Raw genomic sequence first — 55247 nt, 5'->3', positions numbered from 1 at the left:
CAAGTCAGGGGATTTGCCTCGTTTAATTTGCCACAACTGAACTTCTGCTTCAGATAGTATGAGGTTCCCAGGCACCTAGTGAAGCTAAGGGAACGTGGTTATGGATAGAACACCAAGAACAGAAAATATATGTTCCAGTCCAATTTAATAATTATGCTCAGGGACTTCCCTGGTCGTCCCGTGGTTAAGAAGCTGCCTTCTAACGCAGGGGACACAGGTTCGATCCCTGTTTGGGGGACTAAGATCCCACTTGTTGCAGGCCAACTGCATGGCACAACTGTAGAACCTGAGTATCACAATGAAAACCAGCACAGCCAAAAAAAATTAAAATAAATTTTAAAAAACAGTAATTTTAAAAGGTATACATCTCAAAAAAAATCCTTAGAAAATCTATGGCTCATACATCCACTGTCCTTCCATTCCTCGACTTTGAACTCACTCCTAGGGCTCCCATCATACCAATTAGATCTTTTCTTATTACAATTAAATCCACAGCATGCATTTTCCTTCTTGTGTGCATTTGTTCATCATATTAGGATTGAGTTGTCGCCATGTCCCAGTGGTGATAAAATTAACACTTGCCCTTTGAAAGCGCTTGTTGATCCACCTAAGAGATTAATTTATTTTCAAGGACAATTTAAAAATGTATCAGCTATTTCTGCACCATTTGTTGAAGAACTATTTTTTCTCCATTGAATTGTCTTATGCTCTTGTAAAAAGAAAAAAAATCAATTGACCATAAACGTAAGAGTCTGTTTCTAGAGTCTCAATTCTACTTCACTGATCTATCTGTCTACCTTAATGTCGGTAGTTCACCATCTTGATTACGCAAACAAAAGAATAAAGTTGGACTCTACCTAATATCATACACAAAAATTAACTCAAAATTGATGTAAAAGTTAAAACTAAAAAATTTTTAGAGAAAAAAACATAAAGGTAAATCTTTGTGACTTTGGGTCAGACGATGATTTCTTAGATATGACACCAAAAACACAGCATCAAAAGAAAAAATTGCTAAGTTGGAATTTATCAAAATTAAAAAATTTGGAATGACAAAAGACACCAAGAAGAAGCTAAAAAGACCACCAACTAAATGGAAGATATTTTCAAGTCTCATGTCAGATAAGGAACTTGTATCCAGGATATTCAGAACTTGCAATTCAACAATTAAAACATAAATAAATAAATTTTCAAATGGGCAGATAACTTCAAAAGGAATTTCTCCAGAGGAGATTTTCAAATGGCCAATAATCATATTATTAGTCAGTAGGGAGACACACAGCAAAACCCAAGGACATACTGACTCACCCTCTAGGATGGTTATAATCAAAACGAGAGACAATAACAGGTGTTGCTGAAGATGTGGAAAAATTGGAACCCTCATACATAACTGACAGGAATGCAAAATGATGCAGCCAATTTGGAAAAAAGACTGGCGGTTCTTCAAAATCCTAAACATAGAGTCACCATAGGATCCAGCAAGTTCACGCCTAGATATACACTCAAGAGAAATGGAAACATAGGCACACACAAAACCTCATATTGAAATGGTGATGGCAGTATTATTTATAACAGCCAACAGGGGTGAACAGCTCAAATGTCCACCAGCTGATGAACGGAGAAACAAACGAGGTTTACCCGTGCAACGGAGTTTTATTAGACCTTGCAAAATAATGAGCTATCAACACATACTGCACCATAGAAAATACGGAAAACATTATGCTACACAGAGAAAGTCGCAAAGAGCTATGCACTGTGTGATTCCAGCTACAGGAAACGTCCACCTTAGGCCCGTCCTAAGAACCGGCCTGCCAGTGCAGGACCTAAGAGACAGTTTCCATCCCCTGGTCGGGCAGATCCCCTGGAGGAGGGCATGGCAACCCACTCCAGAATCCATGGACAGAGGAGCCTGGTGGACCAGCCTATGGGGTCGCAGAGTCAGACACAACTGAGTATGCATGAGCGCCAAGCATATGCTTTAAAAAGGTGATTTTTTTTTAAATGAGTGAATTTGATCACCTGTGAATTACATCTCTATAAAGCTGTTTTTAAAAGGTATTTGAAATATTGCTTTCAGCAGATCGACACTTCCAACAGAAGTCCAAGTGCTTGAGATCTTTTCATTCTTCCATGTCTTTTTTCCGTGTTGCTTTTATACAAAGTGCCCTTCAGTAAGCAGTCATTGAACAGCTCTGTACACAAGAAGGATGCTTTTAGAAATACAGACAGACCAGCTCTGTACACCAAAAGGATGCTTTTAGAAATACAGACAGACCTAAAGCTGACATCTGGTGGAACTTCCGTTATTCATCAGAAAAGCACCACCACAGCCCACATTTCATTACACTTCCCACCTGTTCTCATTCCCTTCTCTTCTGCCAAATGTGCTCCTCCTGGGCTTAACCTCACCTCAAAGTACACAAACCTAATGCTACTTTTAAATAACAGTGATAAAATACTTCTAAAGATTAGTCATTAGATATAAATTCATAGATATGACCTATTCTCTTGGGAATGTTTTAACCCAGCCCCAGGGGGTTTCCATTTAATATCTAATTTGTATAATGTTATGGGAATCCCTGACGGCTCAGTGGGTGAAGAACCAAACTGCAATGCAGAAGACACAGGAGATGCAGGTTCGATCCCTGGATTGGCAAGATCCCCTGCAGAAGATAATGGTGAACCACTCCAGTCTTCTTGCCTGGAAAATCCAATGGATAGAGGAGCCTGAGGGCTACAGTCCATAGGATCACAAAGAGCCAGACACGACTGAGCAACTAAGCACACACACGTCACTCAGTCGTGCCCAGCTCTTTGCGACCCCATGGATTGTAGCCCACCAGGCTCCTCGGTCCGTGGGATTTTCCAGGCATGAATACTGGAGTGGGTTGCTGTTTCCTTCTCCAAAGTACACACACACAGAATTCATATAATGCTAGGCCTTTATAGTTTGTACTTGCCTCTTTAGAAACTCAGAGCTTTATGGGTTTGTTTTATTCTCCCAGGTTTCCCATAACAAATTACTGGGCACAGAAGAGTAGTCATACCATCCATCCACATTCCTATTGAATTTAGAAATATGGGTGTAGAACTCAGTCATTCAAACTATCCTCCAAGCCTGTGGCTGTCCCGCTCTGTCACACCCGCCGTCCCATCCGTCCGCAGGACGCCGCGGTGCCTCTACTGTTCCCCCGTGGCCGCACCTGAACCCTGCTCATCTGCACACTCAGTCTGTCCAAACAGAGGACAGACCACCCGCGGTGGGTCGAGTCAGCACAGGGCTCTGAGGACACAGGAGACTGGAAGACGGTCCCTCCCGGGGGGACACACAGTCTAGCAGGAAAGACTCAGTGCGCTGGATGTCAGCGTGCAAACTTCGACCAACGTTTCCAGAGCTGCTGATGAATTAACTCCTTCTCCTTCCATTGGAATTGCTTCTCTTACCGTCCAATTAGTTTCAACATATAATAAAGTTAAACATTGATAAAATACAAGTAATAATAGTACCAACTCTACAGAATTGTTTTACAGGTTGAATAAACTGTGTGCACATGGTATACCCCACGCAGGATGTAGTGCATCAGATCAGATCAGATCAGATCAGTCGCTCAGTCGTGTCCGACTCTTTTTGACCCCATGAATCGCAGCACGCCAGGCCTCCCTGTCCATCACCAACTCCAGGAGTTCACTCAGACTCACATCCCTTGAGTCAGTGATGCCATCCAGCCATCTCATACTCTGTCGTCCCCTTCTCCTCCTGCCCCCAATCCCTCCCAGCATCAGAGTCTTTTCCAATGAGTCAACTCTTCACATGAGGTGGCCAAAGTACTGGAGTTTCAGCTTTAGCATCATTCCTTCCAAAGAAATCCCAGGGCTGATCTCCTTTAGAATGGACTGGTTGGATCTCCTTGCAGTCCAAGGGACTCTCAAGAGTCTTCTCCAACACCACAGTTCAAAAGCATCAATTCTTTGGCACTCAGCTTTCTTCACAGTCCAACTCTCACATCCATACATGACCACAGGAAAAACCATAGCCTTGACTAGACGAACCTTTGTTGGCAAAGTAATGTCTCTGCTTTTGAATATGCTATCTAGGTTGGTCATAACTTTCCTTCCAAGGAGTAAGCGTCTTTTAATTTTATGGCTGCAGTCACCATCTGTAGTGATTTTGGAGCCTAGAATCCCATGAAGTGATGGGACCGGATGCCATGATCTTTGTTTTCTGAATGTTGAGCTTTAAGCCAACTTTTTCACTCTCCACTTTCACTTTCATCAAGAGGCTTTTGAGTTCCTCTTCACTTTCTGCCATAAGGGTGGTGTCATCTGCATGTCTGAGGTTATTGATATTTCTCCCGGCAATCTTGATTCCAGCTTGTGTTTCTTCCAGTCCAGCGTTTCTCATGATGTACTCTGCATATAAGTTAAATAAACAGGGTGACAATATACAGCCTTGACGAACTCCTTTTCCTATTTGGAACCAGTCTGTTGTTCCATATCCAGTTATAACTGTTGCTTCCTGACCTGCATACAAATTTCTCAGAGGCAGATCAGGTGGTCTGGTATTCCCATCTCTTTCAGAATTTTCCACAGTTTATTGTGATCCACACAGTCAAAGGCTTTGGCATAGTCAATAAAGCAGAAATAGATGCTTTTCTGGAACTCTCTTGCTTTTTCCATGATCCAGCGGATGTTGGCAATTTGATTTCTGGTTCCTCTGCCTTTTCTAAAACCAGCTTGAACATCAGGAAGTTCACAGTTCACATATTGCTGAAGACTAGTTTGGAGAATTTTGAGCATTACCTTACTAGCGTGTGAGATGAGTGCAATTGTGCGGTAGTTTGAGCATTCTTTGGCATTGCCTTTCTTTGGGATTGGAATGAAAACTTACCTTTTCCAGTCCTGTGGCCACTGCTGAGTTTTCCAAATTTGCTGGCATATTGAGTGCAGCACTTTCACAGCATCGTCTTTCAGGATTTGAAATAGCTCCACTGGAATTCCATCACCTCTACTAGCTTTGTTCGTAGTGATGCTTTCTAAGGCCCACTTGACTTCACATTCCAGGATGTCTGGCTCTAGGTCAGTGATCACAGCATCGTGATTATCTGGGTCGTGAAGATCTTTTTGTACAGTTCTTCTGTGTATTCTTGCCACCTCTTCTTAATATCTTCTGCTTCTGTTAGGCCCATACTATTTCTGTCCTGTATCGAGCCCATCTTTGCATGAAATGTTCCTTTGGTATCTCTGATTTTCTTGAAGAGATCCCTAGTCTTTCCCATTCTGTTGTTTTCCTCTATTTCTTTGCATTGATCGCTGAAGAAGGCTTTCTTATCTCTTCTTGCTATTCTTTGGAACTCTGCATTCAGATGTTTATATCTCTCCTTTTCTCCTTTGCTTTTCGCTTCTCTTCTTTTCACAGCTATTTGTAAGGCCTCCTCAGACAGCCATTTTGCTTTTTTGCATTTCTTTTCCATGGGGATGGTCTTGATCCCTGTCTCCTGTACAATGTCACGAACCTCATTCCATAGTTCACCAGGCACTCTACCTATCAGATCTAGGCCCTTAAATCTATTTCTCACCTCCACTGTATAATCATAAGGGATTTGATTTAGGTCATACCTGAATGGTCTAGTGGCCCATAAGAGTCCCCTGCAGCACTGTCTGCAGTAGCCAGGACAGGGAAGCAGTCTGAACGTACTGCAAGGAGCCTGTTTGCAGGAAAGAATGGAGACGCAGATGTAGACAAAGGACTTGTGGACGCAGCCAGGGAAGGAGAGGGCAGGGTGAACCGAGAAAGTAGCACTGACCTGAATACCCTCCCGTGTGTAAAAGAGATAACCAGTGAGATGCTGCTGTACAATGCGGGGAGCTCAGCGTGGTGCTGAGCAGCCAAGCTTGCTGTGTGGCAGAAACCAACAGAACATTATAAAGCAATTATCGTCCAATTTTTAAAAATGAAGGATAAAAAGACCATGGTTTTCCTAGTCTAGTGGAGATCAGGTTCTGACTAATTTAAGTAACCAATATTGGGTGGAATGATTGGTAGCAGAAAGAGGTGAGTTAGCCCATCTATGCTCCCTTCGTGGAAGTAGAAAGAAGAAAAAGTTCCAAATTTCTCCTAAAATCAGGTTTTTTTTTAATTTGCCCAAAAGGGCGGCTCTATGTGCGTGTATACACCGACGCACTGTCCTGTGCCTGAAACTAGCACAGCATTCTAAATCAAATACTCCAATAAAAAATGTTTAATTTTTAAAAAATTTAAATAAATTTTTCCAATTTAATTTGCATTCCTCTGATTAATTATAGCTTAATCATCTGTTCAGACAGAGTCAATAGCATTTATATTTTTTCTGTTAAATGCTTCTTTGTATCCATTATAATTTTTAACTTTGAGGTGTTTGTATTTTCTCATTAATTTATAGATGCTCAGTTGATGTTATAAGTACATGTAAACTCCATCTAATCTTCCATTTCTGCCATTTGCCCTTTTAATGTGATTGTTTTTTCTTTCAAAGCAGAGCCATTTTAAATTTTTATTAAATCAAATCTGTCTTTTTCTTTATGACTTTTCTAGGAAAACTTTTTGGTTTTTTATTTGGAACTATTTTAAATTTGCCAAGGTTGCAAGGATGTTACAAACAATAACACATAACCTTTATTCAGCTTTACCACTCACCAGCGTTTCGTCTGATTTGTTTCCTAATTCCATCTCTACCCTACCCCTGCTTCCCTCTCTCCCTCCCTCCCTCTCTCTCTCTCATATATATATATGTGTACACACACACATAAATTCAGAAGTAATGGTACATAAGTTGCAAACATCACACCCCTTTACCCCCAATATTTAGTCATATATTCCCTAAGAAAAATGATGTTTTCTTACATAACCACAGTGTAATTATTGAAATCTGAAATTTTAACATCGATACAGCAGTCAATCTACAGTTCTTATTCCAATCTCACTAATTATCCAAAATGTCCTTCATAGCAACTCTTCCCAGTTCAGGGTCCAACCCCGGTGCATATGCTGCATTTAGCACTCCTGTCTCTTCTGTCTTCTTATCTGACCCAGTTTCCCTGCCTTTCTTCACTTTCATGAAACTGACATTTTGAAGAGCACAGGCTAATTATTTTGTAAACTGTCTGTCAGTTTAGTTTGTGGTGATTCAAGTTTCCTCGTGATTAAAGTTACGCATTTTTAACAAGAATCATACCTCTTGGGCAGCATTACAGTGATTTTAACATTGATCGTTTGGTTGGGTGGTGTTCTCTAGATTTCTTCATTGTCAAGTCACCACGGTCCCTTTCTATGTTATAAAATAAGAGGGAGATATTTTGAAACTATGGGACTTCCCAGGTGGCGCAGTGGGAAAGAATCTACCTGCCAATGCAGGAGACGCAAGACACGCGTTATCGATCCCTGGGTCGGGAAGATCCCCTGGAGGAGGAAATAACAACCTGCTCCAGTATCCTTGCCGTGGACAGAGAAGCCTGTCAGGCCACGACACATCCTCACCTGCCTTCATCAAGCATTTTCACATTTCAGCCTCATTAATGATCCTTGCTTGAATCAATTATTGCTATCACTGTTTCAATACAACGTTTTTCTAATCAGTATTCCTTCTATATCTGTAAGTTGGCTTTCTTGGAAGCCATTCTCAGAATCAGAAAAAAAAAGAAAAAAGATTGAACCTAGCTTGTCTATATTCTGCCTTCAACCTTTCATCTAAATTTCACTTAAGAAAAAGATCCTCGTTTCTGAGACTCGGGCTCCATGATGTGAATGAATCTTTGTTTTGTGGTTTCAGTTTCCAAACACGTTTCATCTCAGGCACTCGCCTTCCTCAGCCACCCAGTCATTACATCAGGAGAAGCCTGTCAAGTCCAAAATGCTACTGCAACGTCTCACCACTCCTGGAAAAGCAACTGGAAAGACAGGTTCGCTGACTAAGGTACAGAAGTACCACACTGGAATATGAATGAGCACAAATCACTGGGGACTTTGCTGGGCTGGGCTTCTCTGGGAGAAAAAGCAGAAGGAAAACTTGTGAATCTCAAGGTCTTTCATATTCCACTAGATTTAATCCTCAGGATATAATTTTACAATCAAAATCAGCAAAGTCTAGCTCTTCTGTGCTGGCTAATACCCTGCTTTTTCATGAAAGTTCATGGAACAAGACAATTCTGTGAAAAGTAACGTGGGAAAATCTGGCCTCTTGGAGTCATTGATGGTATGATAAGCGGGTAGGATACAGCATAAAAAATTCAGGGTCCTCTCACTTAAAATCCAGGCAAAGTTGGGATGATTTGAGAGAATAGCATTGAAATGTGCATATGTGAAAGAGATCGCCAGTCCAGGTTCGATGCATGAGACAGGGCGCTCAGGGCTGGTGCACTGGGATGACCCTGAGGGATGGGATGGGGAGGGAGGTGGGAGGGGGTTCAGGATGGGGACACATGTACACCCATGGCTGATTCGTGTCCATGTATGGCAAAAACCACCCCACTATTGTAAAGTAAGTAGCTTCCAATTAAACTAAATTAATTAAATTTAGAAAATCCCTGCAGGCCTCATACATAGGTTTGCTTTTTTAATGAGTGTCTTCATTAAACACAGATATCAATTACTATTGACTTTATATTGCTTTTGATGACACAAAAAATCATGAGCTCCTATAACCAAGCAATTGAGAGGGAAGCAGAGTGGTCAATCTGAAACTGCACTTAAAGGCTTATTTTTAAAATAAGCTTTTATAATGAAATGCAAATAAATCAGAATCTTGGTGTTTCTTCTGTTAGGAGAACAGGGGGAGGAGGCAAGGGAAACCTTTGTCAAAAATGCTTAAATGTGCCTTAAAGGCATAAATGCACCAGTGTTACAAAAAATAAATTTTAATTCAGTCATCACATTTAAAATTTTTCTAATTAAGATGTCTTAGCTAGAAAAAAATGCAATGAAAAATTATATCAAATAAGCAGTAAAAGACTACTCTGAAATTCCTTCAAGGTCAATTTCAAAATCAATTGGAAAGTGAAAAAACTCATATAATAGGGAAAATTGTGGTTAATTGGAGCTGAAGATATGGTCAGATCCACTCAAGGATCTAAAAGGGGGCTGGGAAAGTATTTTTGTCAAGGATACATATTAATATGCTCAATAAATACACAACAGATTCAGTGGCTAAGGTAAGCTTGATGAAGCGTTATTGGGCCCTTTTACTGAATATTGTTCTTTTTTGACATACCGAGAGTGTGAGTACTGATGAAGAATTTTTTAAGAAGGCAAGTGAATTTAGTGAGTACAGTATCAAAATGTGCTCAGTCAGTAAGTCATCTCCAAATTCTTTGCAACCCAATAGACTTAGCCCACCAGGCTCCTCTGTCCATGAAATTTTCCAGGCAAGAATATGGAAGTGTGTTGCCATTTCCTCCTCCAGGGCATCTTCCCCACAAATTGATCGAACCTGTTTGTCTCCAGCGTTGCAGGCAGGTTCTTTACCACTTTAGCCACCTGGGAAGATGTATTGGCTTAAAATATCACACAGTAAAGCCAAAATGGAATTGAGTCCACAACGAGCAAAACTGGAAGCAACAGGCAATGTTAATAGAATCCGAAACTCTGAACACCATTCTCTGTGCATCCCAGGACCCCTCCCTTCACACGTCTTCTCTGGAGGTCATATATGGGAGGAAAACGGAAGACTTCAATCCATTCTCATTCAAGCACTGGAGGTCATATATGGGAGGAAACGGAGGACTTCAATCCATTCTCACTCAAGCACTGGAGGTCATATATGGGAGGAAAACGGAGGACTTCGATCCATTCTCATTCAAGCACTGGAGGTCATATATGGGAGGAAAACGGAAGACTTCGATCCATTCTCATTCAAGCACTGGAGGTCATATATGAGAGGAACACGGAGGACTTCAATCCATTCTCACTCAAGCACTGGAGGTCATATATGGGAAGAAACGGAGGACTTCGATCCATTCTCACTCAAGCGCTATTCTCTTTATCTAACCCTATTGCGCAGCCACCACCCCACAAATTTTTTTCAACAGACTGTAAAGGTTAGACCTAGAAAAATATTAGGGAGGAAAAAATTCCCCCTCCTCCAAATATGGATATTTCCCACAGACCTGTGCAGATTTCTATAATTCTACTCTTGCAGATTATATTCCTTGGACCCAGGAAATCCAAGAGTTGGAAGAATGCTCTAAAAAAGGAGGTGGGTGGCTGTCCAAGTTACAAATGCACCAAAATAGACGGAGTTATGCAAGCTAATCTCTACCCCAGCTCTGGGTCAGCACTGAGGATCAGCGCCCATTCATTATAGTCATGAGGCAATCTAGATTAACATGTTTTCAAAGGGATTAAAAACTATGCTTCTGTTTCATTATCTGTAAAATTAAGAGGTTGGACAAAATGAACTCTCAGTGCTGACATTCTGTAACTTCACTCTCGGTCTGAGGGATCATGAGATGCCACATTTATTCACATGAGAATTGAATGGGAGGATAACTGGACTGACTGGAGGTCACACCAAAACGTCAAGGTCGAAAGACCTCACTGAATGCCACAGTCATGATTCAACCTTCCACACCCCAGCCACAAGGACTTAGCTTTAGATTCATTCATTTCATAGACATACACTGAATGCTTACAATGGACCAAGAATTTATTTATAAGAAGTTTCTATCACTCCCAAGGCCAACTTTTTTTTTTTTTAACCCCTGGTGCTAGTGATAAAGAATCCACCTGCCAACGCAGGAGACTCAAGAGACACGGGTTCAATCTCTGGGTTGGGAAGACCCCGTGAAGGAGGAAGTGGTGAACCACCCCAGTATTCTTGCCTGGACAACCCCATGGACAGAGGAGCCTGTTGGGCTATAGACCACGGGGTCACAAAAAGCCAGACACGACTGAATGTCTGAGCACATGCTTTGCCCATAATAAGGCACCTAATATTTATCAAGCAAAATTTTAGACAAAGACCCAGACAATGAAAGCATGTTAACTAAACTATAACCATCTCTGGAAACCAAAGTCAACTTTCTCAGGCTAGGGGAGGTTTACAGACACAGTACACAAATATCCTGACTTCTAAAAAGCAAGAATGGTGATGGGCTTTGCTGTTCCTGCTATTATGGTTGCTGTTATTGTTCTTATTTTTCTAATCATCCTCATCTTCAAACATAACCCAGAAGCCCGGATTTGCACCACCTGATTTGTAGACACACCCTTAGAGGAAATCCTTTAGCACTCTTCATACTGGGCTTCAAGAATCCTTTGCATCTTCCATGGAGACAATCCCTTTAATCTCAAACAACCCTGATTCTAGGATGAGCACAGGGAGGGGTGAAAGCCAAGACTGTCGAGCAGGCAACCTTCTTCCAAGGCTTTCAGCTCCACCTACAAAATCCCCATTGTTCTCAGAACACCCAGCCCAGGATTCCATCGGGCCATGCCCACGTCCCTCTTCAGCAATCTCTATCCCATACCCCCACATTCGGGCCCCAACCTTCCCATCATTCCCTTTAAAGTGGAACACGTGTCAACTAGCTGGTCTGAAAAGCTAGTGCCAGATGGAACTTTTCCCACACGCGACCTCTGACACCCCTGGATTTGTTCACAGCAGTGAGGGTTATCTTCAAACCGAGGAAAGGAAACATCAGGGCGGTGTGAACTGGTAGGGAAACGCTAGAAATGAGCAATTGCTGCGTCTCCTGAACTAACGTGATTGAGTCCTACATCTGTAGAGGGTGTCTTCCACCAGAATGAGGTCTGCAGGGGCTTCCCTGGAGGTCCAGTGGCCAAGACTCCGCCTTCCAGTGCCGGGGATGCAGGTTAATGTCTGGTAGGAGAGTAAGATTCCACATGCCACATTTATCTTTTTGATGAGGCCAACAAAATAAATAAATCATGATGTCTTCAGTCATTATCCAGTAGGATACAAGGAATAAAAGTGTGAGCTAGAGCCCCATAAGCCTTGAGGACCAACTAATGGGTTTGTATTAATTACAAAGATACTATTCTCAAGATCTTAGGAAAAACCCTTTAAGTCAATGGGAATTATGTGATTCAGGCAGCACTCCTGAATTACAGCAGTTGGAGGTTCCCAAACTGTGCCCCTAACAATGTCCTGGGTGCCACAAATTTGAATCAAAATGCTCCTCAGCTACAATTAAATACCATTTTCCCAGTTCACGCAAATTAATATATATGATTATTATATAAACTTATTAATAATATTAATATATATGATAGTTTCCATTTAAATAATCTGTTAAAGTTTTTGGCATTTGTTGCGAGCGACCTATATTAGAAACATGTGAAGATGGTATTTAATTTAGGAGAACGGAAAAAGCAGAAGTCACAGATGTTTGTTGAATGTTTGCTATCACCAGGCTCAAACTCAGTATTTCAGTTTATCTCATTTAAGCCTCAATAGCAGATTGGCGCCATTATCTCTACATTGGGCTTCCGAGATGGTGCTAGTGGTAAAGAACCCACCTGTCAGTGTAGGAGACCTAAGAGACATGGGTTTGATCCTTGGCTGGGAAGATCCCCTGGAGAAAGAAATGACAACCTTTCCAGTATTCTGGCCTGGGAAATCCCATGGACAGAGGAGCCGGGCAGGCTAGGGCTACAGTCCATGGGGCCACAAAGAGTCAGACACGACTGAAGTGACTTAGCACAAAAGCAGGCAAGAAAGGTTTGGATGCTGCAAGCTTAACAAGTCCAGGATCAGTAGGGCAAGAGAAAAATTAGACTGTTCCCATGGGAACAGTCCATCTATTTGGGTGCATGGATTTATTATTATCAGCAAACACGGACTGAACTATCCCAAATATTGGGGGTTTGCTCTTTAGGCTACAGAGTTTGTGATGAAAGATGGAAGTCTAGAGTGCCTTGGAGGAACGCTACTGATTTTCAGGAATTATTGCTGTAATAACTCTGCCTTGTCACATGGTGTGTACTTAAGTATGAATCCTATTTCTTGTAACAAAATAATGTGGAAGTGTCTGGTACTGGGTAGGAGACCAGCAAATGTTTATTAAATATAATCTGAGCTTCTGAGATGTTCAGAGTCTACTGTTTCTGAAGGCTTTCTCAACTCACTCTCCACGTCTCTAACCCATTTAGAGATGCTGTTCTAATTATTGTGCTTCTGTGTACATACTTCACTTAATTACACACTTGCAACCTAAGGGCCTGTGTCTATAAACATGATAAGTTACACAGGCTGTGGGAGCCTGATAAGTACTTGCTGACTGATGTAACTTGATACCAGTCAGTCATTGAGGGCAAGTCTTTGAAGGTAAGACATTTGAAGGCAGCAGCATGATAGCAATTTCTGACTTTGGCCAATAGTGTTTTGACCGATGTCTAGCAAGTTGAGTAGAGAAATAAGACTCAACCTAAGATAAGAAAGAGCCAACTCACTGGAAAAGAGCCTGATGCTGGGAAAGACTGAAGACAAAAGGAAAATGCGGTGGCAGAGGAAGGGTTAGATAGCATCACTGACTCAATGGGCATGAATTTGAGCAAATTTCGGGAGATAGTGGAGGACAGGGAAGCCTGGTGTGCTGCAGTCCGTGAGGTCACAAAGAGTCAGATACGACTTAGTGACTGAACAATAGAGGAAAAGAAACAGAACCAAACCCTGAATCCAAGGGAAGGAGAGTCATGTTCTGCTTCACAAGCTGAGACACGGAGAGTCAGGCAGGTCCGGCTGCCTCTCCTGCCACATTCCTTAGAACAGCGGAGGAACAGACCAACCCCAGCCACGCAATGCAGCGTAACTGGGAGACCCAAGGCCTGGGGGGAGCGGTCTTCCCAGCGGAGAGGAAAGACCGGGCCGAGGCATCACCCGCCCAGTCCTCAACACCCGGTCATGGTGTGGGAGCTGCCGCCTCGGGGCGCCAGAGAGCTCGCCGCCGTGGACGGGGGTGACCTCCGCCTCGGGGTGCTTCACGCCCAGGGCAGCTGGGCCGCCTGCTGACGGATGCTTCGGACGCCCGGACGCCGGCGCTGCGGTAGGACGGTAACCATGGAGACAGGACGGGACTCTGCAGATGTAGGTGCCTTTGCTGTTTTCTTTCTCTATAGGATGGTAAGCAGCAGTGACTCCTTGGAGCAAGAAAGAATCTTGAAGGTTTTTAAACTGTCATGGGAGGAAGTACCTGAAGAAGGGAAGAAATTCATAAGCAAGATGATGAGCAACAGAGGCCTTTAATCTAAGTAGAGTGAAGAAAAAAGGTAATCTGATTTTGGGCACCCAGTTCATGAACAAGACGTAAGTTTCTGAATGATTGATTTAGTTCATTTCAGTTCAGTCACTCAGTCGTGTCCAACACTTTGCGACCCCATGGACTGCAGCACGCCAGGCCTCCCTGTCCACCACCAACTCCCGGAGCTTACTCAAACTCATGTCCATTGAGTCAGTAATGCCATCCAACCATCTCATCCTCTGTTGTCCCCTTCTCCTCCCACCTTCAATCTTCCCCAGCATCAGGATCTTTTCAAATGAGTCAGCTCTTCACATCAGGTGGCCAGAATATTGGAATGACAGATTGTTTTATTTTTAATCGCACACGTGTGTTTTCACTGATTTGGGCTCCTCCTCCCCCTCCCCTGAAGCCACTTCTCCTTCTGCACACGCACAGCCCTCTGTCAGCTCATGCACCATATCCTACCAGCTGCTTATGAAAGAATATTCCACTGTATGATTGCACGCTGAAGTGCTGACATTTGGCTCAATAGAAATCTGTCAACATAATCAAAGTCAACACATCCAACACTGAATTCCAACTATTTCCTCCAAACCGGCTTTCCTCCCACATGTCTTACCTTATGGAATACCCTATCTGTTCGTTCTCTTAAGTTTAAAATCTTGGCGGGTCTGTCCATGTCTCCACTTCACCCACCCCTACCTCCCACTGGGCATCAGGAGGCTTCGCTTGGCCTGCAGACTTCTGCCCATCCGCTCCCTTGTTCTCTGGGCCTCCGGACACCGTCCACGTTTAGCTGTTCTGTCTCCCACTGAGTCCCCCCCACTTCAATCCATCTCCCCCATCTCTGCTTTTTCCCAGCACATTCATCTTTAAATGCACCAGCTCTCATCCCTGGCCATCTCCTGGAAGAGGGTGTGAGGGTAAGTCAGAGTAACACAGGATATAGAATGAAATCCAGAGAAACTGAAAGTAAAGCAGCTGTGAAATCCAAGATAAATGTGCGGAAGGCAAGAGACACGAGCACCCACCGCAGGATGGGCCCTGGAGCTGTTTGTCTTCCAGCCCTCCTCAGTGTGCAGCAGTTCAAATGTCACGGGAGGGGCCCAGAGCAGGTTCTACGCTCCATCTCCCCGTGTGCGCTCCTCATCGCCGGGGCTCCCTTTGGCCCAGCATCTGGCACCCTGTAGGCCTTTCCCTTTGGTACAAAAGTAACTGCGAACAACGTTGCGTGAAGCTGAGCACCTTGTACGCAAGATGACCCCAGACTGAACTCACCGTCTCCCCCTTCTAAACGCTTTCCTTCTCGAGCATTGCCTGGTTTTATTTTTGTTTACTTTTGGCTGCCTCAGGTCTTCACTGCAGCACAGAGCTCCCCTGCTGTGGTGCACAGGCTCAGTAGCCGCAGCTTGTGAGCTGAGATCCCCCAGTTCCCTAACCAGGGGCCGAACTGAACCCACGTCACCTGCACTGGAAGGCAAATTCTTAGCTACTGAACTCCTGGATCACCCAGGAAATCTCCAACACAGCATCAGCATCTTGCTACTGATGCACCAAGAAGCCGAATCATTTTCCACTCTCATTTCTCTTCTTTGTCTTCACCCAAACTTCCTGTCAAGGTTAACTCCTCTTCAAATGCCTTCCCCCCTTGCTCCCCCACCTCCCTTGTCATTCATTGACTTAGTTCATATCCTCAGTGTTTCCCATCTAGAATCTTGCAGGAACCTCCTGGCTGTATTGCCGGCTGCTGCTCTCTCTCCCCTTTGCTACAGTGCTGTCTCAGATCCTTCTTCATAAACAAGATGACCATACTCTTAGTATGGTGCTGTGCTTAGTCCCTCAGTCATGTCCAACTCTTTGTGACCCATGGACTGTAGCCCGCCAGGCTCTTCTGTCCATGGGAATTCTCCAGGCAAGAATACTGGAGTGGGTTGCCATGCCCTCCTCCAGGGGATCTTCCCAACCCAGAAATCAAACCCAGGTCTCCCACATTGCAGGTGGATTCTTTATAGTCTGAGCCACCAGGGAACCCCGATCATACTCTATCTCCTATTAAAAATCTCCACCATTTTCTCCCTTGTTTATTGCATTGGTGTCCAGAAAGACGCATAGGCTGCTCTTTGCACTGTGCCTCTGACAGTGTGGAGTGCTGGCTGCACGGAGGCCCCGCTACACACTGTTTACCACACTGTTGTGCTCTCAGGATGTAAACGTGATGGTCAAGAACGGCACTGTCGGCGACTTACCTGGTGGTCCAGTGGCTGAGAATCTGCCTTACAGTGCAGGGGATGGGACGTGGGTTCGATCCCTAATCAGGGAACTAAGATCTCACACGCCACGAGGCAACTAAGCCTGCACGCCACAACTGCACCCAGAAAGCCCACCTGCCGCTGCTAGGGGGAAGTCTGCGGCCGCAGCGAAGACCCCGAGGGCCACAATTAAGATCTGCAAGGCCAAAAACAGTTCATCGACTAAAATATTTTTATTAAAAAGGAACAGCACTGTCCAGTAGGATGGTCTGCAGTGAAGACAATGCCCCGTGTCTCTGCTGTTCACTGCAGTTGCCACTGGCTCCATGTGGCTACTGATCTCTAGGAATGGGGCTGTTGTGACAGAGAAACTGTATTTTTAATTTTACTTAGTTTACTAACAACATATGGCTAGCAGCTATCATAATGGACAATATGGTTTCAGAGTTTAAAAAAAAAAAAAACCTTGTGAGATGAAATCTGAGCTTTAAAGGGTAAGAAAACTCAAAAAATGGGAACTCGGATCCCTGGACTCCTACATGAAGCTGCTACTGCTAAGTCACTTCAGTCGTGTCCGACTCTGTGTGACCCCATAGACATCAGCCCACCAGGCGCCCCCACCCCTGGGATTCTCCAGGCAAGAACACTGGAGTGGGTTGCCATTTTCTTCTCCAGCAATACATCTATAAAACCTTTTAAAAATAATTTTTTTTCAACCTCTTTTTTCATTACCACTGTCCCTTGCCCTAGAAGAAAAAATATATTTAATTAATAAATTTAGCTTTAGATTACATTTCTCCCTAATGAGAGAAATACTAAAGAATAAGATTTTATTGTGTAGAATAAAGATATGGAGAACCATAATCCACTGCGTTAAGATTTTTTTACACCAAGAACCAATTTTTGCTCCACTGAGAATACACAACTTAAAGTGAATGAACAGTGAAGTAGACATTAGGGAGGAAAATGAAGAAAACATTAGGGAGGGGGGAAAAAAAACCCTAATGATTAACACTGGAGGCTGAAATAGTTGGCTTCTTCTATCATCCAGGTCCCATTATGGCTGCGAGGTCTCAGAAGACATCATGTCTATCTCCTTGTTTTGGAAATTAGGAAAATAGCATAAAATCTGATAGTTTGGAATAATAATTTAATCTTACTAGACTTGGTGTTTTTGACTATAAATTGAAACAACAGGTATAGATCAGTTATTCTCAATTTTGGCTGCATTTTCCTGGGACACATTAAAGATGTCAATGTTCATCTGTATTCCCAGACCAATTAAACCAATGTCTGGAGGTTAAAGTCTAGCCAGTGGTTCTTAAACTTTAGTGTGAGTCATGGACTCTGAAAGGCCAGACCAATCACAGCTCAGTAGCACCCCCTGGCGCTCAGAAAAGGAAAATGCAAACATTGGAGAATAAATGCCTCCAGTGTTCCTCTTGGAGAAGGCGAAGGCACCCCACTCCAGTACTCTTGCCTGGAAAATCCCATGGACGGAGGAGCCTGGTAGGCTGCAGTCCATGGGGTCGCTAGGAGTCGGGCACGACTGAACGACTTCACTTTCACTTTTCACTTGCATGCCTTGGAGAAAGAAATGGCAACCCACTCCAGTGTTCTTGCTTGGAGAATCCCAGGGACGAGGGAACCTAGTGGGCTGCCGTCTATGGGGTTGCACAGAGTCGGACACGACTGAAGCGACTTAGCAGCAGCAGCGGCAGCAGTGTTCTTCTAGATCAATAATTAGAAGCAACTACGGTTTTACAATAAAATATCCCCAGATATACAAAGAAATAAGCCACCATGAAAGAGGATTTAGAGCCCAAGGTTTTCAGCTGTTAGAATTACTGTATACACAATATAACATAGCCATATGTAAGGTGTCTTTAAAAACAACATAAAACTTAGCGTCCAAGAAGAAAAAGTATGTATGATCAGGCATATTTGAAAAGGAACCAAACAGAAATTTTAGAGATTAAATATTTAACTATTAAAGTAAAAAACTGAGTAGAGGGTTAAACAAGTTAGACACAGCTGAAGAAAACATTAATGGATAAAAGATCAAAACACAGGATAACCTAGAATGAAGTGTAAAGATGTAAGGAGGTAGGAAATATTGCTAATAAGATTAATATATGTGGAAAATAGAATAAAACAAAGATGTGTATTTTGAGTCCCAGAAGCAGAAAATGGAGAGGCAAATTTAAAGAGACTGGGGCTGAGAAATTACCAGAACTGATGAAATAATGTGAATCCAGATTCTGAAAGCACAATCTTATCAGCAGAAACAAACCCAAGCAAAATGATAACATGGACGGCTTTCTTCTCTGTCCTACCAATTCTTGGAAGTGCCTGTCTCATTTTCAAGCATCTTCTACGGGGTGTCCAGATGCCCAGCTCCCCCACACTGCCCCCAGTCTATTCAAGCTCATTACACACATACCCTCACCCAAACCAGCACTTTCAAGATATCAAAGAATGGTAATTAAAACGATCAGATAAACCAGTCAGGGCTTGTATATTTTCAGAGTTAATAAATTGCCTCTCCCAACTAGATAACTCTTTAAGATTACATTACTGATGTCCCTTGAGGAGTGGAGCAACTATTGGAATTCAGGCACAGCGCCAGAAAGACCCGGGAAAAGAAAGAGGCTCTGAGTGTCCCCGTGCACCTCGGTGTGAGAGCCCGCCCTCCGGGTGACCCCCGAGACGGGTAAGTGACTGACGCACCCACGCATACACTCAGCACCCAGTGCACGGGGTCCGCTGTCATCAGAAAGAACAGACTTCACGTTTATTATCAAACTGAGGAGGGTGGAAATCCACGATGGACGCTGTCCCCCCGAGCACCCCCAGCCCTGCAAGCAGTGTATACAACCAGCATCAAAGACAACCGACATACAGCTCTCTTCTGGCTACAATTACTGGTTCAGCGGTGAATTCGTCCACTGAGCAAATACTTATTGAGCGCGTCCTCTGTATCAGGCACTGCTGTGGGCAGAGAGATACTGCACAATCAAAACAGACAAGACGCTGACCTCGTGGCTCTTACACAGGGGTGAGGAGGAGACGTTACAGATGAACAAAACACTCACATACATGTTTCTACAAGTATCTCTCTACAAGAATGTGTGTGTGTGTGTGTGTGTGCACATGCGTGCTCAGTCAACGTCAGTTGTGTCCCACTCTTTGCAACCCCATGGACTGTAGCCCACCAGGCCCCTCTGTCCACGGGACTCTACAGACAAGAACACTGGAGTGAGTTGCCAGACCCTCCTCCAGGGGATCTTCCCCACCCAAGGATCGAGCCCATGTCTCCTGCGTTTCCCGCTTTGGCTTCTTTGCCACTGAGCCGCCAGGGATGCCTGTGTGTGTGTGTGTGTGTGTGTGTGTGTGTGCGCTTAGTCGCTCAGTCGTGTGCAACTCTTTGTGACATTATGGATTGTAGCCCGCCAGGCTCCTCTGTCCAGGGGATTCTCCAGACAAAATACTGGAATGGGTTGTCATTTTCTACTATATCAGACTTCCCAGGTGGTGCTAGTGGTAAAGAACCCACCTACCAATTCAGGAGATGCAAGAGACGCGGGTTCGATCCCTGGGTCAGGAAGACCCCCTGGAGCAGGGCACAGCAAACCCACTCCAGGATTCTTGCCTGGGGAATCCCACGGACAGAGGAGCCTGGCGGGCTACCGTCCATGAAGTCACAAAGAGTTGGATTATATGTACATGTATGACTGCAATACAAAAAACACAAGCTGGAATCAAGATTGCCAGGAGAAATATCAATAACCTCAGATATGCAGATGACACCACACTTATGGCAGAAAGTGAAGAGGAACTCAAAAGCCTCTTGATGAAAGTGAAAGAGGAGAGTGAAAAAGTTGGCTTAAAGCTCAACATTCAGAAAACGAAGATCATGGCATCCGGTCCCACCACTTCATGGGAAATAAATGGGGAAACAGTGGAAACAGTGTCAGACTTTATATTTCTGGGCTCCAAAATCACTGAAGATGGTGACTGCAGCCATGAAATTAAAAGACGCTAACTCCTTGGAAGGAAAGTTATGACCAACCTAGATAGCATGTTCAAAAGCAGAGACATTACTTTGCCAACAAAGGTTCGTCTAGTCAAGGCTATGGTTTTTCCACTGGTCATGTATGGATGTGAGAGTTGGACTGTGAAGAAGGCTGAGCGGCAAAGAATTGATGCTTTTGAACTGTGGTGTTGGAGAAGACTCCTGAGAGTCCCTTGGACTGCAAGGAGATCCAACCAGTCCATTCTGAAGGAGATCAGCCCTGGGACTTCTTTGGAAGGAATGACACTAAAGCTGAAACTCCAGTCCTTTGGCCACCTCATGGGAAGAGTTGACTCGGAAAAGACTCTGATGCTGGGAGGGATTGGGGGCAGGAGGAGAAGGGGACGACAGAGGATGAGATGGCTGGATGGCATCACCGACTCGATGGACGTGAGTCTGAGTGAACTCTGGGAGTTGGTGATGGACAGGGAGGCCTGGCGTGCTGCGATTCCTGGGGTCGCAAAGAGTCAGACACGACTGAGCGACTGAACTGAACTGAACTCTTTCTGCAGCAGGACCTGGATCAGGAATAATCATTTACTGTCAGTGGAAGACTTCGATCCCCTCCCTTGAAAGCCCTCACAAACCGGAGCAGCCCCTGCTGTCCTGGGGAGGACTCAACAGGGGACAGGAGCCACTGAACCCGGAACCGCCCATTTCCCGAATCCTCCCCGGACGGGGGTGCGGCTGAGGCCAAGAATGTTGTAGAAGCAGTTTCAGGTCTAAGAGCTAAAACTGAAAAAAGAGAAGCTTTTCAAATACGATGTTAACAGCAAATGGCATACAGTTGAGCGATATGACCTCTGAGGGAAAAGCTCAAAATTTTCAAAAAATGTATTAGCTAACCAGGAATGCTCAAAAAGTAAACATTCCTAGAAGACTTTCTTATTGTGTAAATGTTTAGCTAAGTTTTCTCTTTATCTACATTCGTCTTATATTTAACATAATATTTCATTTTAATGTAAACAGAAGGCATTTGTTAAAAATTTCTATTGAAATATAGTTGATTTACAGTGTTGGCTTAGTTTCAGGGTGCAGCAAACTGATTCAGATGTGTGTACATGTGTTATGTGTGTGAGTTTTCACATATAAAGTGATTCAGATGTGTGTACATGTGTTATGTGTGTGAGTTTTTCACATATAAAGTGATTCAGATGTGTGTGTACACATGTGTTATGTGTGTGAGTTTTTCACATATAAAGTGATTCAGATGTGTATATACATATGTGTGTGAGTTTTTCACATATAAAGTGATTCAGATGCGTGTACATGTGTTATGTGTGTGAGTTTTCACATATAAAGTGATTCAGATGTGTGTACATGTGTTATGTGTGTGAGTTTTTCACATATAAAGTGATTCAGATGTGTGTATACATATGTTATGTGTATGAGTTTTTCACATATATATTCTTTTTCAAAGTCTTTTCCATTATAGGTCATTAGGAGGTACTGAGCCTAGTTTTCTGTGCTTTTCCTGTTGGTTATCCATTTTATACCTGGTGGTGTGTGTGTGTGTTAATCCCAAACTCCTAATTTACCCTCCCACCACTTCCCCTTTGGTGCCCATGTTTGTTCTCTGTATCTGTGAGTCTGTTTTTTAAGACTATTTGTACCATTTTTTAAGATTCCACATATAAGAAATATCACGTAATGTGTGAATGCTCAGTCACCTAGTCGTGTCTGACTCTTTGAGACTCCATGGACTGTTGCCCACCAGGCTCCTCGGTCCACGGAATGTTTCAGGCAAGAATGCTGAAGCAAGTTGTCATTTCCTTCTCCAGGGGATCTTCACAACCCAGGGATCAAACCCACATCTCCTGCATTGGCAGGTGGATTCTTTACCACTGAGCCACCTGGCCATATCATATAATACCAAGTGAAAATGTTTAATAACCAAATGCACAGAAATTATAAACACAGGCTCTGAAATCAGAGAGCTGAGGTTTAAATTCTAACAGCACAACTTACTAGCCTTCTGTGTTCCACAAGTTTCCCGGTCTCTGACCCTCAGTTCCTTTAACCTTGAATGAGTCCTCACAGGTTGTTGTGGAAGCGGAATTATAATATATGTCATGTTTAGCACAGCGCCTGGCTCCAAGAATGTGGAGTTGATAAGAGTCACAGTTGGAAAAAATAATCACTAACAATAATGATGCAATCATAATAGTAATAAAGATAGAGAAGCACTGGTAGAACACATTGGAAAACCATTTGGCAGCATCCCCTGAAGCTGAACCCTTGAATAATCTATGGCTCAGTCATTTCATCCCCAGGGATGCATGTGTGTAAACACACGCATGCTATTTTTTTTTCTATTTTTTGGCTGTGTAGGCTGTTAGTTCTCCAACCAGGAATCGAATCCACGGCCCCAGCAGTGTAACTGTGGAGCTGTAGCCACTGAACTGCCAGGGAAGTCCCTGTGGATGCTCTGTTCTTATACACAGCCATCACCAGGCAGCTCTGCGTACGGCACTGCGGTCACCGGATGAGCCTTTCCCCGGCAAGAGTTAACCCTAAAGGAGACACGTTAAGTTCCCTGAACACTTACTTGGCTTGAAGGAGCACTGATCTCTCCCCTCCTCTAAATACTCCTGAAGCATGTTTCAAGGTCATCCCCCACTTCCCTTCTCACAGTCTAGAGAAGAGGGACAATGAGCCAAGAGTGCTAAAACCCGACTTTGGCCACCCCCAGAAGTCCTGCCCAAATGGTCTTTTCCTTTTGAGAACGTGGGGCACTTGTCCATTTTTGCACTCAGCGTTTATTGCAAGAGGAGACATGTTCTATTTGAGCACTCTGCAGGGACAGGAAAAGGGCTGTGTTGAATATTAGGTTCAGAGACACGGTAATTGGTTTAAAACAATGTGCATGACACGGGGGACGGGAAGAGTACTTAATAAGAAAACACTTTAGGCATACACAGCTTACCCGATAAAACCACATTTGGAGGCAGAGCCCAAGGTGGGAAAGGCTGGAGGGGAGCTCCCCGGCCTCCTACAAGGGCCCTGGTTTCATCACACTCTTTCATGTAGTTGGGAGTTAACCTGCCATTTCCCTGGTCCTTTCCTCCCAGGATGACAGGGGATAGAAGGAGGAAGCAAGAGCTGGTGTGCAGGAAGGAAGGAAGACCAGAAGTAGGGGCAGTCATTATTCTCATTTCTGTTTATTCTACATCAATCCTCCCCGCAAAAAAACATTTTGTCAGTGGTTGGCTTGGTTCTATTTCAAAATAGAAAATCCAACTTTCATGGGAAAAAGCAAGTCTTGTAATTCAATAATATTTGATTTTCAACAGCATAAAAGGAATTCAATACTGAACCTTCAGAGCAAAAAGAAAGTTGAACCTATTTACAACAAAGCCGGTGGGTTGGAAGGGTGGTGAAGGAGTTCTGCCGTCCTTTCGAATGCAAACGTTCCAGCCGCCCTCTTTCTGCAGTGAATTAACACTTGAACTTCTGACACAGGTAACTTCTCAGAAACATCTTTAAAAACATACTATTATTGTGCGTTACCAACTAGCTATCCACAGTAACTGAACCAGTAGACGCTGAGAAACATACGCACCGAGGCAGCAGGAGCATTTTCAGTTGCCCGCCCAACAGCATTAAGCTCCTCCCCCTGTCCCACTAAATCACAGCAATGACGCAAGTCCCTTCAACACCCGGAGCATTCTTTTACTGCCTACTGTGAGAGTTCGGGTGCATTTAAGTCCCTGGTGGTCAGACATCCACAAGCTTGAATTTCCTGCCAGTGGTCTCTTGCCAACCCAGCAACAGGTGGGTGTTCTATCAAAAGTGAAATTGCTTTTTTTTTAAGTTAGCTTAAATTATTTATTCTGCAGCAACCTGTTACATCTTTTCGTTGCTGTTGTTGTTGACCTTTATTGAGATGTACTTGATATAAATCATTGTACCAGTTTAAGGAGTACAATCGGAGAAGGCAGTGGCACCCCACTCCAGTACTCTTGCCTGGAAAATCCCATGGATGGAGGAGCCTGGTGGGCTGCAGTCCATGGGGTCGCTAAGAGTCGGACATGACTGAGCGACTTCACTTTCACTTTTCACTTTCATGCATTGGAGAAGGAAATGGCAACCCACTCCAGTGTTCTTGCCTGGAGAATCCCAGGGACGGGGGAGCCTGGTGGGCTGCCGTCTATGGGGTCGCACAGAGTCGGACACGACTGAAGCGACTTAGCATAGCATAGCATAGCAAGGAGTACAATGTAATGATTGAATATTTCTAATATATTACGAAATGGCCACTGCAGTAAAGTGAGTTAACATATCGATCACCTCACCCACTTACAACTTTCCATGTGTGTGGTGAGAACTTTTAAGATCTACCCTCTTAGCAACTTTCAAATATAGGATATGGTATTGTTAACTAGTGGATACCAAGGGGGGAAGGGCTGGGGTGGGAGGAATTAGGAGATTAGAACTGACACATGTACACTGTGGATAATGTGTATAAAACAGACAAGTGATGGGACCTGCTGCACAGCACCGGGAACTCTACGTAGCCCATCGTGCTGTTCTATGGCGAACTTTTATTGAGACCTGAACTTCCCACCGAGGTGCTGCCCTTGGTTACCACAGGTCCAACTCGCCAAAATTCCACCAAGTCCCGAAAACAAAGTCTTTTCGTAAGCAGGAGACACGCTCATTTGGCAGCAAAACCTGGTATTTTGGGCAGCCTAGTGTCTTTGCTCTGTGCCAGTATTTTACATTCTATGGCAGACATATTAAGGTGTTGATTTATAGGGTGCTGTTCCAGTTTCTGTCAGTGGAATTCCATAGCATACAGTATATGCAACATATTATCTTTCTAAAATCCCCCCAAAGTCAGACTTCGAAGGAAAAATTGGTCCCTTTTGTTCGGCATACGGAGCTGTGGATGTACTGTCCCCAAGCCTCATTCATGCCAGGAAAGCTTTGCAGTGCCCATGTCCCAGGAAAAAGAGGATGTTAGAACATTCTGCATCCCAGAGAGGGAAGGCTAAGCTTTGGTAATAAAAATCCTCTAGATCCTCCTTAGAGGAATTTTCTTTGAGAAAGACTGTGTTCCTGCCAATAACCCTGGATTGTCTGACAAATAATGAACATGAATTTTTTTCTCTAAGGTGATTCCTTAAAGCACCATCTTCTAAGGGAGTGGGAGGGAAAATTAAAAAAAAAAAAAAAAGGATTGGAAAAAGGGTCTATTAGGGTGTGTACCGGTGGCTTCCTGACCCAGCAGTATTAGCAATTTATTGTGTTTAGAAAATGATTGTCTAGATGCAGAGTCGGCAGAGAAGTTGGGTGGGACTTAACCCGGGCTCTGCCACTTAAGGAGAACAGAACTTGCCAAAGAAAACGATGTTTCGAGTTTTGTTGTGCCTGATGATATAAATAAAGGGGTGGTCGGCATTGAACTCATCCTTGTGTTGCAGGATCCGTGACCCTGGCACCTCTATGGAATCCCCACCATCTTCAGTTATTTCTAAGGACACTCTGTGAATGACATTTGAGAGGGCCACTCCCTTCGTCTCTGACATACCAGAGAAATCAGAGGTATCCTCATTAAAGATGTTTTTCAGCCCTAAGTTTTCCAGACTAGCCTTGGGATCAATCATCTTTTCCACCTTAAATTTTGGAATGGAGAGTTTGACTTTGGCATTGGCCATCATGCTGGGATTTGTCCACTGCAGGAGCGTCTCTGAGTTGAGTTGTTTTTCAACCTGAGGGACAAAAAGCAGAGGAAATTATTTTTTTTATTTCCAACTGTAAAAGATCCTGCTCGAGTAAAAGCATACAGTGTCACTGAGGGCCTGATTTGGAAGTAGTACAGGTGGTCCATCAAAGACAGAGCCGACTCTGCAGTTTTGGTGTGTGATGGGGTTCTCTTCAAAATGGCCACCAAGCCACCCAGCACCATTCTCCCATACACCTTATGACAATGGTCCCTTCGCTCTGAAATTTATGAGAGCATTTCTTTTAACTATAGAGGAAATCTATAGGGATGAATCCATGGTTTATGATGATGCATGGATAATGGTGAAATAAATATAAAATTAGAAAACTGTTTATGCATTGTATTTACAGAAAGCTTATTTTAATTCCTCCACTAGGAAACCTAGAATATTCGTGCCCTAGGCATAGCATCAAATTTAATAAACTAAAGCTAAAGTTACCCTTTTTAAAATGAGAATTTGAACTGTCTAGGGTCATTCTTTAAGACCATAGGTGATGAATGCATCCATTTCAGTTGGTTATTTTTAAAATGCTGCTGCTGCTGCTAAGTCACTTCAGTCGTGTCCGACTCTGTGCGACCCCATAGACGGCAGCCCACCAGGCTCCCCCGTCCCTGGGATTCTCCAGGCAAGAACACTGGAGTGGGTTGCCATTTCCTTCTCCAATGCATGAAAGTGAAAAGTTGAAGTGAAGTCGCTCAGTCGTGTTGGACTCTTTGCGACCCCATGAACTGCAGCCTACCAGGCTCCTCCGTCCATGGGATTTTCCAGGCAAGAGGACTGGAGTGGGGTGCTATTGCCTTCTCCAATTTTTAAAATGAGAGATATGCAATGATGCATAAAATGATTTAGTCATAACATTCTTCATTGAGCAAATCTTGAATTGCTCCTTGCCCTTCCAATCTCTGCACTGGCTAGAGGAGAAATGCATGTACAACAGAGAATAGTATCTTGACTGTTACTGCATGAGGCAATCTGCACTGAAGTTACTCATATGAAACCTACAAAAATCAGGGAGATGACAAGGTCACAAACTGATCACCAGCTTTATTTCTAATGGGGGAGGGAACCATTGGACTCTCTTGCTAATCTATGATAAGTATTCTTCATGGATACTGTTTCATTTAAGACAAATCATTAAGACCAAAGCTTCCCAGGTGGTGCAGTGGTTAAAGAACCTGCCTGCCAATGCAGGAGATGCAAGAGATGCCAGTTCAATCCCTGGGTCAGGAAGAGCCCCTGGAGAAGAAAATGGCAGCCCACTCTAATATTCTTGCCTAAGAAATCCCATGGAGAGAGGAACCTGGTGGGCTATAAAAAGGAGAGAGAAGAATAAACAGAAGGAAAATGGAGACAGGAATTATGATTCAGTTCATACAGTAACAGATAAAACATAATGAGAACCAAAGTAGCAGGGAGGCTGAGACCAAGCTGGCCCATCCGCCGAGTCAGGGAGTAACTGAGCAGCCCGAAATAGAAGTGAATCCTAGGTTCCTCAAAGAGGCACTACTCGGGGCTCAGCTGGTGAAGAATCCACCGGCAATGCGGGAGACCTGGGTTCGATCCCTGGGAGGAGGTGATCCGCTGGAGAAGAACATGACAACCCACTCCAGTCTTCTTGCCTGGAGAATCCCATGGACAGAGGAGCCTGGTGAGCCTGGTCTATGGGGTCATAGAGAGTCGGACACGACTGAGTGATTAAGCAGAGCGCAGCACAGCCTGGAGTTCAGAACGTTAAGAGCACAGATTCCAATCTCCTGGGCTCACATTCCGATTCTACGTCCCCCACATGGGTTTGTACCATGTACCTAGTCCTCTGTGCCTGCGTCCCCTGGTAAACTCAGTACTCAGGGTAACAGTTTCTAACTCCTGCGACTGCCGTGAGAATTAGATGACCAGTGCGTGTGTGAACTTACAGTTCCTGGCACATTGTAAGTACCAAATAAATATTAGCTGTTTTAATATTGAGGAGAAAAACCCCCAAAGAACCGTGAAACCATTGGAGACCATTGGGCAAGGTTACCGGGCGCCCTCCCGCAGCCCCACAAGGCCGCCCACGCGTCTCCTGGCACCAGTGCACCTGCGTGCTGCATCCTGCCGCCCTCCTCACCTGCTCCAGGCCCGTGGGCCCATCCTCCACGTCCTTGGGTAGCAGGATGAGCATGCTCAGGTGCTTGTTCTGAAAGGGAAGCTCTATGATCTTACAGTTGACACCATCGATGTGGCCCATACAGAACGTGGCCTCCATATTCATCATCTGCACTGGTTTGGTGTCTGTCTGTAAAAGGAGAAGAAATTTGCTCTGCCTGCTTTTCACACACACACACGCGCACACACACACACACAATGTGTATATATATACACACACAGAGCACATAAATTTGTTCCTAATATAGCTTCAAGTCGTTATGGCTTAAAGCGGCCACAGGGGGATCCACACTGACAGAGACGGTCCTGTCAAGAGTTTATGACTTCCGCTGAAAAGTTATTCATGTGCTTTATAACTACAGGAACTATACATAATATAATACTGTATTTGCAAATATAAAACTTTAAAAATAAGATGGAATGACTGGAAACACAAGCAAACATTAACTTAGGCTTTACAGATGCCTGTAATTACAAGATCTTTTAAGCATTGCTGGTGGAGCTCACTTGAAAGTTGATTCCAGCGCAAACCCGCATATCCATTTACACAGCTTTTCCTCATGAAATGCCTGTTATGGAGGAGGCAGCATAGAGCAGAGCAAAACCACGCTCACCTACTCCTCTGTCTGCCTGTGGTTTTCATCACCCCTCCCCATCCCCTCTTCTTGCTCCGATCTGATTAGACATGAGGACCTCGGGTTTTGGTCTCACATGTGACATAAACAGATGCCGTGACATTCAGTGAGTCACTGCAACCTCCCTGGGTCTCAGTTTCTCTGTCAGCAGCATGAGGGAACTGGAGGTCTCAGGATGGCCATCCCTCTGGGGGAAGGTGGGAGGCGGGAGTGGGGAGCTGCTGAGGGGAGGGGAGGGGGCTACACAGGACAGGGCAACTCTGGCTACGCTTTTCCTTTAAAATATCTGAAATGAGGCAAAATATAAAGATTTTACAAAGGTGGTTGTTGGTTCATTGGTGCTTGTTATATTATCCTCCATAATTTACTGTACACTTGAAATATTTCCTAATTTTAAAAATTAAGAATGATTACAAATAAAATTATCTCAAAATCCTTTATAGCTCCTATCACACAGTCCTTCTCTCCAGGCAGCATCCCAGGCCCTTTTTCTCTGTGTCCCCATTAATATCTGACCTTGTGTCTCTGCCACAGAGGTGACTCATTTTCTAAAGAAAAATTAATTCATACTAGGGAGTAAAGACTGATAGTAATTTAGTGCAACTTATTGTCTGGGTTTATACCTCTCACGCAATATTTGCCTGTTTTCTGAATCTCTCTGGGGAGAAATTTCAAACATCAAGTCTGCAGAAATAATAGAACAGTGAAGTTCTTATCTGGCGTCTTCAACAGTGAGCTAAACCCTTACCCGGAGCTATTTTCAAGCAAACTAGACCTTACTTGTTTTACTGTTTCTATATATACCCATTTTAACACTTGTCACAGTGTTAGAAATATGTGTGTAAGACTTCCCTGGTGGATAACAATCCATCTGCCAACGTAGAGGACACGGGTTTGATCCCTGGCCCAGGAAGATCCCACATACCGTGGAGCAACTAAGCCCTCACACTGCATCTCCTGTGCCCACGCTCTAGAGCCTGTGAACTCCTGAGTCCCTGCACTGCAGCTACTGGAGCCCGAGGGCCCAGAGCCTGTGCTCCACGGAGAGGAGCCCGCAGTGAGGAGACTGTGCACCCGGAGAAAGCCCGAGGGCAGCACCAAAGACCCAGGACGACCGAACTAGCTAAGTAGCAGCGTGTGCAGCCAAAAGGAGGAGATACTGCAGAAAAGAAATGTGTGTGCACGCGGCAGCCCCCGCCCCATCATGACGACAGTCAGAGCAGGAACCACGTCTTACACCTTGGCATATCCCAGCACGGAAGAACTGCTCACTAAACATTCGGCTGTTATTAAATAATTGAAGACTTTGCCTCTATATATAACCAAAAAAAAATTATGGTTTTTTAAAAAATACTACTTTTGGAATTAACTGGTAATTCTTCCATCTCTCAAAGAAGATACAGATTTGTCTAAAAATCTCCATTAGTTTAGATTACTAATAGTTTCTGAATTCACAAAAACTGTGATCACCAAAAACTGTCATCCATTTCATTTTTCAGCACTGACTGTGGAAACAATAATCCCTCTTTCTAAAATATAAATTAAGACATGTCTCTGAAAATAAGACTAAGTAATGACCATCCCAGAAAATACAGCCTGTGTGTGTGTGTGTGTGTGTGTGTGTGTGTGTGTGTTCACCTTTGTCAGAAGAGGTATTATACTAAACTTTTAATAATATCACTGCATCAACTCAGTCTAGCCCTTAAAAGACATGAAACCAAAGGACACGGGAAAAGTTTTAGTAGCATCGCCCGAAAGTTTGGGAGCTGACAGAAGCACCTCACAGGAAACATAATAACCTGTGCCTTCAAAAGCAGGGTGTAGCCCCACACAGCCTTGAATGGTGTTTTATTTGATGAACCTCTGAGAGATCAATGGCATTTTAAATCCCTATTAATTCTCTTTCTAGAGTCCAAGACTCCAGGATGTTGATCCGACCAAGCTTTATGATTTAATAATAAGAATAAAGGAACTGCACACATTCTACCCACCTCTGTAAAACACTCATTAACAAATGTGAAAACACAGACCTGAGCCTGAGCAGCACAAGAGTTCATGGTGAACTCACTCACTATTGCAGGATTCTGATGACTTTCTGGGCTGGCCCTGCAGCTGGTATGAGAAGCACCATTAGCAACATCAACTCAATGGACATGAGTTTGAGCAAACTCCAGGAGATGGTGAAGGACAGGGAAGCCTGGGGCACTGTAGTCCACGGGGTCGCAAAGAGTCGGACGACTGAGCGACTAAACAGCAGCAGCTGTAGGCTCTAGGAGAGACCTGAAAACTGGAGTCGATCACAGGGCTCCAGGGTAAATGAGCTTCCTTCCACTACATCGCTGACCGACAGACAGTTCTGAACCTGTGTTCTTATCACAAGCCAGATTCCATCGAATGAAACCAAATCACACCGTCCTATACATTTCTGGAGTTTCCCAGGTCCTCTACCTAATCTCAGAAGGAGAGCAGTGAGCGGTCCTGAAGAGAGATCTTAGTTCCCTGCCCAGGAATTAAACCTGGGTAACCCAGCTGAAAACCAAGAGTCCTCGCCACTAGACCACCAGGGGCTCGAGGCTGGAAGAAACGTACGCCTGGCTCTTGCCCCTGTTTGAAAGCAAGACTGTTTCAGGGAGGCAAAAACTATAAGAACAGGTACAAAGTTTATTATTAGAGACGCACTGCAACGCATGGTGAGCAAACAGGACAACAGTCTGTCTATCTACCGCAGAAGCAGAGCGGAGATGCACACCCGGAGAGAGAGGGCACCGGCCGCCTCTCCAAGGAGCGGCGTGTGGCGAGTCAGAAGCCGGGCAGAGACCCCCCGGAGACGTCCTGAGTGAGGAGCGCGCGGTGAGGAGGTGATGCCAGTCAGTCACGCGCGACAGTCCCCCCATCTTTGTTTACCTTTGGCCAATTACCTTGTTTCTTTCTTCACACCTGACTGGGCCATGGACCCTCCCCAAGATGCATGCACAACTTTTCTTCTAAAACAGATCCCACCGCAGAGGTCTATGGGTGTGTGTCCACACTTATTATGGGGTGAGGGCCCCTCCCTATTTGGCCCCCAAGAAGCCTCCCTGCACACGTGCAGACAGGGAAGACTTCCTCGGCCTCAGGAGTGGGCATCGTATCTCCGCTCTAGCAGAGCTCAGCTTTTGCCACTAACTTTGTCCTTGGGAGTGTCTGGGGGAGAACAAAAGCTCAGTTTTACTCCACGTGACAAACACCAGGCATCCAGCCCAGAGGCCCACCGTCTCCCACCTCATAACGAAACAATCAGTTTTCCAGTCTCAGGTCTATGACTTCTTATTCACTCAGTAGTATTAAAACTATACTTCCCTACAATGCAGGTTTGTAATTCTTCTCCATAATGACTCCCAGCCCTGGAGATGAGTAAGATATGCTTTCTCCTTCACGGTCAGCAAGCACCTCAAAGCGCTTTCTAAATTAAAATATCAAACCATGTACTTTACTGCTAACCGATGAGAAGTGAGATCACAGAGGAGTTTATTAACCTGGAATAAGATTCCCAAATGGTTATGTTTCGTGATGATACAAAGACCTCTGACGTTGGGATTTAGTGTGTTTCTTTTCTTTTCCTTTCTTATTAATGGCCCCGAAGATCTGTAGCTATTTTCTAGTTGGTGATTTAGATTTAACCACTATGTTATAAGGACTTCCCTGGTGGCTCAGATGGTAAAGAATCTGCCTGCCATGCAGGAGACCTGAGATCGATCCCTGGGTCAGGAAGATCCCCTGGAGAAGGGAATGAAAACCCACTCCAGTATTCTTGCCTGAAGAATCCCATGGACAGAGGAGCCTGGTGGGCTACAGTCCATGGGGTCACAAAAGAGTTGGTCACAACTGAGAGACTAACCACACACTGTATTATAAGCTCTGTAAAATCTTACTCAGACCCTAAGGACATCCCAGAAAAAGAATGAGAGTCTCTGGATTATGGAGTTTTTTCTACACTTACCCCCTGGCTGTTGTCTTGGGAAAAGATAACCTTTTGTGCCTTAACTGTCCTCATCGGAGTGAATTCCCAGGGTCCCTTGCGTGGCTGTGATTTTTCAGACCTACAGCTGGGACCCTGTCTGCTGCATGCAGCCCACGTACCTGGTTGATTCTGAAAGGGCATTCTTTGGTTTCTGACTCAGGAAATTTCTTCATCCACTTTCCAACAAAGTAGGCAGCATTAACCACAAGGATTTTGGTCTGGTCATTCACACTGTTGTCAGCTAAAATGTTCTCAAAGTGGCCTGCAAACAATTTTAGGAAACCACAAATTGCACAGGGTTATTCTCCCAAACCTCCTCTGATGTCCGCGTGCAAGTCCACTCACTGGCTAGAGCCACGCCTGTAATGTGGCTCGGCAGCCCAGCCCATCTCGTTTCAAAAGGATCCCTTCTCTCCTTCCATCCCGCCACACCCAGCCTTTCCAAGAGACCTGGGGAGGAGGGTGACAGGGAGCAGGGGAGGAAGGAGGAAAGCCACCGCCGTGACGTCTCTACCGCGCCGAGGAAGGTCATGCCGGACACTCAGGCGCGGTGCCCTGCACATCTCCCCCCTTTACAGATGAGGAAGCTGAGGCTCCCTGTTAAGTCCCTTGCCCAAGACGATGCATGAGCAAATGGGGAATTCAGGATTCAAAGCCAGTTCTTTGTGACGCCAAAGCCTGTGCTCATGGGGAAAAAAAAAATGCCAGAAACCTTATTTTCTACCCAGCCCTGCACTCAGTACTGTCCCGAGTCCCATCTCACTTCCCTCACGATGATCCTGGAGGGCAAAGGTCATCACCCCCATTTCACAGATGAGGACACTGAGGCTCAGAGAGGCCGTGTGGCTCTCCAGGTTCACTCAGCGGCCAAGCACGTTCGATGCCTGGACAAAGCTCTCCTCTTTACCCCGGAGCTCCCGCCCCTCCTCCTCAAATTGCCCTGGTGCCAGTGTGTCTGCATCCAGGTCAGCTGTAATCACCACCATCGGCTCCATGACAACTGCAACCACCACGGAGCTCAAACCCTCAACAGACGAAACAGTTCGATGGTGACAAACGCTTAATAAAGTCTTTGCTTTTGAATAGCATTGATGTTTTTGCAAAAGATTTTTCTTTGCCTAATCTCTTAGATCTTCTCACCACGGCTCAGACCCCCTTCCTGGGCTGTGGCCAGTTGTGCAGGGACCTGCACGGGTTTCGTTGCCATCTTCAAATTCTCAATGCAGTTTTTAACCAAAGGCCCTGTGTTTTCGTTTTGCACTGGCACCTGCAAATTTTGTAACCCATCCTGCCAGTTCTAGGTGATGGGCTGACTACGTAACAGCATCACTGAAGAAGGAGGGAGCTAGTTAATGGTGGTGTGTGTGTGTGTGTGTGTGCGTGTGTGTTAGTCACTCAGGCATGTCCGACTCTTCGCGATCCCATGGACCGTAGCCCACCAGGCTCCCCCTCTGTCCATGGGATTTTCCAGGAAAGAATACTGGAATGAGGAGCTGTTTCCTTCTCTAGCGGATCTTCCTAACCCAGAGATCGAACCAGGGTTTCCTGCACTGCAGGCAGATTCTTTACTGACTAAGCCACCAGGAAGCCCAAATGTAGTGGTCAAGTGCATTAACTTAAACATCAAGCTTCTGATTTCAAATTCAGAAGTTTTTTCACTTAACTACCTTGTCCAGTAAAAAATGCAAACTTCTGAAGATTTTAAAATGGAGGTTGCTGGAGAGAAATGCAACTTGTTAACAATTTTAAAAGCAAAACTGTTACACACCTGAAGCTCTTCTTCAGGTATGCATTTTAAAATTGTGCCTAACCTGGTGGATGTGAGAGTTGGACTGTGAAGAAGGCTGAGCACCGAAGAATTGATGCTTTTGAACTGTAGTGTTGGAGAAGACTCTTGAGAGTCCCTTGGACTGCAAGGAGATCCAACCAGTCCATTCTGAAGGAGATCAGCCCTGGGATTTCTTTGGAAGGAATGATGCTAAAGCTGAAACTCCAGTACTTTGGCCACCTCATGCGAAGAGTTGACTCACTGGAAAAGACTCTGATGCTGGGAGGGATTGGGGGCAGGAGGAGAAGGGGACGACAGAGGATGAGATGGCTGGATGGCATCACTGACTCGATGGACGTGAATCTGAGTGAACTCCGGGAGTTGGTGATGGACAGGGAGGCTTGGCATGCTGCGATTCATGGGGTCACAAAGAGTCGGACACGACTGAGTGACTGAACTGAACTGAACCTGGTATTTCCTAGACCAGATCTTTCTTTATATACAAAGTCAAAGAAAGTTCATTTCAATAACAAATATGTATCAATGTACACATTTTTGTGTGGGCATACTATGGGCTTCCCAGATGACTCAGTGGTCAGCAACCCACCTACAGATGCAGGAGACGTGGGTTTGATCCCTGGGTTGGAAAGGTCCCCTGGAGGAGAAAATGGCAACCTACTCCAGTATTCTTGTCTGGAAAATCCCAGGGATAGAAGCTACAGTCCTGGCAGGCTACAGTTCATGGGGTCGCAAAAGAGTCAGACACAACTTAGCAACTAAATAACAAGTCCGTATCAACAAGAGTCGGACACAGCTGAAGTGACTCAGCACACACATAGACAACACATGCCCCACTGTACAGTAAACTCAGACTCCAATCCAAATCCCTCCGTTGATAATGGCAGTGTCTGGGTTTAAATCTAGGCTTGAATGACTCCCAGCCCACGTCCTCCCCAGGCTGAGCCTGTGGTTACAGCCGCGGCTCTGTCACTCCTGAGTCAGAGTGCCCAGGGGGCCACCTCACGGCCTTGGGTCTCTGCTACGGAAACACGTCCCTCCCCAGATTCCGGGGAGCACAAAGCACCCAAAAAGCCCGCGAGGCTCTGTGTCCCCCCAGATCTCTCCTTGTGTCCTGGGGCAGCGAGGACGAGAACACCGATTTGCACCCAAATTCATCTGAGCTCCAATTCCTTCTTAGCAAGGAAGACAACTCACAGAGAATTTTCGTGGAGGGAGGAGCTAGGAAAAGGAGAGGCCTCAGGGAAGCGCTGAGCAAGAGGCAGGAGCTGTGCTGCTAGAGACCCAGGACCTGGGCTGTCGACCGGGATAGAGGTTTGAGACAGGTTCCACCGTGGTGGTCTGTCTTGTTCCACTTTTCCGACACGTCTTTTTGACGACCTAAGGCCTTTCCAGGCTTTTTTCCTTAATAAATTTGTAGAATTCTGAGCTGAAAGTAGCTTGGAGGATAATCAGTTTGCAGTCCAAGCCCTTCATTTCCTGATTAAATAACCAGACTCAGAAACCGCCCCGAGCTGTCCTTTGTTAGAGGCACAGCTGGGGCTCTAGGAGGGCTTGTGGCAGCCTGTCAGGGAGCAAGACAAGGCTCCCCTGGAATTCCACCAACTCGTGACCTGAGGCAGGAGACGCCCAGAAACCTGCGCTGTTGAAACGGCTTGGTGCACAAGAATTAGGCTCGTGTACTGAAAACATTCAAAGAACCCTCCAGATGTTCAAGTTTATACTTAGCAGACCCATGAGAAGACACAGTCTATTTACTTAGTGATTTATAGCAGAATAAGTAAAGGATACTTGCCATCTGTGAGTTCCTTAATTGAGTTGTTGATCTGACCTTTCGTTTCTTCCAATTTATCTTTGAAATCAACGGTCTCCATCTCTTTTGCATAGGGTCTCTTGGTGGAGCTGATGAACTCCTAAAAAACATCCAATTCATAAAATCACAAAGTCCTTAAAGTCTGTAGTCAAACCACTGTGCCCTTATACAATTCTAGCACAAGGACTTCTAAATGTCTATTACTATGGACGCCCTTTCAAAATCTGTCACACAATATAAATTGAAACTTCAAGGAAAAATCAATGAATTTTCTTTGTATTGCTTCATTTGTTCAATTCTAAGACAATACAAGTATTAAATGCCTCCATCAATTTCTTTCTTTGGGGGAGAAAAGAAAAATTATGTTAAAGGCACACAATTATATGAATTCCAATTTCAGAAATGCAAAAATGTACGTTTATATATGATGTTTTAGAATGGAAGAAATGCACAGAAAAGAGAACTCGATGAGAAGAAAACTCTAACCCACACTGAAATAAAGATTATGAAGATGCTTGGTCCAAAGACCAAGATGGGCAGCATCACCTGGACCTTGTTACAAACGCAGAATCTCAGGGCTTCCCTGGTGGTCCATGCGCCCAGTGCAGAGGATCCGGGTTCGATCCCTGGTCAGGGAACTAGACTTCATGCGCCCAGTGCAGAGGACCCGGGTTTAATCCCTGGTCAGGGAACTAGACTGCATATGCAGCAACTAAGACCCAGTGCAGCCAAATAAATCAAAAAATATTTAGGAAAAATGCAGAATCTCAGGCCCCCCCAGACCTACTGAATCAGAATCTGAGTTTTAACAAGATTCCCCGAGGACTCACCTGCACATTAAAGTCTGAAAGAGTGCTGCAAAGAGCAGAGCAGTGTTTCTAATTATGTTTCTAACTATAACGCTTGTTAAAACTGCAAAAGCCTAAATCCATCCCTGCTGATCTTGATTCAAGTGACCCAAAGCTGAGGATACACATTTTCAGCACCAGGCAGTTGTGATGCGATTGGCCCTCCACAGACCACACCTGTTTGTACTGTTACTAGTAAATCTGTAGATGACATACAACCCGCAGAAGCAATGGAAAGCACTCTTAAAAAGTTGCTTGCAACTCCTGGGTTGAAATAATTCGAAATGTTGAATGGAAGTTCAACCAAACTAAACACAGATTGATTAAATGCCATGTCACTTTACTTCTGAATACAGGACTCCTTGGATTTTTTTCAGAGCAGTCAGAACCTTAGCCAGTTGGATTCTCTTCACTGCAACCCAACCTTGGGACTGAGTTACCATTTACTGACAGAGCTTAGAACATTCCAGAGACCTTGCAAGAGGAAGGGCCTCCACTGTCTTCACCGCCAGCATCAAAATGCATTTAAGTATCTTTAAGGACCACCTAGGGAGTTTTTTAAATGTTTTCATTCTTGGGCCCCAACTCACATCTCAATATTTCTTTAATTCCCCCAGGTTATTTTGGAAGAAGAAGGCTGTGTGTGTGTGTCTTTAAGCAACAAAAACAAACTCACAACAGTATCTAGTGATCTACATCCCCAAAAGATCCTTGCCAGAATACAAACATTTATTTGAAGATAGTAAAACTAAGGCAAAATATTTAACTGGTAGTCCACCTTTTAGATTTGGAAAGCTTGAAATTCTGACCATCCAAACGCAAACTGAACTCGATATTACTAAAGCAGAGAATGAGCATCTCTGTAGTTGAGGAAGTTGGCTGCGTGTTTCAAGTGAAGATTTTTAAAATATTATGATTCACTCTGGATCAAATTTAAGGACATTTCAGTGTTCTTTATATGATTCCTCCAAGAAACTCCTAAAATTACCACCACTGCCTTGGATACCCACCTGACCAGCCTGGCAAAACAAACAAAATGGTCTGTGACTGACGAAAACTGTCACTTCGTACAGTTATTATTTTCCTTACTGACTTTGGGAAACATCAGAAGAATACTGTGTGCATGAACAAGCAAGGTAAAGAAGTTGAAATCTTCCCAGGTCACCTGCCCTGACGCTGAAGGAGAAAGAGGTTTAAATCACGGGCTGTCTTACATCTGTAGAGACGCATTTGTTAGAGAGTTAATAACCCCATTTCCCACCTCTCTCAGTGAGGAAGCTAAGAGAAAGGGTGGGGTGTGTGGGTGTTTGAGAGTGAAAAAAGGAAGCTCATGGCTCCTCTGTATTTTAAGTTAAAATAGGTAACTGCAGTTGATTCCCACTGTATTCAACCTCTCCCCTGGGATTAATTTATTTTAAATAAACCATAAATGAGCATCTAGAAAAAGTCGTTGGTCTAACCATGAGAAAACGTCACCCCTGGTAAACAGCTGAATCTTGCTAATTCCACTGAGCCACTTACTGTAGAAAGATTCAGAGATTTTTCTACGTAGAGCCGTTTGATTAATTTCAGGGAGTAAAAGGAACTCAGCTTGTTGACATCCGATGTTACTGTTTGAAATCCAAAGGGCACATCTTTGACATTTTCAAAATGAAGGACCTGTGAAGAAAAAAATCCCCATCACCCATGAAGCACTGCCTGCTCCTGTGGCGGTGGACACATGGCGATGGCCAGCCTCCTGGGGACGGGGCCTGACCATCTGACACAGAGACCACGGTGCTCTGTGGTTCCCAGAAAGCAAGGCTGCTCAACCTTAGCGCTGCTGGCAGTTCAGACAGGATAATTCCAGGGGGAGGGGCGCAGGGGGCAGTGCTATGGCACCCCGGAACCCTGGATGATGCCAGAGCATGCCTTCTTCCACTTGTGGCAACAGAAGTGTCCCCGGTCACTGCTGAATGTCCCTGAGAGGGTGAGAGAGGGAAGGTGCAGACTGTCCCCAGCCGAGAAACACCAGCATAAAGGTACTCTTCTCTCGATTTAACTATAAAGAAAATTTGCCCCTTCTTCAGAATGATGCCTCTATGCTTTTTTCCAAACTTGGAAAAGATGGAAGTAGGTTAAAATTTCTACCCAATTCAGAGACAAGAAGAGAGAAATTAACGCCAAGAGACAATCACTAGTCAAGTGTCAGATTCCAGGGTACAGGGGTCTCCAGAGTTCCTTCGGTGTCCTAACTAGTGCCAAATGGGCTGATGGTGCCATTTAAGGTAGGCAGCTCTGTGCCAACCGTGGCCTACGGTTTAGTAGTCCGGCCTTTCACCCCAGCCTGTACCTACTAGAAACGTCTTGCCCAGCTTTCAGAACTTCACTCTCTGCTCTGCAAAATGGACTGACAACGCCTAGTTGTCTAAATTGCTGTGAGGATTACAGACACTATCTGTAAAACACCTAGAATATTATATGGATTCAAAATGTTAATAATTATTTTTATAGTAATAAGCCACTTAAAATCAGGATGCTATTTTCTGGAAGTCTTAAAACCTTTTATTTTATTCGTAACTTTTTTGTTCCAACCAATAACCCAGCCTCTTTTCACCTCCATGGTGCCCAAAACATGACATCAGGATAAGGTGCTTCTCTCCACATCCTGACCCATAATAACCGAGCCCTGATGCCACACCTCGGGTGACATCACTTATGGGCACACTGCACCTGTGAGTCACACAGCCTTAGTCCTGCAGGGTCAAACTGGCTGGTCCAAAGTGGTACATTACTGTTACGCCTATTGACAGGCAAACAGACCAGAAAGTTAAGAACCCAAGCACCCACTGTAGGAGAACAATAGCAGGCGCAGTACCAGAAATGCTCTTTTCCATCTCTTCTCTAATGGTAGGTGAGGCGTGAGGAAAGGGAGATGGGGTAGGGATGGTGCGGTGGGAGAAAGAGGGATGAAAAGATAAAGCTCCTCTCCCCACAAAGGAAGTGTCCTTTTCAAGTCCCACTCAATTTCAAGTGTAAATTCTCCATTGAAATAAGCATGGGTACATTCTATCTATCCAGTAAGGATATAGAATAGGGCAGAATATACTATAGAGTAGAATATAGTGGAGTCTGCATCTTAATATACAGCATGATGCTTTAATAAATTCTGTGCATAAGACAGAGGGTTTAGATATCACTCTTCCTGGTTGGGGTATTTGCAGTGGAACATTAACAAACATCCTTTTGATTGACACTTACATTCTAACAGGTAGAAAGATGTCATGTGACTTGTCAAAGGCCACTTGTTAGTGGAAATGCTTTTGATTGTCTAGTTAATCCCCGGGTTCTCCCCCGCAACACAGTGCCTGTTCTAAACGTGGGTGGCAGGCCAGATAAATGAGCTTTCACATTTAAAAAGTAAATTGAGAGAGTGCTAGAAGTGGCAAAATACTCAGCCCTGAGCCAATCTGACCACAGAGCCTCATTGCCTTTCCCCAGGCACCACCGGTGCGTCTTGATTACTCTCTTCCACTCAAAGCAGAGGCAAGCTGCGGGCCTTACCTGTCCAATTTCATCTGCTGTGTCCCCTTTGGCACCGACTTGAGCAAGTGACAGAGAGGTGGACAGACAGATGGGAGAGAAGAGGATGTTGTCCGCCGGCTCCTTTTCACACAGCTGTTTGTACAGGTCAACTGCAAAGGCCGAGTTTGCCAGTCGCAGGGCCTCCATTGTGGGCCTGGAACAAAGGACAAGAGAGAGGCTATTTCTAAAGCACCTTTCAAGTGCCCTCAACTGCATCCGGCAGCGCAGTAAGAATCCTAGTCAAAGTCACGGGCTAGGGTAGAGGAGAGGCAAGAACTTCCTGTAAATGCAAATCTAAAGCCAGTGGTGATGCAACTCCTGCCCGCACGTCCTGAGGTCTGAGTGTCCAGATGTGAGGTCCTCTCTCTGGACAGCTCTGCCCTGAACCTCTGAATCCAGGCCCATTCGGCTACAGTGACCACTGTCAGGAGTGCGATTAGTGTGACTAATTAGATTAACGGTCAGTCGGGACACCTCTTCTCTGCATGGAGTCAGGACAGTCGTCAACACTGATGAAAATCAGTTTATTTATCTATATTGTTTCAATTAGGATTTAGGTTAAACCATATAAAACTGAATTTTTTGTAGATTTCAAAAACAGTCAAGTCACAGCAGTTCTGTGTGATTCCAGTTAAAGAGAGGGCAGCTTCAGCTAAAACTATGGAGCCCAGGGCTCATAAAGAATCCCCCTGCAATGCAGCAGACCCAGGTTCAGTTCCTGGGTTGGGAAGATCCCTTGTAGAGGGGAATGGCAACCCACTCCAGTATTCTTGCCTGGAGAATCCCATGGACAGAGGAGCCTGATGGGCTACATGGGGTCTCCGAAAGAGTCGGACACGACTGAGCGACTAAATAACAACCAAAGTGGAAACAGCAGCAGTGGGTCTCCTCTGGTCTTGCCTGAGAACTCATTATTCTGAAGCAGAGCTTCTCCAGGTGGAGCCTACAGATCCCCTGGCAGCCCGAAGATCCTTTCAATGGGTCCATGAGGTTGAAACTCCTTTCATAATAGTACTTAGACATCATCTTCCTTTCACTCTTAATCTCTTACAAATACACGGTGGAGTTTTCCAGAGACTATGGTGGTGGTGGTGGTCGTTTAGTCGCTCAGTTGTCTATGAAGCCAAATGTTAGAGAGATTTGCAGAAATGAAAAATGATGTTACTCTTCTCTTTGTATGACTTCACTTTAGAAAACAGTTATTTTTCATAAAAGTATGTTATCCATGTTACTATGTAATGGTTCCATTATTGTTAATGAGTTTTTAAAATATTTCAGAATTTTTTCAGCTTTAATTTCTAACTTAATATCAATAGATATAAGCAACATTAAAAAAAACCTCTTTGGGATTCTCAGTTATTTTTAAGCGTGTAAAGGGATCTGGAGGCTAAAGCCTGACGACTGCTGTGCTAATGAAAGGCCTGCCTATCCTCTAGCCCTAGTGCAGCAGATATTGACTGATGAAGCCTGAAGGCTCCTGGGTAAATCCAGCGGTCAGGGCATAGTCCCTTCTAGAAGCCAAGCTGAGCTGCATGAACCCTCCGCTCTGCCTGACCCCAGGATAGCATGTAGGGGGCATCATTACCCGTGGATGACCATCCCATGGATCAAGGTTTGAAGCATTCCCCCAAGGCACTCAAGCACTGTGCAGTCGTGTATTCAGACAGCAAGAGCGAACGTGGCACTGAAGGCCCTCGGGTCGGAAGTGCTCCCTGGCCTCAGACGAAGCATCACCACTCGAGACAGAGGGCTTCCGTCAATCAGGAGCCAATGCATTAGAGTCGAATGCACGAACAGGATCTCAACTTTGTACCTCATCCCTGAACAGAATTTCAAAATGCCAAGACAAGAGACTAAGATCAAGGAACGTGCCCCTGGTCTTCAAACAGTTCTTCAGAATTCTCCCTTTTATGAGACATGTGGCTTGTGTGTAGGACAGACTTTAAAAGATCATAATAAATCTCAGTCACAAGTTTACTAGCAAAAAAAAAAAAAACTTTTCTGTTGCCCCATTCATGCTCACTGATCTTCTCCAGTGACTGCTTTCTCCCATGCCCGATAAGTACAGCCAAGTGACCTCAGCGTTTCCATTATGAACCTATGATAATGTAACCTGGGGCTTCCCTGGTGATCCAGCGACTAAGATTCCGAGCTCCCAATGCAGGGGGCCCAGGTTTGGTCTCTGGTCAGGGATCTAGATCCCACATGTGGCAAGTAAAACCAAATGCAGCCAAATAAATAAATAAAAATAGACATTAAAAACGTTAAAAAAAAAAAAAAAGTAACCTGAAGTCAGGCCAGGGACCTTACATTTCTTTAAGGCCTAGTACCTTACTCTCTCTCCTCTGGGGAAGGCGGGGGCCGTGATAGGAGAGTGAGCTCTCGGGGAAAGGAGACCCCCAGGAGGAGGGCAGAGGGCAGTGAGACACACAGAAGCACGAGTCCCTCACAGGGAGATTACAGGGTCTGGGGAATCCCAAACTTTCACAAGAAGCCCGGCTTCTTCCAACAGTGGATTTAACAACAATACTGAGCTTATCTGTGACTAAAATTCAACAGGAGCTATTTCTCTGACAAATGGAAAAGGCTAAATGAGCTATTTCTTCACCCAGCAGAGAAACCTAAACCCAAATGCCTGCAAACTTCTCAAACAGTTGAAGCCCTAACCACACAAATAACAATATGAAAACACACCAACTACACAAGTAGTTCTTCCAGGCATGTATTTCCAACCAGCTAAGAGAAGAAATCTGAATAATTTTGCATCATTTATAACAAACTTTAAAGCTTGATGTCTTTTGTGTGTTTAAAGCCTTGGAGTAATCTGCTGAGGAAGTTTGACTGCAAACATCTAAATGTGGATCCCACGAGTGGATCAAAGGGTGAGGACTGAAGCATCTTTCATTCACTCATTATAACATTATGGGATCTATTTCATCCAAATGGCTCCAAGCGAATACAAGGTCATGGTGGCTTTAAGCTCAGTTAATTATACAACATAGTTAGCACTGTGTTGCGATCCAAGGCTTAGATTCAGTCCCTGTTCGAGAGTGTAAATCAGGACTCACTTAACATCTAAGTTGGCCACAGAGACAAGTAATCAGTCAAGTGTTGCCTGGTAAATCTGATCAGTTGCTTGGTAATCAGCTCCAAGTGGCCTAAAAGCACTGTGAAGCCTTCTGGTCTGAGATGGCTCGAGGGAAGAGTTTGGCCACAGACAATGGCTACCTCCTTGTGCTGCAAGTTGAAGCATTTCAACAAATCTCAGCAACTTTAGCAAAGTATGCACAAGAAAATGGGTCAGGTTCCTAAGCAGACCATTTTGCAAGAGCAAATGCTATAAAAATTAGAACTACCATATGGCCCAGCAATCACATTACTGGGCATATACCCTGAGAAAACCATAATTCAAAAACAGACATGTACGCCAATGTCCGTTGCAGCACTATTTATTAATACAATAGCCAGGACATGGAAGCAACTTAAAAGTCTATCAACAGATGAATGGGTAAAGAAGATGTGGTACATATATACAATAGAATATTACTCAGCCATAAAAAGGAACAAAACTGAATCATTTGTAGAGACGTGGATGGACCCAGAGTCTGTCATACAGAGTGAAGTAAGTCAGAAAGAGAAAAACAAGTATCGTATATTAACATAAGTGTGTGAAATCATGTATGATGAAATCTAGATTCATCTGGTACAAATCAATCTAGTTCCAGGCGGGAATAGAGATACAGAGAGAGAACCAATGTGTGGACAAGGTGCAGGGTATTGGGGGGCAGGCAGGATGAACGGGGAGATTAAGTTTAACACAAACACACTACCATGGGTAAAATAGATAGGGTAAGAACCTGCTGAATCACACTGGGAGCTCAGCCAGGGGCTCTGAGGGATCCAGAGGGCTGGAATTGGGGGAGAGGGATGGGAGGGAGGCCCAAGAGGGAGGCAATACGCACAGCAGAAACTTATACAACTTTGTAAAGCAATTATACTCCAGTTAAAAAAAAATTAAAACATCAAACCAAAAAGAAAATTATGGATACAGGAATAGAGATTAGCAATTTCTACATGGTAAATTTATACATTGAGTGACCTGGTCAGAGTGCTAAAGTCTCCGCCGAGTCTTCATTCTGTTATTCCATTATTACAGAGATAATGTCTTTCATTTTCTTGAAAACCTAATGATTAGAACAAGTAAGGAGAATTTCATTTACAGTTTCAACATGGAAGACACTACATCTTTAGTCACTTAAAAGTTTAAAAGACATTTGTATTTAATCAGAGAAACTGAGAGAGAAGTTAAAATAGTAATGCAAATACAGTAAACAACAAAACGTTCTAAGAATTTCATTGTAAAGTGGCTGTTTTGTTTTTATTATTTGCAATACATCCTAAAGTCATAAACGTTTAAAGGCAGACAAGATCCCGGTTTAGACTTAATCTGGCCCCACCTCTTCATTTTAAAGGTGAGGGAAGGGAGGGGCACAGAGATACAGCGATTCTCCCCAGCCTCCTCCCACGCAGGGAGTGAGAGTGGTCAGACCAGACCCGGCACTCACTTCTGAGCTCCTGGTTCCCAACCACGCCCATCACCTTCCTTCTCAGTAACTGTGTCTTTGCTGACATTTGCTTACTCAGGAGCCTTTAGAGTTCCGAAAACCCTCCGTGTCTTGGACTCCCCTTTTAGAGCCATCAAGATACCTTACATGTTTTCTTCTTCTTCTTTTTTTTTTTTTACTTACATGATTTCTTTCTTTTTAATCAAAACAAAACTTCCCCCCTGATTTTCCTACTGGAAGAAAGTCTTGTTCTCTACCGTTAGTGTTGCAAACTATCAACACTACACTGCTTTCATTTAATAAGTATCAACTGAGCACCTAACAGGGTGTGTCAGCACCGCGCTAGACATGAACAAATCAGGTGTCCGCCTCCGAAGAGCTGACGCCTAATGGCATGATAGGTCTGTAGGCGTGATGGGTGTTTTGACCGGGGGCACAAGTTACCATGCAGCTCTTAGGCGAGACAGTGCACTCCTAGTGGAAATCTCAGCGAGGCCTCCTCGGAGACAGTGACATCTGATAAGGCACACTAAAGGGGGGCTCCCGAAGAACAAGGAGGATGAGCCATGCACCCAGGTGGACCAGAGAGAAGTGAGAGTTCAGAGACCGCAGTGAAAGGAGTCCTGAACGAATGGAGACGCACGCACTGGGTGTGAGGCCAGGCAGGGAACTCGCTTCTCCAGACTCACAGCTGCTCATCGGCCCCTGCACGATTTCTAACACTTCTAATGCATCTAAGCCAATATTCCCCCACGCTTTTCATCTGTAGACCATCTGGGTGAGATAAAGGTTCTTTCGGGGAGACAGTCCTTAGGCAACGCCTTGAGAAGTTTTGCCTTTTGCAACAACTACAACGGAACGTCTAGAAACACAGTGTCAGGACTTCCCTGGTGGTCCAGGGGTTAAGACTCCAAGCTCCCAAGGCAGGGACACGGGTTCAATCCCTGGGCGGGGAACTAAGATCCCATATGCCGCACAGTGTGGCTAAAAAGTACATAAAAAATAAAAACATGGTCTCTGCTGTTGGCTTTCCAACCTCACAAGGAAAAAAGTCAGAGCCAGATGAAGAAAATAGGAGATCTCACAGCTTCTTCCATGTGAAAGAATAGTGTGAGTCTGAATGAAATGAGTAAGTAACCTGAAAAGCGCTTTGTTAGCGGGAAAGAACAACGTGACTCTCAGTGGTAAGGTCAAACGCTTGATTTCCAATGGAGAGGAGCCTCTGCTTCTCGCAGATATCCTGAACCATCACATTTGCTCCCACCTGTTTAGAAGCCTGATCTTTACCGCCGAGCCATCTGTCTGCTGCCTAACCATGAACTAGAGCCAGACTCGCCACATCGGGATGACCAAAACTGCCGAGACTTCACACCCTCAAGCTGAACCCGCAAACCAGAGGGACTGGTTTGCAGAACTCAGGTGCTAGGAAGCAAACGTATAAACCTGCCAACTCGTACGGAGAATCCTCTCCTTGGACAAGCTTCCATCTCCACGCCCACCCAGGAGCCATCAAACACTTACGGGTACCTGAGGACACTTACATGGACCTGAGGACACTTACATGTACCTAAGGACACTTACATGTACCTAAGGACACTTACATGTACCTAAGGATACTTACATATACCTAAGGATACTTACATAAACCTAAGGACACTTACATATACCTAAGGATACTTACATATACCTAAGGATACTTACATAAACCTAAGGATACTTACATAAACCTAAGGATACTTACATAAACCTAAGGACACTTACATGTACCTAAGGATACTTACATGTACCTAAGGATACTTACATAAACCTAAGGACACTTACATAAACCTAAGGATACTTACATATACCTAAGGATACTTACATAAACCCAAGGATACGTACATAAACCTAAGGATACTTACATAAACCTAAGGACACTTACATATACCTAAGGATACTTACATATACCTAAGGATACTTACATAAACCTAAGGATACTTACATATACCTAAGGACACTTACATAAACCTAAGGGACTAAGGTTTGGATGCACCCAGTTCCGTTCAAATCCTCTTCCGTGACGTAGGGGTGACAGAGGTGTTAAGAAAATTCCTGGTGGGACTTCCCTGGCTGTCCAGTGGTTAAGACTCTGCACTTCAAATACAAGGGCCATGGGTTCAATCCCTGCTCTGAAAACGAAAATCCCACACGCCAAAGGGCGTGGCCAAAAAAATGAAAAGAAAATTCATGGTGACCTGGAAACGACCACGAGCTGTGAGTTTGACGGCTTGGATTCCACTTCGTCCTGCCCTGTATCCGCTGAGGGACTCACAAGACAGGGGATGGGGACCTGAAGGATGTATCAGAGCCCCCAGTTCTGTTCATCTGAGCCTGAACAGCCTGGCCTGTTAACCGCTCTTTAGTGTGACAGGCTTAAAGAAAACCATCAACACAGTAGCTTCCCTGAGGAAGAAACTATGAGCCAACTTGTTCGAAAAGTCGCCCAAGAACACACGCTGGAAATGTGTGATTCGCTTCAAGTATCTTGAAACCCAGATAGGGAGAGAGACTACTTCCAGCCCTGAAGAACGCAGGTGCAAATAAACGGACAGCAACTGGATGCTTTAAAATGCGCAGAAAAGCGATTCCGAGGTCTGAACCTCACCGCTCAGCGCCAGCCAGGAAGGCGGCCAGACGCTCCTGTGCTTCCCCGCGTCCTCAGGTTAGGGCGCCACACCGTCTCTGGAACCAGCGCCGCAAAACACTGAGCTCCAAAGCAGGGCTGAAAACGTCCTCAGAATCCCCCGTAGATCACTCTTTCCCGCCCGCTCCCCTCCCCATATGCACCAAAACCTCCCGGCCGTGCCAGTCCTGCATATTCTGACCTTGTACGTGGCATGCCTGGCTCCCAAAGGACCGGGCGCGGCAAACGCTGCTCTTGCAGGGCTGCTGGCCACGCGCAGCTGACAGCCCAGCCGCGAAAGACTCGGTTCTGCCCACTCTGTACCATCGCAAATCATCTCAAAGAGCTATATTCTTTTAAGACTTGCCCAAAACAGGGACACCACCAAGCCCTGCTACCTGCGCTTTGCTTACCTGAAGTTACAGCGGTCCAGGGAAACGCACGGTCGGGAAAAGGAAAGCCAGATGCAGACAGACCTGGACGTGAGAGCAGCTCTGCTGGGCAGGAGCGACTCACCTGAACTCGCCCGCGGCCACGCCCACCGGGCCCCGCCCCGCCCACTTCTGCGCCTGCTCTTCTGGCTCCCGCCTCTTGGCAGCTTGTCCACGATTGAAAAGAATGATTCAGACTGAAGTTGCTGTTGTCTGCACAGCTTCTGAAGGCCTCCAACGTGCTCAGGCAGGACGACACTGTCGGTGGATCCTCCCTGAGGCTGAAAACATGCATACACACAGAAGGGCACCCCTAGTAGGCCACGTGGGGCCGGAAGGTGACATATTACATAAAATAGAAGGAGTATGTGATGGTTCTGACAATTCATACTCTTCAAATATGGTGATGCCACAGAAAGTACTCTCACCTCCATAGCTCATTCTGCTAGATGCCAGAAAGGAGAAAAGTGATTACACACAAAAAAGAATCTATGAATACATTCTACTCAGCAAAATATGTAATACCAGATTGGGAGAAACTGTTGACGGGCCTCCCGATGAAATATGGCAATTAGGATTACCCATCTTTGCTAGAAAATCGCTTTGTGTTTTCCAGAGTTTTCTTGCTTTCAGGCAGCTCCTTTTTTTGCTGGGAGCTACTCCCTTCCTAACTGAATCTGTTCTCAGGAAAGGACCTAAATCTGAGCCAATTACTTATCTGCTATGCTCATTTGATGTTCTGCTGTTCATTTGCCACGTTATCTCATAATCATCTATTTTATTGTACAATCTCCTCTATCTCACTATGAGAATCTTGAAGTAAGGACCAAGCCTCATTCATTTTTGTAATGCCAACACTTGGTATGGTCTTGATAGACGTGCAGTCAACTAACGCTCGTTGGCTATATGAATGAGAGTGACGAAGAGTGACTAATAGCTTCCCTTCTCCCCACGCCCTGGGCGTTTTATTATGAACCAGGTCAAAGTCATAAACTAAATGAGTTGAACTCTGAAAGTAGAATTTCAGGCATCAGGGGAACTAGTAGAGGCAACAAGGTCATCAGAGAGTGATGCTGGCCAGCTACCCCTGGAAAATGACACCATTCAGCTGTAGTGGGGAAATGTGGGTTTAAGAGTCAAATCATAAATTTGGAAAATGACTCTATCTTACCATTCATCGTCTGAGAAACCCTAGGCAAAGTGCTTAATCTCGCTAGCCTCAGTTTCCTCACCTGTAAAATGAGACACACGGCACATGAACAGACGGTAAATAAGAAGTGTCTGGCGCAGAGCATGTGGTGGTGATCAGCACTTGGCCTATTAGGCAGGCGCGGTCTCGGGGAATAATCATAATGACCACAGGCTGGTGCAGGGCATCCACATTTAGGCTACCACGGAAACTTACCAGTGCCTGCAGCCTGTCTGCTCTGTTGCTGTTGTTTACTTGCTTCAGTCACGTCCGGCCGTTTGTGACCCCATGAACTGTAGCCCACCAGGCTCCTCTGACCGTGGGATTTCCCAGGCAAGAATACTGGAGTGAGTTGCCATTCCCTTCTCCAAGGGATCTTCCCAACTCATGGATCAAACCCATGTCTCCTTCATTGGCAGGCATGTTCTTTATCACTGAACCACCAGGGAAACCCCCCTGCTTGCTACTGTGACCCAAAGGTTTGAAGAGATTTGCATTTAAATCAGAAATCTTTGTCCACTCTCTCTTTTTAAGTCTAAATTATCTCTACGACACTCCTGTTCGGGGCTTGTCTAACCTCGGCAGAAACACTTCCAGAGACAGGAATTCAGCAATACCTAGGGAAGCCCAAATATAACTCTAATTCTTGGAAATAAATGTTTCTTTAAAAATATTTAGTGGGAAATTATATACCACTGTTTGTGGGGGAAAGTGTTTGTTTTATAACTCCAAAAAGAATCTATAATTTTCTTTTTTCTAGCCATACCATACGGCATGTGGAACTTCCCCTACCAGGGATCAAACCTGTGCCCCCTGCAGCGGAAGAACAGAGGCTTAACCACTGGACCACCAGAGACATCCCAATAATTTAATCTATAACTTTCTTTACTCTCTTTGTTTTGCCACAAAAACCTTGTTGTTGACTTTGTATTTAAAAGAGTAGATGTTAGTGGGGGGTGGAGGGAAGAAATACAGCTTAAAGAAATACAGCACCCATTCATTGTACAATTTTATCGAGCAATAGTTTCCTCTAGCTCAGCAAAAAGTATCAGCTCAAATATTTAATAACCTAGGAGATTGTTTTGTTGGTGCTTTTTCTAACCTGTAGGTTGAATCATTGCAAATATTATGAGTTGATTACTCAGCATTCTGACTGGGGAAAGCCTGCCACACCCAGCCACTCCCAGAACAGCTCAAAGGAGTTTTGTTACAGCAGGCTTAGAATCTCTTTCTCCCTCTCTCGCTTCTCTTCCAAGAAGATGAATTTCAGTCACAAATTCTTGAACACTCTCCCCAAATACCTACAAATCATCAAGTGTTGTTTTTTCAAACCTATCAGTGTGATTTTCACCAATGCCTATGACAGCTCCCCTGTACAATAGAGGAATAACTTGAACCTTACGTGCTGCCAAAAACAAAGAAATCTCACAAAAGCCTTCCCTAGCCACTGAGGACTGTTACCACCTTTTCGCACAAGGAGAAACTGAGTCAAGGAAGATAAGGCAACTTTACCTCAGAGTTTTTAACTGGAACAGAAAAAAAGTTTCCAAAACGCCAGATATACAGTCCCTAATCCTATGTCCATTTCAAGAATTGAATAGCTTAATATGGCTTCATGCTCTTTGTCTTATCATTTTCTAGTGTTTGAGAAACCTAAAATTCCATCTAGGAGAAATTTTATATGAAATGATAACCTATTTTGGAAAATAATGTCCATGAATTCTAATTGATACAAATTTGAGTGAAATTCTCCTAAGAGGCAAACATAAGGGAGGGGGGGAAAAAACTAAGTGAAAAAAGATCAGGACTCCAGAGATAAATCACAGATAACCAGGTGGCATAAGTGGCAGATTTGCCTTTGAAATCCATAATATTATGTGAGAAGGCATAATCCAAGCAGAAAATTCAACACAGACCACCTAGATTTGGTTGATGGATTCAAGAAAACAAGAGGAGACAGTGTGGGAAAAAATCCACCTTGGAGTTGATTCTGAGCAACACTCCCGCTGCTCACCGGGTATTAATCACTAGCAAAAAATTTACCTTCCCTGGGCCTCAGAATCCTTTGCAGTGTAGTGGAGAGAGGGGTTGAACCAGCGTCACTGTGCTCCTTTTGCATATAAAGGTCAGAGTAAAAGCCTCCCTTTACCCAACTGAAAAGAGCGCAATTACTCTTGAAAATGGGTGGTATGGAATACATTTGGATGCGACATAAAAGTGAAAAAAAAAATTAATCATATTAATTCATTAGTGACTGGATTTGAATTCTTCAGCTAACAAAGCTATGTGATCTGTTGACTTCACATCCAGTAGTTCAAATATCTGTGTATATAGAAGTTTACATTTTCTTTTCTTATATAATTCTTATAGGACAAAAGAAGCAAATATAAGAATCAAAATGCAACTTTTCCAAGATATCTAGTAAAAACTAGAATTTCAACACAACTGATAGGAGTGTAAATAGGCCAACTCTTCTGGGAAATAATTTAGCAATATGTTACTTTTTTAATATTCATCTCATTCCACCCAGTAGTATAGCTTTTAGAAATCTTTCTTAAGGAAATAATTACAGATAAGGCCAGTGATTAGTATACAGAAATGTCTATGGTAGTATTATTTATAACAGAAAAACTAGAAACTACCTGAATGTCCATCAATAAGGAAGTAACTAAATTTTTTCTAAGAGTAACACAAGATTAAGTTACCCTGTTGTTGTTGTTTAGTAACAAGGTCCTGTCTGACTCTTTGCCCACCACTTTCCTCTGTCTGTGCAATTTAGCAGGCTGGAATACTGGAGTGGGTTGCCATTTCCTTCTCCAGGGGAACTTCTCTACCCAGAGATCAAACTTGAATCTCCTACTTGTCAGGCAGATTCTTTATGACTATGCCACCAGGGAAACGCGTAAGTTGTCTAAGAGTAGGTAAAAAATATACATATGTATTTATATATTTGGAAATTTCTGCTTTGTGCTGTAATGCACTTAAGGTTATATGATTTGTATTAAGAGATTACATGAGTGTGTATATGTGTGTTCTTAGAAGACAAAGAAAATGCATAAAATAATTTTAGCAATAGTTTAATGAAATTAAAGAGGACTTTTCTTTGTATCAGATCGGATCAGTCGTTCAGTCGTGTCCGACTCTTTGCGACCCCATGAATAGCAGCACACCAGGCCTCCCTGTCCATCACCAACTCCCAGAGTTCACTCAGACTCACGTCCATCGAGTCAGTGATGCCATCCAGCCATCTCATCCTCTGTCATCCCCTTCTCCTCCTGCCCCCAATCCCTCCCAGCATCAGAGTCTTTTCCAGTGAGTCAACTCTTCGCATGAGGTGGCCAAAGTACTGGAGTTTCAGCTTTAGCATCATTCCTTCCAAAGAAATCCCAGGGCTGATCTCCTTCAGAATGGACTGGTTGGATCTCCTTGCAGTCCAAAGGACTCTCAAGAGTCTTCTCCACACCACAGTTCAAAAGCATCAATTCTTCGGCACTCAGCCTTCTTCACAGTCCAACTCTCACATCCATACATGACCACAGGAAAAACCATAGCCTTGACTAGACGAACCTTTGTTGGCAAGGTAATGTCTCTGCTTTTGAATATGCTATCTAGGTTGGTCATAACTTTCCTTCCAAGGAGTAAGCGTCTTTTAATTTCATGGCTGCAGTCACCATCTGCAGTGATTTTGGAGCCCAGAAAAATAAAGTCTGACACTGTTTCCACTGTTTCCCCATCTATCTGCCATGAAGTGATAGGACCAGATGCCATGATCTTCGTTTTCTGAATGTTGAGCTTTAAGCCAACTTTTTCACTCTCCACTTTCACTTTCATCAAGAGGCTTTTGAGTTCCTCTTCACTTTTCTGCCATAAGGGTGGTGTCATCTGCATGTCTGAGGTTATTGATATTTCTCCCGGCAATCTTGATTCCAGCTTGTGCTTCTTCCAGCCCAGCGTTTCTCATGATGTACTCTGCATAGAAGTTAAATAAGCAGGGTGACAATATACAGCCTTGACGTACTCCTTTTCCCATTTGAAACCATTGTGTTGTTCCATGTCCAGTTCTAACTGTTGCTTCCTGACCTGCATACAGGTTTCTCAGGAGGCAGGTCAGGTGGTCTGGGATTCCCATCTCTTTCAGAATTGTCCGCAGTTTGTTGTGACCCACAGGCAGAGGCTGTGGCACAGTTTCCCACATCTTCCAAATTTCCTATAGTCATTCTATACCACTTCTTACGATGAAAGAGTTATGTTTCTTGACAAGTTACTTTCCAAAAACTGTCACAACAGGGCCTTTGCATAATAAATCTCCCATCAATCACTACTCTGTTGTAGAAACAGATAGTGTCTATTTCAATTAATAAAGGGACACCCAGGTTTTTTAAAAAAAAAGAAGAAGCTGTGCTTCTTAAGAAGTTAGAAATTCAGGAGTTTCCCTTGATGACACCTAGGACCGCTCAGGGGCCCAGCAGAAGCTGGGGTCACATCAGAGACCAGCAGGCTGCCCTGAGCCTTGAGATGAGCCCGGCCAGGCAGGGCGGGAGCCCGAGGAGCGGCAGCACTGGGGCTCCTCCCACGGGACCCCCGCCCCAGAAGGGAGCACACGTGGGGACACGCCTGACCCTCTTTCTCCTTCTTCTCCCTCCTCCCGGGCAGCACCGCCCGCGCTGACTCAGCGGCCTCGCTGCCGGATGCAACAGAGCCTGCAAGGAGAAGGGGTGCTCCGAAGGGAGTGTGGCCCTGCCCAGGTCCAAGTCTCTTGTCTCCACATGGCAAAAACGAGGCCCACAGTGTTATATATGCACAGTGTTCAAAGTGATTGGAGACTTCCCTGGTGGGCCAGTGGCTGAGAGTCCAAGCTCCCCAGGCAGGGGCGCCAGTTAGATCTGTGGACTAAGGAACTAAGATCCCTGCGCGCTGCTCAGCCAAAACATTAAAAAAAAAAAAAAAAGAAGTGGTGTAAGGACTTCCCTTATATTTTGATGCTTTGCAGTTCATAGGCTTTTATTGCATATCCAGCCTTTTCCCCACAGAAATTTCATGTATATTATCTCTCTCAAAGTCAATCATGTACTATTATTCCAATTTTACAAGTGAGGAAAGTGATACTACAAATATAAGTAAATGCTAATTAGAAATGGAGTGTATCTCACACCCACATAGACTCCAGGATGTGAGCTTGATCAAATACTAAGCCACCCTCCACTACTAAAAACAATTTTTTTAATAGACTGGGGTGGGGGGGACGGAATGAATGAAACAAAGAAAACACCTTATACATTTATTATCAGCTTTCTTTTCAAAGGAGATTTTGAAGGGGAAGCCCA

The 55247-nt window shown here is 44.5% G+C and overlaps 1 protein-coding gene across 2 annotated transcripts; it reads right to left on the bottom strand.

Annotated features, from left to right (window-relative positions):
- Positions 1-23701: 23701 nt before the first annotated feature.
- SERPINB5 (serpin family B member 5) lies at positions 23702-48838 on the bottom strand. Of its 2 annotated transcripts, none has more exons than XM_061400386.1 (7): positions 48717-48838; positions 41056-41230; positions 39034-39171; positions 36647-36764; positions 33185-33327; positions 28393-28560; positions 23702-26270 (listed from the first exon to the last, which is right to left on the bottom strand). In XM_061400386.1, the coding sequence occupies exons 2-7, from the start codon at positions 41221-41223 to the stop codon at positions 25878-25880; spliced, it is 1128 nt and encodes a 375-aa protein (XP_061256370.1). In that variant the 5' UTR covers positions 41224-41230; positions 48717-48838; the 3' UTR covers positions 23702-25877. The 2 variants fall into 2 exon arrangements, with proteins under 2 accessions (XP_061256370.1, XP_061256371.1); XM_061400387.1 differs by lacking the exon at positions 48717-48838 and adding an exon at positions 45176-45265.
- Positions 48839-55247: the final 6409 nt, after the last annotated feature.

The sequence above is a fragment of the Bos javanicus genome, chromosome 24, assembly GCF_032452875.1.
Source record: "Bos javanicus breed banteng chromosome 24, ARS-OSU_banteng_1.0, whole genome shotgun sequence".
Classification (NCBI taxonomy): Eukaryota; Metazoa; Chordata; class Mammalia; order Artiodactyla; family Bovidae; genus Bos; species Bos javanicus.
This window is presented reverse-complemented; position numbering and strand designations above follow the sequence as displayed.

Coding starts and splice junctions, on each gene's coding strand:
- SERPINB5 (XM_061400386.1), bottom strand. CDS start 41,223: ATGGAGGCCCTGCGACTGGCAAACTCGGCCTTTGCAGTTGACCTGTAC. Junction 39,172..41,055: donor CAGCAGATGAAATTGGACAG/GTAAGGCCCGCA, acceptor TTTTCTTCACAG/GTCCTTCATTTTGAAAATGT. Junction 26,271..28,392: donor GGCCCACGGGCCTGGAGCAG/GTGAGGAGGGCG, acceptor TTTGTCCCTCAG/GTTGAAAAACAACTCAACTC.